Source organism: Nicotiana tomentosiformis, chromosome 7, assembly GCF_000390325.3.
Source record: "Nicotiana tomentosiformis chromosome 7, ASM39032v3, whole genome shotgun sequence".
NCBI classification, from domain to species: domain Eukaryota; kingdom Viridiplantae; phylum Streptophyta; class Magnoliopsida; order Solanales; family Solanaceae; genus Nicotiana; species Nicotiana tomentosiformis.
Window position 1 is genome coordinate 47,276,174 of NC_090818.1, and position 72,089 is coordinate 47,348,262.

General features: G+C 40.2%; 4 protein-coding genes and 2 long non-coding RNA genes across 7 annotated transcripts in view; 2 read left to right on the forward strand and 4 right to left on the reverse strand.

Annotated features, from left to right (window-relative positions):
* Window positions 1-3,417: 3,417 nt before the first annotated feature.
* Window positions 3,418-4,242, forward strand: LOC138895565 (uncharacterized). Its single transcript, XM_070180268.1, has one exon. The coding sequence runs from the start codon at window positions 3,418-3,420 to the stop codon at window positions 4,240-4,242; it is 825 nt and encodes a 274-aa protein (XP_070036369.1).
* An 8,284-nt stretch (window positions 4,243-12,526) lies between these two features.
* Window positions 12,527-13,790, reverse strand: LOC104093856 (2S seed storage albumin protein-like). Its single transcript, XM_009599689.4, has 2 exons — window positions 13,561-13,790; window positions 12,527-13,131 (listed from the first exon to the last, which is right to left on the reverse strand). The coding sequence occupies exons 1-2, from the start codon at window positions 13,722-13,724 to the stop codon at window positions 12,867-12,869; spliced, it is 429 nt and encodes a 142-aa protein (XP_009597984.1). The 5' UTR covers window positions 13,725-13,790; the 3' UTR covers window positions 12,527-12,866.
* Window positions 13,791-14,996: 1,206 nt separating this feature from the next.
* LOC138896481 (uncharacterized) lies at window positions 14,997-36,958 on the forward strand. The gene is made up of 3 exons (XR_011409663.1): window positions 14,997-15,114; window positions 17,072-17,140; window positions 36,784-36,958. It is a non-coding gene; the product is annotated as an uncharacterized lncRNA (long non-coding RNA).
* An 87-nt stretch (window positions 36,959-37,045) lies between these two features.
* On the reverse strand, window positions 37,046-38,739 carry LOC117276192 (uncharacterized). Its single transcript, XR_004506433.2, has 3 exons — window positions 38,048-38,739; window positions 37,859-37,970; window positions 37,046-37,446 (listed from the first exon to the last, which is right to left on the reverse strand). It is a non-coding gene; the product is annotated as an uncharacterized lncRNA (long non-coding RNA).
* Window positions 38,740-56,231: 17,492 nt separating this feature from the next.
* Window positions 56,232-56,699, reverse strand: LOC138895566 (uncharacterized). The gene has a single exon (XM_070180269.1). It carries the CDS (start codon window positions 56,697-56,699, stop codon window positions 56,232-56,234), a length of 468 nt encoding a protein of 155 aa, XP_070036370.1.
* An 11,734-nt stretch (window positions 56,700-68,433) lies between these two features.
* Window positions 68,434-72,089, reverse strand: part of LOC104093859 (COBRA-like protein 10) — a 3,924-nt gene continuing 268 nt past the window's right edge. The window contains exons 1-3 of one of the 2 annotated variants that reach the window (XM_009599691.4): window positions 71,568-72,089; window positions 69,245-70,690; window positions 68,434-68,810 (exon numbers count right to left, since the gene is read on the reverse strand). The exon at window positions 71,568-72,089 is cut by the window's right edge and continues 268 nt beyond it. In XM_009599691.4, coding sequence (XP_009597986.1) covers window positions 69,270-70,690; window positions 71,568-72,089 — 1,943 coding nt within the window. In that variant the 3' untranslated portion in view covers window positions 68,434-68,810; window positions 69,245-69,269. Of the gene's footprint in view, window positions 68,834-69,244; window positions 70,691-71,567 lie in introns of both variants that reach the window. The other variant, XM_009599690.4, reaches the window with a different exon arrangement.

Genomic DNA, 72,089 nt, shown 5'->3' on the forward strand with positions numbered 1-72,089 from the left:
AACATGTCGCCTTTCACGTGAACGCGAAGAGGAATTGCCCAGTCCCATTTTCCTTCAACGCGAACGCGAGGGAACTCACGCGTTCGCGAAGAAGGAAACCAGAACTGGAATTTTCTGGTTTTTCCGACTTAGCTCCGGATGGTTTAAAACACACACGAGCCCCTCGAGACCCCGTCCAAAGGCACCAACAAGTCTGAAATCATAATACGGATCTACTCGAACTCTCGAAACACGTAAAACAACAACAAATCCAAGAATCACACCCCAAAACCAAATTGGATCAAACTATGAACTTCAAGTTTCTAACTTCCTCCGAACGCGCCGAATCATATTTATACTACTCGGAATCACACCAAATTTTGCGTTCAAGTCTTAAATGACATAACGGAACTATAAAAATTTTCGGAACTGGATTCCGACCCCGATATCAAAAAGTCAACTCTCCGGTCAAACTTCCAAACCAAAATTCTTGTTTTAGCCATTTCAAGCCTAATTTAACTACGGACTTCCAAATAAAATTTCGAACATGCTCCTAAGTCCAAAATTACCATACGGAGTTATTGGAACCATCAAATCCCGATTTCGGAGTCGTTTTCTAAAAATATTGACCAAAGTCAAATTTAACATTTTAAGGCCAACTTAAGGAACCAAGTGTTCTGATTTCAACCCGAACCAACCGTCCCCGCATGTCATAAATTAATAAAAGCACATACGGGGAGTTTTATTTTAGGGAACAGGATTCTAAAAGTAAAAATGACCGGTTGGGTCATTACAACAATGTAGGGTGACTTTTAATTTTTATTTTAAAAAGGATGACTTATTATTGCAAATAATTTTTACCCAACCTATAAAAACTCCTATACGCCGGTAGAGTTAACCTCCGATTTAATTTGAATGTAGTAAGACTAACACTCTGTTTGGATCATTATTACCTATTATTTTATAATGTATTGTATTGTATTGTATTGTATTGTATTGTATCGTTTTATGAATACAACATTTGGATAGATTGTATTGTTTGTTATTGTTAAATAATATTTTGTTGTTTAGTTTGACCGTATCGTATTGTACTGTAACTAATAAGTTTAATAAAATACCCTCAATTATTTAAATATTAAATTTATCAAGAATTATGCATAAAAATAATTTAAGAAAATCTCTTTCTACTAATTTATCACCAACTATGTCTTATAAATAGATTAAGCAATTAAATTCATGCAAATTCTAACAAAACTAGTGGAACAAGTTAATAATATTAAAAATAATAATAAGTGCACTCCATTCCTAACTAGATAATAATAATAATAATAATAATAATAATAATAATAATAATAATAATAATAACAAATAATAAATAAAATGTTAAAGAACTATGATAAAGAAAGGAACGAGAACTGTTAGAACAAAGATAAATTAGAATTGGAGATAAAATCAAATTAGGAGAAAACAAAAGAAGGCAAAACACCTTTGACGTTATAGTTGGAAACAGCAGAAGTTCTAGAAAAAAAGGGACGATGACAAAGTAGGTTATAGGTTGAAGATTTGGAGTTAAAATTTAAAAAAAAAAAAAGGTAAAGGGAAAAATAAAATTATGGAGTAATAAGTTAGGGCATAATTGGAAAAAAAATAAGAAACAATCCCAGCACACTGTATTGGTAAAAATAAATGTTACACGTGGAGTTAATTATGTGGTTCACATGGCAAGGCACGTGGATCACTAGAAAAGCGACAGCTGGAGAGGAGCACTAAAAGAGACACGAGTCGCAGTAGATACGAACAAATCACCCATGAGGTGAAAAGAAATAGTTGCTCAAGTCTCTTTAAGTTATATGAAGAGGCACCGGTGAAATGAACCAAGACAGTAAAAAGGACAGATTCATGGATCTTCAATTAATGAGCGTGGATGATTACAAACGTTACAGAATCTTCACGAACAGTTACGATTACCAATTATAACGTTTCATTAATGTCATTAATGCTCATAATGACTCGGTCTTAAAAGGGAAAAGACGTTGTACTTGAAGACCTCTATATAAGGGAAAGAAATGTCATTTGTACAGACACGTTCTGATGAATATTGGAATATAATTACTTTCTTGTGCTTTCTATTGATTACTTTGTCAATTCTGATTCTGATTTCCTTTCTTATTTTTGAGAGAATATTGAATTTCTTGATTATCAGTAACCCGAGTAATTCTAAAAATAGGCTTTGACTGAGAATCTAATTCTTTAGAGAAACAAATTGGTTCCGTTATCGGGAATCTAATAATCTTCTCTTACTTTCCAAATCATTCTCTCTCAACTGAATCATGTCGAATGTCAATGACAACAACCAGCAGGTGGAAGGAACTCCAGTTCCGTCACCTCAAGGAACCCCACGCAATTCAAGAGAAGCATCACCAGAAAGATCCACTACTCATAACAATGAACGACATAGAAATGAACAAACTGTCGAGTAGGATGCTATGAAGCAGTTAATTGCTGAGTACGTGAATGATGCTCTCCAGGCTTTCGTGAGGGGACTACCAGTTGTGCCACCCACACCTCCACCAAACAATACTACAACTGTGGAAATTCCATGATCAGGGTTGGCTAATTCTAGAAGCGGAGGAACTCCCAACGAGTCACGTGATGGGAGACCAGGTACGTATAATAATTCTGATTTACAAACTTTAATACTAACCTTGCAGAAACAGGTGAAAGAACAAAACGACCGTATTGAACAAATACTCGGCGTACCACCTGTGGTCAAAGGAGTTTATTTCGACAATTATTCACAACAACCATGGAAACCAAGCGCAGCTCCATTACCAATTCCCAAAAAGTTCAAATGCCTGACATCCCGAAATACGATGGAACGACCGATCCACGTTACTGATTCACCACGGGAGTAAATGGCAATGATTTGACCAAGCAGGAGATTGAATTTGTGCTGGTCAAAAAGTTTGGGGAAACACTTACTAAAGGAGTGTTAACATGGTACTCTCTTTTACCTGAAAATTCTATTGACTCTTTTGCTGAGCTTGCAGATCTATTTATAAAAGCACACTCGGGTGCACAAAAAGTTGAAAAGAGAATGGAGGATATATTTAAAGTAAAGCAAGGAGATACAGAATTGCTTCTAGAATTCTTAGACAGATTCCAACGTGAAAGAATGTTGCTACCAAGAGTACCTGACAATTGGGCAGCAATGGCATTTGCAAGCAATTTAAACAAGAAAAGCTCAGAAGCTATGAGGAGGCTTAAAAAGAGCCTACGAGAATTCCCTGTCACGACATGGAATGATGTCTATAACAGGTACAGTACCAAGTTACAGATCGAAGAAGATATCGTAGCTCAGTCAAGGGTTGAAGAAAAACAGGTTTGAGGCGGTCAGAATCTGAGAAGAGGTCCAGTAATAATAGGTACGAGCCTTATATGGGACCTTCGGGGCGAGAAGCTCGTTCCAAATTCGAAAACGTACGGGCTGATCACAGTTTCGGAAATAGAGATTCAGGTTCGTCATCGTCGAGATTCAGAAAAGATCGAGGTGAACGTAACAGAGATGCTAATACAAACGCAAGGATTGGGGACTACAATTTTAACGTGAATACCTCCGAGTTGGTTGCTATTTTAAGAAGCATGGGGGATAAGGTACGATGGCCTAAAGAGATGAGATCAAATCCAAATAGAAGAAACCCGGACTTTTGGTGCGAGTTCCATAATGATCAAAGCCATAGAACATCAGACTACAGATTATTACAAGGTGAGGTGGAACATTTATTGAAGCAGGGCTATCTGACGGAATTGTTCAGCAAGAAAGGCAAACAAGCTTACATGAAAAATAGGCAAGAGCCCCCAAAACCTCCGTCTCCAAAGAGAACAGTAAATGTGATAAACGGCGGAGAAGAAGTCAACGGCGTAACCTATACAGCCGCGAGAAAAACAACAAAATTCACAATAACTCATGGGAAACAAACTCGCCAAACTCTGGAAGACGACAACATAACCTTTGATGATGCAGATGCCGATGGATTAATGATTCCTCACAACGAGGCACTGGCAATATCTTTACTTATACATGATACTAATATAAAACGAGTTTTGATTGACCCAGGTAGCTCTGTGAATATCATTTTATTACGAGTGGTGAACGAAATGCTGATGGGCGATCGTGTAGTTCCAAAAGCACGTTTCTTATCTGGGTTTTATAACTCAACCGTTATTACAAAGGGCGAGATTGAACTAAGCACATACGCATAGGGGTTCATCAAAGAAACAAAATTTCAAGTGATAGACACGGATATGGCCTATAATATGATTCTTGGGAGGCTGTGGATTCATGATATGGATGTTGTGCCATCCACATTGCATCAGGTTATCAAATTCCCTTCATAATGGGGAATTCAACATATTCGAGGAGATCAACAAACTTCAAGGAGCATCAATTCGGTGATACAGTCAAGTCAAAAAGATATGAGCGCAAATCAAAAAGATGCGGGTGCAAGTGAGAAAGATACGGTAAATCAAATTTTAACAGAAATTGTATCAAAACAAACAGGCGTGGATTCCAGACCAGATGTAATTCAAGAGCCATAAGAGAACGAAAACATTAAAACAACGATTGAGGAGCTTGAAGCTGTTCCACTATTCGAACAATGGCCAGATCGAAGAATTCATATCGGAGCAAGGTTAAACCCAGATAAGAGAGGTAAGTTAATTGAATATTTAAAAGCTAACGTGGATTGTTTTGCATGGTCCCATTCAGATATGACTGGTATACCTCCGGAGGTGATGACTCATAAATTAAATAAAGATCCATCATTCATACCTGTCAAACAAAAGAAGAGGAAGCAAGGATCATTCAAAAATCAAGTGATCGATGAAGAGGTACAGAAACTCTTAAAGATCAATTCAATATGTGAGGTAAAATATCCTAATTGGCTAGCTAATACTGTGGTTATTTCGAAAAAGAACGGTAAATGGAGAGTTTGTGTGGATTACACCGACTTAAATAAAGCATACCTGAAGGATTCATTCCCTTTACCGCATATAGATCAATTGATTGATGCTACCGCAGGCCAGGAATTATTAAGCTTTCGAGATGCGTATTCTGGTTATAATCAAATAAAAATGGACCCCTTAGACGAAGAAAAAACTTCATTTATTACAAACAGGGGGACTTATTATTACAAAGTCATGCCTTTTGGCTTGAAAAATGTTGGAGCCACGTATCAGAGGTTGGTGACCAAGATGTTCCAAGAACACCTGGGGAAGACGATGGAAGTGTGCATTGATGATATGTTGGTCAAATCTACACAAGCGGAAGATCACTTTCAACATCTTTCAACTACCTTCAAGATCCTCCGCAGATATAATATGAAACTGAACCAGAAAAAGCGCTTTTGGCGTAGCTTCAGGTATGTTTCTAGGCTTTCTCGTATCTAATAGAGGAATTGAAGTAAATCCCCCACAGATTAAAGCTATTAAAGAAATACCTGATATACTCACAAGCAAAAAAGAAGTACAAAGATTGACAAGTAGGATTGCAGCTCTGGGAAGATTCATTTCAAGATCTTCAGAGAAAAGCTTTAAATTTTTTTCAGTTTTGAAGAAGCAAAATCGGTTTGAATGGACTGAGGAATGCCGACAAGCCCTCAAATATTTGAAGGCATACTTAACAAATCCTCCCCTACTCTCTAAACCAAGGGATGGAGAAAGACTATTTGTATATCTTGCAGTTGCAGAAGTAGCTGTAAGTGCAGTTTTAGTAAGGGAGGACAAAGGTAAACAATCTCCTATTTATTATGTTAGTAAATCTTTATTAGATGCTGAAACTAGATATCCTCATCTCGAGAAATTAGTTTTAGCATTAGTCATGGCAGCTAGGAAATTGAGACCATATTTTCAATGCCATCCTATCTCCGTAGTAACTGCATATTATTTTGCATAAACAAGAATTGTCAGGCAGACTAGCCAAATGAGCAATAGAACTGAGTGAATATGACATTATTTATCAACCTAGAACAGCAGTAAAATCTCAAGTTCTAGCAGATTTTGTCGCAGATTTTAATACAAAAATAATTCCTGAAGTAGAAAAGGAATTACAATTTTTTACTGGAGCTAATCCAGGTACGTGGACTTTATTTATCGATGGCTCTTAAAATGTCAAAGGAGTCGGTTTAGGTATTGTCTTAATCCCACCCTCAGGTGAAAGTATAAGGCAAGCAATTAAATTTACCCTATTACTAACAATGAAGCAAAGTATGAAGCTGTAATTGCAGGTTTGGAACTAGCACGAGAACTCTCCATAGAGCAAATCAAGATTAAAAGTGACTCTCAACTGGTAGTCAATCAGATGCAAGGGACTTACACTGCTAGAGAGCCACGAATGCAACAATACTTGGAAAAGGCACGAGAACTGGTCAGGCAATTCCAATCATGGAAGATCGTGCAAATACCCAGGGAAAAAACACAGAAGCAGACGCGTTGGCTAACCTTGCTTCAGTTGCAGAAGTAACGAGTGAGGAAAATGCCATTGTAATCCATTTATTTCATTCAGCACTTGACCAGGATAAACATGAGTTAAGCTTTAATAATTTAACCTGGGATTGGAGAAACGAGATTGTTAATTTTTTGCAGTATGGGATCGTACCTGAAGGCAAGAAAGAATCTCAAGTTCTTCGACGAAAAGCTGCTCGTTACTGCCAAATTCGAGATAATTTATATCAAAAAATATTTGGCGGTCCATTAGTAAGGTGCCTTGGACCCAATCAAACGGAGTACGTGATGATAGAAGTACATGAAGGGCAATGCGGAAATCACGCAGGTGGAAGATCTTTAGTTAAAACACTAATCAGGGCAGGATATTACTGGCCTAAAATGGAAGAAGATGCGGAAACTTTTGTAGCCAAATGTGATAGTGTCAATGATATGCCAACAATATGCATCAACCTGCAGAGTTATTACATACAGTTATTTCCCCATGGCCATTTATTAAATAAGGAATGGATATAGTAGGGCCTTTACCACAAGCTAAAGGAAAGATATAGTACTTATTAGTGTTAACAGATTACTTTTCAAAATGGGTAAAGGCAGGAGCTTTCAAATAGGTACGAGAGAAGGAGGTGAAAGACTTTATTTGGCAAAATATTATATGCCGGTTTGGAGTCCCAAAAGAAATCGTATGTGATAATGGCCCACAATTCATAGGCTCGAAAATCACGGAGTTCTTTTAAAGATGGCAAATTAAACAAATAACCTCTTCACCTTACCATCATGTGGCAAATGGACAAGCTGAGTCGACGAATAAGATTATCATCAATAATTTGAAGAAGAGACTAGAAAAATTGAAAGGGAATTGGCCTGAAGAATTACTAGGAGTGTTATGGGCTTATAGAACCACAACAAAAACAGCCACGGGAGAAACTCCATTTTCTCTTGTGTATGGTTCAGAAGTTTTAATCCCGGTTGAAATAGGAGAACCAAGAACGGGATTCGTATTGGCAATGGAAGAGTCGAACGATGAGGAATTAAGAACAAACTTGGACTTACTCGAACAAAGAAGAGAAGCAGCTTTAATATGGATGGCAGCACAAACGCAAATCATAGAACGATATTATAACAGAAAGGCTCACCTCAGGTATTTCAAAATTGGGGATTTCGTTCTTAAAAAGGTTTTTCAATTAACGAAAACAACCGGAGCAGGAAAGTTAAATCCAAATTGGGAAGGACCCTATAAATTTCGAGGTATCGCTGGAAAAGGTGCCTACGAGTTAGAAACCATGGATGGCAAGGTTTTACCCTCGAGTTGGAATGTTGTTCATTTAAAAAAATACTATTTCTGAGCAAAAGAAATACCCACAGTCAGGTATCGTTCAATTACTATTTTTATTTTGTACAGTTAAAATTATACTAATAATTTTAGATGATAGGCAAAAAGCTAGCCCACACCAAATGATGATATTAGACCTGAAGGACACGCGAAAGCAACATTATTCCTGGTCTAGGGTTGTAACCTTGCTGATAGAAATATAAAGGGTTAAGCAGTCATCATCTAAATTATATATACCTCCGAGTCCCGTATGTTTTTCCTTTTTAGGAAATGGACCACATGGAAGGAATAATCAAGTGCTCGAGATTTCATACTTCAAAGCTCAAACACTTGGGGGACTATATATATATAAGGAAGGCAAAGAAGACTGAAAAAGTCAGAATTCAAGTCAAACCTATGGTCTACCTAACAAATCGAAAGTTAAGAGAAAAGTCAAGAGCCAAAAATGCAAGCGTGATTCAAATCTGTCGGTTGTAAATTTAGAAATCTTACGAGTGTTTAGGTTAAAGGCAATATTTAGCCATGGGTGGCAAGATATACCCTTGAATTTGTAAAATCTGTTGTAAAGAAAACAGTTACGAAAGAGTTAGAGATGATAATTGACTACATGTAAAGTATTATACAATTTGAAAGTTCGAATGATACAAAATTTCCTCAAAGTTATTCAAAGAAACGTGTGTGTTCCTATTTCTTCTTTCGTATGTTTACACCATTATAAAATTGAGACGTCTTCTTCATTAAGTGTCGTTTATAAAAGGGTCCTCTTTTATAAATCGTGCTTATTTCAAAAAGTCACGAAGTACTGAAGCATTTTTAATGCATAACAAAAGAGTAGTACAAAAACTCGGAATAAAATATCATAGAAGTTGAACAAAAACTTAGAAGATGATATTATAATAACTTGGTTAAAACTAAGTATGAATTTAGTTCCAACCTAATTGTCTTATACAAAAAACCCCAAAACGGACTAGGGGTAAGATTTTCCAAAACATTACCCCCAAATGGGACCAGGGGTAAATCTCCAAATGTTCCACCAATAAAAAAAACAAAGAAACATTTCAAACTTTTTAACTTTCACTGTGGGGTAGAATCTGAACTGGTAGGATGAAGAGTGGCATCATCACCAGAAGGAAGAGCAACTTGAGCAGGAAAAGATTGAACAACGGCCTCACCAGGAGCGATTTCATCACCCTCGGGAATGCCAACCTCAGGTGAAGAAAAGCTTTGACTCTGCTGGGTCTTTTCAATCGTTTCTCTAGTCTTTGCAATCTCAACATCTAAGTCAAAGCCTTCCAGGCTTACTTCCATTAACGTTTCGAGGCGAGTGTTCAAAAAAGCCAAACTAACATCAACAACGACTTTATCTTCAAGGGCCTCATAATCTTTTTTCCACTGCTCAACCTCAACTCTTAATTCATCCTTCTCATTCAAGGCAGCATCGTAAGAAGCCTGTAGGGGGCAAGAGATCTTTCTAAAAACTGAACCTTATTTGAGGATACACGAAGATCTTCTTGAGTTTGCGTGAGCATTTGAACAAGCTCCCCAGAGTAAGCTTCTTTTTGGTTTAGAAAATCCTTAAACTCCTAATTTCTTCAGAAGCCTTGAAAAGCTGCTCAGCAAATGAAGACTCGAGAAGATTCTTGTCTTTGCCCGCCTGATTGGATGAGGCTTTCTCAACCGCTAGTTCCGCTATCATTGCCTTTACTTGCAGCTCTAAGGTGCACTTTTCTTCCTCTAAAACCTCCATATCAAGTTGAAGCCCCTCGAACTGTTCTTTCCAGTTGTCCGCCTCAGTATGATAATCATTCATCAACTGCTCTGTGTGGACGATCCTTTTCATCATCTCCGTTCCGATGAGATTGATCTACGCAATAAAAAGAGGAATGTGATACCAGTAAAAGAGAAATCACGTAAAATAAAAAGACAAGGTGTATACCTTTAAAGACGAATGCACAATATCATTCATCCACGTTAGAAAGTTGTGACTTTTCAGTTTTGACTTCTCAACTGGACCAATCAGTGGTTTCAGCCATATATCAGCTTGGCCAGATTTCTTCAAAAGATTACCATCTTCAGGAATCTCGATGGTAACTTGTTTCATTGCCCTACTGTTACTGGAGGAACCAACTTCAATATGGGAAGTTGTAACAGAAGGGGCAGTCGAGGAAGTCAAAATAGCCACAGGCGGAACAGTGGCAGCAACAGCAAGAACGGGTAACTGAAGTTCAATCGGAGTAGAGGCATGAAAGTGGCAAGAGGCATTTCCTTAGATATAAAGCCAAAGCTTTCTTCATCAAACCCACGAGAAAAGAGGTTTTCAGTAGAGTCATGGGGTGCAGTAGGCGTCTCTTAATCAGAACTCACTAAGGTAACATTTTCAGGCTCGGACATGAGAACAGAACTAGGAGGGGGAGTAGCTTCGTCATCTAAAATGACCCGTCTCCTAGCCCGTGGCTTACGAACCAACGAGCCTTCGTCCTATTCTTCATCATCCTCAGAGTTCTGTGGTCTATCATCTTTTCTTTTTGACGAAGAACTCAAGATTATCTCTTAAGCCTTTGATAGAGAGAGCCTTAAAGCAGTGATTGAAGCAGCACTTACAACTCGAATGGGAACCCTAACAATGAAAGGGGTTAATAAGTTCCAAAATAAATATGGAAGTAAGGAAGAAAGTGAAAGAGAAAGTTACCGTGAATCTGTTTGAAAGGTATTTCCAGGACCTTTCTTCCATAGGAGCAACGGTTAACAATTTCTCTACCCACCCACGGAGATCAGGAATCTCCTCAACAGTTCCCATGGTTGCTAAAAAAGAAAAGTAAAACAGTTACGAGATTACAAGTTCTTCACAAAAAAAAAGAAGAGAAATAAAAGATTGAAACAAAGACTTATGTGCAAAGTTCCACTTCTCAGGGAAGGGAATGTTCTCTTCACCTACTAACCCACTTGTAGGAGCAGCAACAAATTGGACATACCAGCCAAGATCTTTGTCATCTTCAGGGCTAACCAAAACCCTGTTACTCCTCGCCACGAGAGTAAAAATCCCATGACGAAATAATTTGGAGAGTAAAGATGAATCAGATGGTAAAAGGTGAAGGGTAAAGAAACCAAAATTGACAAGTATCTAAGGCATGGCACAGCCCTCCATACAATATGACCAATCTTTCCTAAATACACATCGAAGAAACGACAAAACTCAATGATAACTGGATCAATATGTGGCCTAAAACCTAATGTGAAGGGATACATATACACAAAAGAAAAACCAGCTTTAAAGGAAGTGATCCTTTGATTTTCATGGGGGACCAGAATCGGGAAGTCAAATTTTCAATAGCAATCTCTCCACACAATAGAAACTAAACCCTCAGTAATCTGGGAAGGGTAAACATCAGCACGATCGTGAGAAGTCATGGAAGTGACCTAATTTTTAATTAATTCTCTATTAGTGAAAAAGGAAAGTTCAGCGGGAATAATCTCGTCGACAGTAATTTCACGAAGCGGTTCACTAGAATCCCTACTTCTAGCGGAAGATCTATGTGAAGAAGAAGCTCTAGTTCTAGAAGATGATGGAGGAGTAGTACTGGGTTGAGAAGGAGAGCCACGTACAGACACTGACCGTAAACTACGTAACCTACCACCTCTCCTACTCCTGATAGGAGCGGAAGAAGAGGGAAGTTCATCTACTATGACGACTCTTCGAGGATCAGGATATGAAGAAGACATAGTTGTATGGGGAAGTAGTACGTAATGAAGAACAAGAGTAAAGTTATGAATAAAAAACACTGAAGAAAGTTTTTTGTAAAAGCAAAGGTAAATGATGTATTTATATGCAGAAGCAATTGTCATTTAAAGAGGGTAATGATGGAAACATCATTATGAAAATAGTCACTTCTTGACTGATGCAGCCACAAAAAGCCCTAAAACTCGCTAAAGAGTTGCAGAACCAATCGATGACTGCCACGTGTCATATGCATTAAATAGAAGTGACATACGACGCATTGGTTCAGAGGAAGATGCAATGGTACGTGAGAAATAACGGCAAACAATTCCTGCCATAAATGTGATCCACTTCCCAAATATTCAATTGCTGAATAATTGGTAAGTGGGGGGACTATCTGTATTGATAAAAATAAATGTTCACGTGGAGTTAATTATATGGTTGACATGGCAAGGCACGTGGATCACTAGAAAAGTGACAGCTGGAGAGGAGCACTAAAAGAGACATGAGTCGCAGCAGATACGAACAAATCACCCACGAGGTAAAAAAAAATGGTTGCTCGAGTCTCTTTAAGTTATATGAAGAGGCACCGGTGAAATGAACCAAGACAGTAAAAAGGACAGATTCATGGATCTTCAATTAATGAGCGTGGATGATTACAAACGTTACAGAATCTTCACGAACAGTTACGATTACCAATTATAACGTTTCATTAATGTCATTAATGCTCATAATGACTCGGTCTTAAAAGGGAAATGACGTTGTACTTGAAGACCTCTATATAATGGAAAGAAATGTCATTTGTACAGACACGTTCTGATGAACATTGGAATATAATTACTTTCTTGTGCTTTCTATTGATTACTTTGTCATTTCTGATTCTTATTTCCTTTCTTATTTTTGAGAGAATATTGAATTTCTTGATTATCAGTAACCCAAATACTTCTAAAAATAGGCTTTGACTGAGAATCTAATTCTTTAGAGAAACACACACCAAATTGATTGTTTCAAAAAATGAGACTTTTCATTATTCCGGAACAATAGATTTAACAATACAATACAACCAATTTTAATGAAACAATCAAAACAAACATTGTTATGGGATAACAATACAATACGATACGGTGACTAACAACCATCCAAACAAGCTGTAAGGTGGAAACAAAGACATTTATTCATATTAAAACGAGATAGTCTCCTACATTCATGGGCGCCTTATACACCATAAGATTCGATCAAAACATAAAACACTAGCTAGACAAAGAGCAGTCTCTAACTAAGCTAGCTCACACACGATGGTGTGTTTTTATTAACAAAAACCATTTTGATATGTTCAGCTTAGAAGCGGCACTGGGTAGGCTGGATATTGCACATACGGGGGAGATAACGAGCTCTCTCTGACATGCGCTCTGCCTCTTGGCCGCGGCCACCACGCTGCTGTGTCACCATTCTCCTAAGTGCCTCGCAGCGGCATAGAGTGTCCATGTTCCTCAATTCCTGGCAACATTGTTGGAGATGCTGCTGTCCTTGGTTGCTCTCCTCATCATCTGTCACCATGCTCAGCTCGTCGCCATAATATTGGCGGCTTCTTGAAAGGTACATCCTGCAATCATATTCGAGATTTAAACTTAGTAAAAATTTAACCCTCATGAGTACGAGTTCGAAATTCTAGCCCATTTGATTTACTTGATTTGAAATCTATTATTTGTACTAATTTAATAATCTTTAAAACATATACCAAGGCTGGCTATATTATGTTCGGATGAACCGATTTGTACATTACATGTGCCCCTGCCTATAACTAATTAATGATGTAGGCATAATCTTATGCATGTGGCATTATTGTTACAGTTCTGATTGTAAGTACTTAATTTGAGTCTAAAACTATGTTGATTTTAAGACTCTACTTCTGTCTTCAATTTAGAGTTACTCCTGGTATTATCTTCTATTTAAAGAGTGTCTAAATTGATCTATTGTACCTCTAAATATAATTTCTTAAAATAATACATTTACACACAAAAAATTATTTTACCTGCAGTGGTTGAGCCTCTGTCTCTGGATCTGCTCTTGGCACCTCTGTGACCCTTGATTGTCGATATCGTCCTCCGTCACGGTGGTGGTGACGGTGAAGGTGTTGGCACTTGCAACGGCTAACAAGCACAAGAGAAGAGCAGCAGCAACTGAAATCTTCGCCATAGCAAGAGTGAGATTTGTGTGTTTTTAGTGATAGAAGAGGTGAATTGCTAGCTAGTGCTTTGTGATGGTGAACTACTCCATTTTGAGGGTATTTATAGCAGATTTGATGATTTGCATGACAAGTACGTGTAGAGTGAAAGCTAAAAAGGCAAACGGAAACATTTGCATGAGGGGAAAACGTGGGCTGCACCAAAGAAACTCTTCGCCACGTCTATGAATACATGCAAATATGTGCTGCCGGAAAAGAGCACTTTAATTTGTTTGGACGCAAAACGCAAATTTTCATTTCGATTCTTTTGCAGAAGCATTCTGCAGCGAGTAGTACTGGCAGCATAGCCATCTTAATTGGCTTCTTTTGAGAGCAAGAGTGACTACTCAATGACTTGATAATTAATTATATCATCCATTAAATACTAATTGTCACATATAGGATAATGCATAATTAACTATACATACTAGTTACAGGGGCTACTTACTATTCTATTTCAAATGGCCAAATTAGGATTGGTACTTGCAAGCTGAGCACGAACAATGCATATTTACTCTGTTAGTAATAAAAACATTACTAAATTGTCATTTTGATATACACGAGAAGAATTTAGTAGCTTTTTTAAAGATTTAATACTATCTAAATTTCATCTTATGAAAAATTAATTTAATCTATGAATTCAATTGAACTTCATATAACTCTCCATAAGCAATGAAACTAACGAAATCTTAACATATTCTTCAATCACAAGTTCAAAATCAAATGAAAAATTAAGGGTCTATTAGGTCTTAATACTTGAACGTACTTATTGTTTTAGCCCAATTTTTTAATTTAAAAGCATACACCCTCTTAAAACCCTCGTCATATTTTGGAACGCCTCTTAACGTCAGATATTATTTGCAATTGTATATCAACGCCAGAAATAGGCTCGAGTACCACTACAAGAAATTGGATTATTAGTGGCGACATATTGCACCGATCCTATAGGTTGCTACAACAGCTATATTATTAGCAACGACTTTATAAGTCGCTACATATGGTTAATGTTTAGTAGCGACTTTTTTTAGGTCGCCTCTGATGTGATGTGGTTGGAATTTTCAATCCCGCTAAAAATAAAATTTTGACTCCATATTTTTAGTGGCGACTTTTGGAAAGTCGATGGTAATTTGCAATTGCAGCGACTGGGTCGCTCCAATACCACATATTTTTACTTTTAAAATAATTAAAAAAATAAAATACCTAATTAATTAAAACTTATTGCCTGCTCTTGGTATGAACGAACAGAAGCCCTAAAACTTTTAAAAAAATTCAGCCAAATTCTCTCTAGAATCCAATCAAAAGCCCTACTTTCCTCAGCGAAAATTTCAGCCAAATCATAATCCCTCGAATCAAAATGTGAAGGTATGTTCAAATCCCTAATCTTTTTCGTTTTTTTGGGGAAAGAAGTTGCTCTTCTTTAATCGATAATTTCATGGATGAAGAATCAAAGAAACGATTTCTGTTCTTAATCGATTTCGTGCATCCTTTCCTTCTTATTTGTTACTATCTCATATCTAACTAAAACCCTATAAAGATTTATGTAAGATATATTTATATTTGGGTATTTTTTTATAATGATTCTCTAAGAAAAAAATTTCTAACATGCAGTTAGGGATAATGTTCAAATCCCTAATCTTTTTGTTTAAGCTCAAATCCCTAATATTTTTCAATTTTTTTGGGAAAGATTTCATCTTGAATTTATGTTCCTAATCTTTTTGTTTATGCTCAAATCCCTAATACAGTTAGGGATAATTATTTTTTCAGCAATTTCACATTTGTATTCTCAGATTTTATCTCGAATTTGTCTGAGCCATTTGATAATCTACAGGAATCCAACAAAAAAAATCACACAAAAAGAATCATTTGAAGCGTATTTGGTGTTGTTATTGTCGATTTTCGGTCTTGACAGAATCTCTATAATGATCTAACTGGTCATTTTAATTTTTAAAACCCCGTTCCTTAAAATAAAATTTTTCGTATGTGCTTTTAATGATTTACGACTTGCGGGGATGGTTGGTTCGGGATTTGAAAGTGTTTGGGTTGAAATCCGAACACTTGGTTCCTTAAGTTGGCTTTAAAAGGTCAAGTTTGACTTCGGTCAACATTTTGAGAAAACGACCCCTGAATAGAATTTTGACGATTCCAACAGCTCTGTATGGTAATTTTGGACTTAGGAGCGTGTTCGAAATTTTATTTGGAAGTCCGTAGTTAAATTAAGCTTGAAATGACTTAAATAGGAATTTAAAGTTTGACCGGAGAGTTGATTTTTTGATATCGGGGTTGGAATCCAGTTTTGAAATTTTTTGAGCTCCGTTATGGCATTTACAACTTGTGTGCAAAATTTGAAATCAATTGGACTGATAAGTTTCGACATCGAATGTAGAAGTTGGAAATTCTAAGTTTCATTAAGCTTGAATTGAAGCATAATTCGTGATTTTAGCGTCGTTTTATGTGATTTGAGATTTTAAATAAGTTCGTATGATGTTTTAGGACTTTTTGGTATATTTGGTTGAGGTCCCGAGGGCCTCGGGTGAGTTTCGGATGGTTAACGGATCAAAAGTTGGACTTAAAAAGCTGCTGCAATATTTCCTCTTCTGTTGGATATTCTGGGCTGTAATCGAGTCCAGGTATCGAGCCCAGGGTTGATGAGGCTCAGGCTCGAGCTTGTGTATCGAAGCCACGATCGAAGGTCTAGCTCTAGGGCCATGATCGAAGGTCTAGCTCGAGGGCCATGATCAAAGGCAAGGCTCGAGGGCCAGGATCAAGACCCAAGATCGAGGGTCACGATCGAAGACACAGGCTCGAGGCCATGACCGAGTCCCAGGCTCGAGGGCTATGATCGAAGCCACGATCGAGGCCCAATTCAGAAGGCTTCCTAGGCAGTTTATAAAAGAAGACATTCGTCCTATTTGCCATTTTTGACGAACTTGAGCTTGAGCAGAGGTGACTTTTGACAGATTTTCAAGGAAAAAATATTGGTGTACGTGATTCAAACTCGGATTTGGTATATATACAAATATATCATTGCTTTCACCATAAATTAGTGTTTTGAGATTGAAAGTTGGGAAAATTTTAGAAATCTCATAGAAACGGATTTTTGAGATTTCGGTATCGATTCAGAGTCGCATTTGAGTGGAACTGGTATGGTTGGACTCGTAATTGAATGGGTTGTCGGATTTCTTAACTTTTGCCGGATTATGAGATGTGGGCCCCATGGACGAATTTTTAATTAATTTCGAAATTTTGTTGAAATATAATATTTTCTTATAAAATTGATTCCTATAAATTTTAGTGATTGTATCGAATTATTTTTGGTTAGATTCGAGCCAATCGAAGTTGGATAATCGAGGAAAAGGCCTACTAGTGGATTAAATTGGAGCAAGACGAGGTAAGTCTCTTGTCTAATCTTGTGAGGGGAAAATTACCCCATAGGTGATTAAATTAAATAATTATTGCTAATTATGGGGGCTACGTATGCACGAGGTGACGAGAGTCCGTGCGTAGCTACTATTAATGCTAAAGTCCGGGTAGTTTAGGACTCAAAAGCATGAATTACTTGTGTAAATGGTAGTCTTTACTTAATTAAATTATTTGATATATTTATATATATATTGTGTATTGTTAGATAAAGTATTAAAGGATGAAAATCTTATATGTTTGAATTTCTGTTTAAATTAATTAATTGTTTAGAGAAATTGTTCTTCCTCCCGAAATTATCTTGCAATGAATATACTCTCTTTCCGGAGATACATAAGAAAATGTTCTCCTTTCTTGTGGAGCGGGCCGAACGCCTCTGCAGGATAGATGAATCTATGGATCGTGCCACACGTCCCTCGGCAGTGTACACGAAACTATGGATCGAGTCGTACGACCTCGGCAGAAATTGCATCTTATAAAGCTATTTGATAAATTGAAAGTTTTATTGAAATGAAGGATTTAATTAATAGATGAAAAATTATTGCATTTGAAGGATTTTTATTATTTATACTAATTGAATAAATTATTGTTAACTCTGTGAATCATGCTGATTTGAATAATTATAATTTATTCCATTTATTATTGATGACCCTTAGTGAGTGTCAAAGTCAGCCATCTCGTCTCTACCACTTCGAAATTAGGCTTGATACTTACTGAGTACACGTTGTTTATGTACTCATGCTACACTTGCTGCACTTTTTGTATAGGACCTGAGGCAAGTAATAGTGGGGAACCTATCGTCTTGCACCCACGTTATTCAGGAGCATAGTGGTGAGCTGTCTTTCTGCGCCATTTTGCAGCTACCAGTGTCTCTCCTTATTTTTTTTAATTCTGTCTATTTTTATTTCAGACAGTATTTGGGGTTTTATATAATCTACTAGATGCTCATACACTTGTGACACCAGGTCTTGGCACACACATTGGTAGAATTTGGTGTCTTATTATTTTTCTTGAATTTAAATTTTATCGATATATGTTTAATTTATTAGTTGGCTTGCCTAGCTATAGTGTTTGGCGCCATCACGACCTATAGGTGAAATTGGGTCGTGACAACATGGTATCAGAGCAATAGGTTCACGTAGGACTCACAAGTTATGAGCAGACCTAATAGAGTCCTACGGATCGGTACGGAGACGTCTGTACTTATCTTCGAGAGGCTATAAGGTGTTAGGAAACTACCTTTCTTCATATTCCATCATGCAATTAATGTAGTACTAAATATCCTTCTTTTATTCTCTCACAGATGGTGAGAACGGGCTCTAATGAGGTTCCATACCAGGGAAGAGCTACTCCCCAGTTGCTAGAGGCCGAGGCAGAGGCCGAGGGAGGGCTCCAGCCCGTGGTAGAGGGCGAGAATATCCCAGGACTGTTCCAGTTATGCCGCCAGTAGGTCCAGCAGAGAACCCCCATTATTGAGGAACAGGATGAGGTGCCTGTGGCAAAGCCAGCTCCCGTGGATTTCACATCTGTACCGGGATTTCAGGATGTCATGGGTCGTCAACTGTTGTATATCAAACCCAGGGTGCACTACCCGTGGGTGGAGCCCAGCCAGTAGCAGCAGCTACACCTGAGCCCAGGCCAGCTGTAGCCGCTGATCGTAGAAACTATTAGATAGATGGACTAGACTACATCCTCCTATTTTTTAGGGTGAGCGACATGAGGATCCCTAAGATTTCATTGATCGGTGCAAGGATAAACTGTACAACATGAGGATATTGGAGTCTCATGTGGTAGACTTTGCTATTTTTCATCTAGAAGGCAGAGCCCGTAGATGGTGGCACACATATGTTCTTGGGAGACCAGTAGATTCTCCTCCCATAACTTGGGACAAGTTCACCCGTATCTTCCTGGACATGGATATTCCACCCTCCTAGAGGGAAGAGTTGAGGTTTTAGTTTGAGCAGCTCCAGCAGGGTCAGATGTCAGTGATCGATTATGAGGTGACGTTTTCTTAGTTATCTCGCCATGCACTTATGATACTCCCTACTGAGGCGGAGAGAGTGCGAAGGTTTGTTGTGGGTTTACATACTGGCATTCAGGCCACTATGGCTCGAGAGGTTGAGATGGGTACTTCTTATGAGCTAGTCGTGGAGATAGACCGCATGATTGAGGGTGTACGTCAGCGGAATCGAGAGCAGGTTACGAGAGATAAGCGGTTTAGGTATTCTGGAGAGTTCAGAGGTGCTCCGTCTGGGGGCAGAGGTCAGTTCGTGAGAGGGCAGTCCAACAGGCCCCTACATCCAGCACCACCGCCTCCTCGGGGTGCTCCAGTACGACCTTATTTCAGTGCTATACCAGGGAGTTTTTATTGCCCACCAGCTATTCAGGGTTTTTCTAGTGGGTATTCAGGTCACCAGGGCCAGACTTCTAGTCAGCAGCTTATCGCACCGAAAAGTTATTACCAGTGCGGGGACCCCAGTCACATGCGGAGATTCTACCCTAGACTGCGGGGTAGACCAGTGCAGCAGGGTCAGCAGCCTATGATTACCGCACAAGTTTCTCCACCAGTAGTCCGACTACCAAGAGGTGGCATGTGGGTAGGGGCAGTCCTAGAGGTGGAGGTCAGCCAGACGAAGGCCAGCTAGTTGGCACTCCGGATCGGTTCTATGCTTTTCTGGCCAGACCAAATGCAGAGGCCCCTGATGCCGTGATTACATGTATTATTTCTGTTTGCGGCAAAGGTGCCTCAGTATTATTTGATCCAGGATCTACGTATTCATATGTGTCATCTCTATTTGCTCTATTCCTGGGTGTTTCTCGTGAGTCCTTGAGTACTCATATTTTTGTGTCCACTCCTGTGGGTGATTCTGTTATTGTGAACCGAATCTACTGATCTTGTATTATTACATTCTGTGGTTATGAAACTAGAGCATATCTCCTATTGCTTGAGATGACCGATTTTGAAATTATTCTGGGCATGGACTGTTATCTTCATATCATGCTATTCTGGATTGTCATGCCAAGACTGTTACCTTGGCTATTCCAGCATTGCTTAAGCTAGAGTAGAAGGGTTCGTCTGTTAGTTCATTTAATCAAGTTATTTCTTTTATAAAGGCTCAACACATGGTTGAGAAGGGTTGTTTGGCTTATCTAGCCTATGTTCGGGATACTACTGCAGAGACTCCGGCTATTGATTTAGTGCCTGTAGTTCGGGAGTTCTCCGATGTATTTCCTTAAGATCTTCTAGGTATGCCACCTGATCGTGATATTGATTTCTGTATTGACTTGGCTCCAGATACCCAACCTATATCTATCCCACCGTACCACATGGCTCCGGCAGAATTGAAAAAATAACTTGAGGAGTTACTAGCCAAAGGGTTCGTCAGACCGAGTGTATTGCCTTGGGGTTCACCTGTATTATTTGTGAAGAAGAAAGATGGAACAATATGGATGTGTATTGATTATCGTCAACTGAACAAAGTCACTATTAAGAACAAGTACTCGTTGATGCATATTGATGATCTATTTGACCAGTTGTAGGGTGCTAGGGTGTTCTCTAAGATCAAATTGAGGTTAGGGTACCATCAGCTGAAGATTCGGGATTCGGATGTTCCAAAAACTGCTTTTCGGACTAGATATGGTCATTATGAGTTTCTGGTGATGTCATTCGGTTTAACTAACACACCGACAGCGTTTATGGATTTGATGAACAGGGTATTCGGGCCATATATTGATTCGTTTGTCATTGTCTTCATTGATGACATTTTGATCTACTCGCGCAGTAAGGAGGAATATGAGCAGCATATGAGAGTAGTGCTTCAGACGTTTCGGGAACAAAAGTTATATGCTAAGTTCTATAAATGTGAGTTCTGGCTCGAGTCTGTAGCATTTTTGGGGCATATTGTATCGGGCGAGGGCATGAAAGTTGATCCCAAAATGATTGAGGCAGTTCAAAATTGGCATCATCCCACTTCGAAGACTGATATCAAGAGTTTTCTGGGTTTAACATGTTATTATCGTCGGTTCATGGAGGGTTTTTCATCTATTGCAGCACCTTTGACCAAATTAACCCAGAAGGGTGCTCCGTTTCGATGGTCCGATGATTGTGAAGTGAGCTTTCAGAAGCTCAAGACAACATTGACTACAACACCAGTGTTACTGTTGCCTTCCGGTTCGGGGATGTATACAGTATATTGCGACGCTTCACGCGTTGGCTTGGGTTGTGTATTGATAAAGGAAGGGCGAGTTATTGCATATGCTTCACGTCAACTGAAGCCCCACGAGAAGAATTATCTGGTACATGATTTTGAGTTAGCTGTGATTGTTCACGCTCTTAAGATTTGGAGGCATTATATTTATGGGGTGTCTTGTGAGGTTTACACTGACCATCACAGCTTACAGCATTTGTTCAAGCAGAGGGACCTAAATTTGAGACATCACAGATGGCTTGAGTTACTAAAAGACTATGATATTACTATCCTGTATCATCCGAGCAAAGCAAATGTGGTTGCAGATGCCTTGAGTAGAAAGGCGGAGAGTATGGGTAGTTTGGCTTTCATTTTAGCAGAGGAGAGGCCATTGGCTTCAAATATTCAGTCCTTGGCCAACAGACTTGTGTGACTGGATATTTCAGAGCCCAACCGAGTTCATGCATATGTTGTAGCTAAGTCTTCACTATTTGAACATATCAAGGCTCGCCAGTATGATGATCCACACTTAATGGTTCTTCAAGAAACGGTACTACGGGGTGGTGCCAAGGAAGTTACTATTGGCGCGGATGGTGTTCTGCGAATCGTCTATGTGTTCCTAATGTGGATGGACTGAGGAAAAAGATCCTAGAGGAAGCACACAGTTCCCGGTATTCTATTCATCTAGGAGCTACGAAGATGTATCATGATTTGAGGCAGCATTATTGGTGGAGACGAATGATAAAGGACGTAGTTGAGTATGTAGCTAGGTGTCTAAATTGTCAACAAGTTAAATATGAGCATCAGAGGCCAGGCGACTTACTTCAGCAGATGACCTTACCAGAATGGAAATGGGAACGCATCACTATGGGCTTTGTAGTTGGGTTGCCGCGGACCTTGCAGAAGTTTGATGCAGTTTGGGTCATTGTTGACAAGTTGACCAAGTCAGCACACTTTATTTATGTTGTGACTACGTTTACTTCAGAGAGGTTGGCCCAGATATATATTCAGGAGATAGTTCGGTTGTACGGCGTGCCAATTTCTATCATATCAAATAGAGGCCCTCAGTTTACTTCACATTTCTGGAGAGTAGTACAGAGTGAGTTGGGGACCCGTGTAGAGCTCAGCACAGCCTTTCATCCGCATACCAACAAGCAATCAGAGCGAACAATTCAGATTTTGGAGGATATACTCAGGGCATGTGTGATTGACTTTGGAGGTCAGTGGGATCATTTCTTGCCTTTGACCGAGTTTGCTTATAATAACAATTACCAATCCAGCATCGAGATTGTTCCATTTGAGGCTTTATATGGTCGGCGATGTCGTTCGCCCATCGGGTGGTTTAAGCCCGGTGAGGCTAAGTTATAGGATACTGATTTGGTGAAAGATGCCTTGGAAAAGGTAAAGTTGATTCAGGAGCAGACTTCATACAGCACAGTCCAGACAGAAGAGTTACGCAGATGAGAAAGTGCGAGATTTATCCTTTATGATGGGTGAAAAAGTTCTCTTGAAGGTTTCGCCGATGAAGGGAATCATGGGATTAGGGAAGAAGGGCAAGTTGAGCCCAAGGTTTATAGGCCCATTTGAGGTGTTAAGACGAGTTGGGAAGGTTTCTTATAAGCTTGCACTGCCTCCCAGCCTATCGGGAGTTCATCCGATTTTCCATGTAACTATGCTCCGGAAGTATCATGCTGACCTATCATATGTGTTAGCCTTCAACACATTTCAGCTAGATAATAGCTTGGGTTATGAAGAGGAGCCAGTTTCTATTGTTGATAAACAGATTTGCCAGTTGAGGTCCAAAAGAATTTCTATAGTAAAAGTCCAGTGGAGGGGCCAACCAGTCGAGGAAGCGACTTGGGAGACGGAGGAAAACATACGGAGAAGATATCCACACTTATTCGGCACTTCAGGTACAATTCTAAACCCGTTCGAGGACAAACGTTTGTTTAAGAGGTGGAGAATGTAGTGACCCAACCAGTCATTTTAACTTTTAGAACCCCATTCCTTAAAATAAAATTTTCTGTATGTGCTTTTAATGATTTACGACTTACGGGGATGGTTGGTTCGAGATTTGGAAGTGTTTGAGTTGAAATCGAAACACTTGGTTCCTTAAGTTGGCTTTAAAAGGCCAAGTTTGACTTCGGTCAACATTTTGAGAATACGACCCCGAAATAGAATTTTGACGATTCTAACAGCTCTGTATCGTGATTTTGGACTTATAAGAGTGTTCGGATTTTATTAGGAAGTCTGTAGTTAAATTAGGCTTGAAATGGCTTAAATAGGAATTTAAAGTTTGAAAGTTTGACCGGGGAGTTGACTTTTTGATATCAGGGTTAGAATCCAGTTCCGAAAATTTTTAGAGCTCCGTTATGGCATTTATGACTTGTGTGCAAAATTTGAAATCAATCGGACTTGATTTGATAGGTTTCGACATCGAATGTAGAAGTTGGAAATTCTAAGTTTCATTAAGCTTGAATTGGAGCATGATTCATGATTTTAGCATCGTTTTATGTGATTTGAGATGTCAAATAAGTTCGTATGATATTTTAGGACTTGGTATATTTGGTTGAGGTCCCGAGGGCCTCGGGTGAGTTTCGGATGGTTAATGAATCAAAAGTTGGACTTAAAAAGCTGCTGCAATATTTCCTCTTCTGTTGGACGTTCTGGGTTGTGATTGAGCCCAGGGTTGACGAGGCTCAGGCTCGAGCTTGTGTATTGAAGCCACGATCGAAGGTCCAGCTCGAGGGCCATGATCGAAGGGAAGGCTCAAGGGCCAGGATCAAGACCCAAGATCGAGGTCACGATCGAAGGCACAGGCTCGAGGCCATGACCGAGTCCTAGGCTCGAGGGCTACGATCAAAGCCAGGATCGAGGCCCAATTCTGAAGGCTACCTCGACAGTTTATAAAAGAAGACATTCGTCCTATTTGCCATTTTTGACAAACTTGAGCTTGAGCAGAGGCGACTTTTGACAGATTTTCAAGGAAAAAATATTGGGATAAGTGATTCTAACTCGGATTTGGTCTATATATACAAATATATCATTGCTTTCACCATACATTAGTGTTTTGAGATTGAAAGTTGGAAAATTTTTAGAAATCTCATAGAAACGGAATTTTGAGGTTTCGGTATCGATTCGGAGTCGGATTTGAGTCAAACTGGTATGGTTGGACTCGTAATAGAATGGATTATCGGATTTCGTAACTTTCACTGGATTCCGAGATGTGGGCCCCACGGACGAATCTTTAATTAATTTCTAGATTTTATTGAAAATGTAGTATTTTCTTATAGAATATATTCCAATAAATTTTAGTGATTCTATCGAATTATTTTTGGTTAGATTCGAACCAATCGAAGTTAGATACTCAAGGAAAACGCCTACTAGTGGATTAAATTGGAGCAAGACTGTCACGACCCAGACTAACCCCTGTCGTGATGGCACCTATCGTGGAACTAGGCAAGCCGACTCATTTCCAAAACAAACCGATATTTTCATTTCAAAGATAATTTCAATGTTATTTAACATAAAAACATTCGTAAAAGAGTTCAAATCAAAATAAAAGTGCGGAAGGAAAAGCCCGACATCGGGGTGTCACTAGTCATGAGCATCTATCTACTACAATCTGTCTAACAATATCAAGTCTAACTCAGCCTGGAAAATAGCTAAATATAACTAGGGGAAGATAAGAGGGAGAAGAGCAGGGGATGCGATCGCCAAACAGCTACCTTGCTATCTCCAAGAAAGTCTGCAACCAGAACACTCAATATCTGCTACTGTGTCCAGCTACATCTGAATCTGCACACAAGGTGCAGGGAGTAACGTGAGTATGCCAACTCAGTAAGTAACAACAATAAATAAAGACTGAGTGGTAGTGACGAGCAATAAAGCATATAACATTCATATCATAAAATCTCAATAAAGTACAACATGCTTTAAAAATCAGTGTTTGGATCAAATCATCTCGTTTAAACCCGGTTCCAATAAAAATTATTTAAAGATATTTTTCCATGAGTTTTTTTCAAACAAAGGCTCAATGCAAAGGTGAGCAAAAATGATGAAATCATAAATAACCCCTCGGGCAAACCTCACAGTCACTCGTGCCACTCGGGCACACCTCACCATCACTCTTGCCACTCGGGCATACCTCACAATCACTCTTTCCACTCGGGCATACCTCACAATCACTCATGCCTCCTAGTCACTCAGCACTCACACTCAGTAGGTACCTGCGCTCACTGGGGGTGTGTACATACTCCGGAAGGGCTCCTTCAGCCCAAGTGCTATAATCTGCACGGACAACTCACGTGCTATAATAAGAAAGTATGTTGCATACGGGCCGCCCCGATCCACACTCATCCTCACAAATCAGGCCCTCGGCCTCACTCAGTCATAAACCTCTCAAGCCACTCGGGTATTTCAATAAAACAGGGCATTCGGCCCAAAATATTTATATGCATCGAAATAGAGTTATAAAACTAAGTTATGCGGTAAACAATTATAAACATGACTGAATATAGATTTTCAATCGAAAACAATGAGAGGATGGTAAGAAATAGCCCCTAAAGGTCCAAACAACATTGGCCCAAGGCCCAAATATGGCATTCAACCCAATTTACAGAAATTCTTTCTAAAACATATAACTATCATATGGTTTCAACAAAGTATGCAACCTTACAGTTGCTACGGGATGGACCAAGTCACAAATCTCCAACAGTGCACGCCCACACGCCCGTCACCTAGCATGTGCGTCACTAAAAAAATAGTAGAATGATACAAAATCCGGGGTTTCATACCCTCAGGACTAGATTTACAAATATTACTTACCTCAAACCGGTCAAATCTCTACCTCGCAATGCTCTTGCCTCTGGACTCGGCCTCCAAATGCTCCAAATCTATTCACAACCAGTACAATACCATCAATATACGCTAATGGAATGAATTCCACAAGAAAAACTGCAAAATTAGACCAAAACCCGAAATTGGCTCAAACTCGGCCCCCGGGCCCACGTCTCGAAACCCGACAAAAAATCACAAAATCAGAAAGCTCATTCACTCACGAGGCTAACCATACCAAATTCATCAAAATCCGACATCGTTTGGTCCTTCAATCCTTAAATTACTCTCCAAATATTCCAAGCCCTAACCCCTCATTTTCACTAATTACAATGATTAAACAACGAAAAAATCACCATATATACAAGTATTAGGCTCAAGCAACTTACCTCACTGATAGCCCTTGAATCACCCTTCAAAAATACCTCCAAAAGCTCCAAAAACTGACTTGAAAATGGTGGAAATGAACCAAATTCGCGAAGGGTTCTATTTATGGTTTCTTCCCAGGTTTTTCGCACCTGAGGCCCCTTTTCTAACACCCGCATGACCGCACCTGCGGTCCAAGGAGCCGCACCTGCGCAACTCACTTAGGCGCCCAAACTCCGCATCTGCGGCAAATCCGTCGCACCTGCGAAGGTTCACCTGCACGTTTTCCTCCGCTTCTGCGAAGCCTGCCCAACACTCCCCAGGTTTTGCACTTGCGGGCTCGCAGATGCGACCTCCAACTCGCACCTGCACAACCTTCCTAGCCTAGTGTTGTCCGCACCTTCGCATTCCCCACACGCACCAACGGCCTCGCACCTGCGACTCTTCCTTCCGCAAGTGCGGAAATAGCAGAAGCAGCAGCTCCAGTTGCAAATTCCTACTTCGACAAATCCGTTAACCGCACGGAATCACCCCGAGGCCCTCGGGACCTCAACCAAAAATACCAAGAAGTCATATATCAACATGCAAACTTAGTCGAACCTTCGAATCACTCAAAACAACATCCAAACACCAAATTACCCTCGGATTCAAGCCTAAGAACTTCTAAATTTTTAAATTCGGCAACCGATGCCGAAACTAACCAAACCACGTCCGAATGACCTCAAATTTTTCACACACATCAAAAATGACACTACGAACCTACTCCAACTTCCGGAATTCCATTCCGACCCCGATATCAAATTTTTCACTGCCGACCGAAATTGCCAAATTTCCAACTTCGCCAATTCAAGCTTAATTCTACCACGGACCTTCAAATCACATTCCGGACACACTCCTATGTCCAAAATCACCTAACGGAGCTAACGGAACCATCAGAATTCAAATCCGAGATCGTTTACACATAGATCAACATCCGGTTGACTTTTCCATCTTAAGTTTATACTTAAGAGACTGTGTCTCAATTCACTCTGAAACCACTCCGGTCCCTAACCAACTAACCCGATATAACATAATATAGTTGAATAACACAAAAAGAAGTAGAAATGGGGAAAACAGGGCTATAACTCCCGAAACGACCGGCCAGGTCATTACATCCTCCCCTTCTTAAATATCCGTTCGTCCTCGAACGGGTCTAGAAACATATCTAGAGTCTCGAATAGGCGTGGATATCTGCTCCGCATCTCCCGCTCGGTCTCCCAGGTGGCCTCCTCCACATGATGACCTCTCCATTGCACCTTCACTGAAGCTATATCCTTTGATCTCAACCTTCGAACTTGCCGATCCAAAATAGTCGCTGGCTCCATATCATAAGTCATATCACCCTCCAACTGAACTGTGCTGAAATCCAAAACATAGGACGGATCTCCAATATACTTCCGGATCATGGAAACATGAAATACTGGATGCACACTCGACAAGTTGGGTGGCAAGGCAAGCTTATAAGCCACCTCTCATATCCTCTGAAGCACCTCAAAAGGCCTGATGAACCGGGGGCTCAACTTGCCCCTCTTCCCAAACCTCATAACACCCTTCATGGGTGATACCTTCAGCAAAACCTTCTCCCCAACCATAAAAGACACATCACGGACCTTCCTATCCGCGTAGCTCTTCTGCCTAGACTGCGCCGTGCGAAGCCGCTCCTGAATCAATTTCACCTTATCTAATGCGTCCTGGACCAAGTCTGTACCTAAGAGCCTAGCTTCACCCTGCTCAAACCGTCCAACCGGAGATCTACACCTTCTCCCATACAAAGCCTCGTACGGAGCCATCTGAATACTCGACTGATAACTATTGTTATATGCAAACTCCGCGAGTAGCAGAAACTGGTCCCATAAACCCCCAAAGTCAATGACACAAGCACGCAACATGTCCTCCAATATCTTAATAGTGCGCTCGGACTGCCTGTCCGTCTGAGGGTGAAAAGTTGTGCTCAACACAACCTGAGTACCTAACTCTCGCTGCACGCCCCTCCAAAATTGCGAGGTGAACTGAGTACCCCTATCTGAAATGATGGAAACTGGGACACCATGCAGGTGAACGATCTCCCGGATGTAAATCTCAGCCAACCGCTCTGAAGAGTAAGTAGTACCAACTGGAATGAAGTGCGCGGACTTGGTCAGCCGATCCACAATAACCCAAAAAGTGTCGAACTTCCTCGAAGTCTGTGAGAGCCCAACTACAAAGTCCATAGTGATCTGCTCTCACTTCCACTCTGGGATCTCTAATCTCTGAAGCAAGCCACCCGATCTCTGATGCTCATACTTAACCTGCTGACAGTTTAGACACCGAGCCACAAACACAATTATATCCTTCTTCATCCGCCTCCACCAATAGTGCTGCCTCAAATCCAGGTACATCTTTGCGCCACCCGGATGGATGAAATACCGCGAGCTGTGGGCCTCCTCAAGAATCAATTCTCGAAGCCCATCTACGTTAGGCACACATATCCGGCCCTGCATTCTCAGTATGTCGTCATCACCAATAGTCACATCCCTAGCATCACCTCTCTAAACCCTGTCCTAAAGAACGAGCAAGTGGGGGTCATCATACTGACGCTCCCTGATACGGTCATAAAGAGAAGACCTGGAGACCACACAAGCCAATACCCGACTAGGCGCCGAAATATCCAATCTGATAAGTTGGCCCGCTAAGGCCTGAACATCTAATGCCAAAGGTCTCTATGCTGCTGGAAGATATGCTAAACTCCCCAAACTCTCTGCCCGGCGACTCAAAGCATCGGCCACCACATTGGCCTTCCCCGGATGGTATAAAATAGTGATATCATAGTCCTTAAGAAGCTCCAACCATCTACGATGATGCAAATTAAGATCCTTCTGCTTTAATAGATACTGCAGACTCCGGTGATCTGTATAGATCTCACAATGAACCCCATACAAATAATGACGCCAAATCTTCAAGGCGTGAACAATGGCTGCTAACTCAAGATCATGGACAGGATAGTTCTTCTCATGGGTCTTCAACGGGCGCGAGGCATAGGTAATCACCCTACCTTCCTGTATCAAAACACAACCAATGCATATCCTCGAGGTATCACAATACACGATGTAAGAACCGTAAGCTGATGGCAGAACTAACACTAGGGTTGTGGTCAATGCAGTCTTGAGCTTCTGAAAGCTCTCCTCACACTCATCCGACCACCTGAATGGATCACCCTTTTGGGTCAATTTGGTCAAGGGCGATGCGATAGATGAAAATCCCTCCACAAAGCGACGATAATAACCCGCCAAACCAAGAAAGCTCCTAATCTCCGTGATGAGGACGGTCTAGGCCAACTCTGCACCACCTCTATCTTCTTCGAATCCACCTGAATACCCTCACTAGACACCACGTGACCCAAGAATGCTGCTGAACTGAGCCAAAACTCACATTTGGAGAACTTTGCATAAAGCTTCTCCTCCCTTAATCTCTGTAATACAATCCTCAAATGCTGAGCGTGCTCCTCCTGGCTACGAGAGTACAAAAGGATGTCATCAATGAATACAACGATGAATGAGTCCTAATAGGGCTGGAATACACTGTTCATCAAATGCATGAATGTTGCTGGGGCATTGGTCAGTCCAAAAGACATTACCAAGAACTCATAATGGCCATATCGGGTCCTGAAAGCTGTCTTAAGAATATTTGAATCTCGAATCTTCAGTTGGTGATAACCGGACCTCAAATCAATCTTGGAGAACACCCTCGCTCCCTGAAGCTGGTCGAATAAATCATCAATACGAGGCAAATGATACTTGTTCTTGACTGTGACCTTGTTCAACTTCTTGTAATCAATACACATTCTCATGGAACAATCCTTCTTTTTCACAAATAGAACCTGTGCACCCCAAGGTGACATACTAGGCCGAATAAACCCCTTATCAAGGAGTTCCTGAAGTTGTTCTTTCAATTCCTTAAACTCCGACGGTGCCATACGATACAGTGGAATAGAAATGGGCTGAGTACCCGGCACCAAATCAATACCAAAGTCAATATCCTTGTCAGGCGGCATGCCCGGAAGGTCTGCAGGAAACATATCCGGAAAATCACGTACCACCGGAACAGAATCAATGACAGGAGTCTCTGCACTAACATCCCTCACAAAAGCCAAATAAGATAGGCAACCCTTCTCAACCATGCGTTGGGCCTTCAAATATGAAATCACCCTACTTGGTACATAATCTACAAAATCGCTCCACTCAACCCTCGGAATTCCCGGCATAGTCAATGTCACCGTCTTAGCGTAAAAATCTAGAACATCATGACATGGAGATAACCAATCCATACCCAATATCACATCAAAGTTGACCATACTAAGCAGCAAAAGGTCCACTCGGGTCTCCAGACCCCCAATAGTCACCACACATGACCGATATACGTAGTCCACAATAATAGTATCGTCCACAGGAGTAGATACATGAACAAAAGAAATTAGAGACTCACGGGGCATATCCAAAAAATGGACGAAATACGAGGAAACGTATGAATTCGTGGAACCAGGGTCAAATAATACTAAGGCATCTCGGTGACAAACTGAGACAATACTTGTAATCACAGCATCTGAAGCAATAGCGTCTGGTCTGGAAAGGAGAGCATATAAATGGTCCTGACCACCCCCTGATCTGCCTCCCCCTCTAGGGCGACCCCTAGCTGACTAACCTCCACCCCGAGCTGACTGGGCGGGTGGTGAGGTAACTGATTCTGTAGTTGGAGGCTGACTCCTCTGCTGAGGTAGACCTCCATGACGACGAGGACACTGCCTCCACATATGCCCAAGTTCCCCACACTCAAAACAACTCCTTGGTACTGGCGGTGGAAACTGAAGGGAAACCCTAACAATGGGATGACTGGTAGAAGAACCTGGCATGGAAGAGCCCTGAACAGGTAGAGCACGGGGAGAACTCTAAACTGGGAGGGCACTTAGTGATGAGTGGACCTGGTAAGAACTGTGAGAACCATGGCCATATGATGTACCCGATGAAATGGCCGAGCTGACTGAGCATGTCTGAAATGACGACCTCTACCGTGCTGGAACTGACCCCCAAAAGGAGCACCGATGAATCCACCCTGACCACGAGACCTCTTGGCCTCCCTCTCAACCCTTTCCTGACCGTGAACCATCTTAATTTGCCGAGCAATGTCGATAACCTCATCAAAAGTAGCACGAGAAACCCTTTCTCTAGTCATGAGCAACTGTAGCTGATAAGTGAGACCATCAATAAACCTCATGATCCTTTCCTTGTCCATGGGAACCAACCAGATCGCATGACGAGCCAACTCAGAGAACCGCATCTCATACTATGTCACAGACATATCACCCTAGCAAAGCCGCTCAAATTGTCTGCGCAGCTCCTCTCTGCGAGATCGAGGCACGAACTTCTCCAAAAAGACCACGGAGAACTGCTTCCAAAAGGGGTGCTGCGCCAACAGGCCTACGCCTCTCGTAAGTCTCCCACCATCTGAGTGCAGCCCCAAAAAACTGAAAGGTAGTGAATGAGACCCCACAAGTCTCCAAAATACCAGCAGTACGGAGTATCCTCTGACACCTGTCCAAAAAGTTCTAAGCATCCTCTCTCTGTGCCACTGAAAGGTGATGGCTGGAGTCTCCCAAACCTCTCCAACCTACGCTGATCATCCTCAGGCATAGCAGGAACCACATAATCCTGAGCAACAGCAACCGGTTGGGCTGGTGGTGCCTCTGGTGTCTAAAGTCCCTGAATAACCTGCTCAAGTGTGCGAGCGACGGGAGTCTGAGTGCCTTCCCTGGCCTGAGAAGTGGCTGCGGCCGTCGAAATAGAGACCGCCTGAGCAAGGCCAGTACACGCTATCAGGTTCTGAGCTAGGGCTTCCTGAAGGCCTGGAATCACAACAGGCACAGGTGGTGCCGGAGCTGGTGCATCAACAACTGGAACCTGATCTTGATCTGGGAGAACCGGTGGATCTGCAGGTACTGCCCCAACTGTTGTACGGGCTGCACCTCTGCCCCTACCACGGCCTCTACCCCGGCCTCGGTCGCTCGCGGCCCTGGCTGGTGGTACTGGTGGCTAGCCCTCCTGGCCGGTAGCACGAGTCCTCACCATCTGTGAGAGAATGAAACAATAGATGTTTAGTTACTAGAATCAACAGATTCGCACGACAAAAATTCAAGAATGTGGAGTTTCCTAAAGGTTCTGCAGCCTCTCGAAGATAAGTACAGACGTCTTCGTACTGATCGGCAGGACTGTACTAAACCCGCTTATGACTCATGAGACCTATGTAACTTAGGCTTTGCTACCAATCTGTCACGACCCGGACTAATCCCTGTCGTAATGGCGCCTATCGTGGAATTAGGCAAGCCGACTCATTTTCAAAACAAACCGATATTTTTATTTCAAAGATAATTTCAATGTTATTTAACATAAAAACCTTCGTAAAAGAGTTCAAATCAAAATAAAAGTGCGGAAGGAAAAGCCCGACATCGGGGTGTCACTAGTCATGAGCATCTACTACAATCTGTCTAACAATATCAAGGCTAACTCAGCCTGGAAAATAGCTAAATATAACTAGGGAAAGATAAGAGGGAGAAGAGCAAGGGTTCCGATCGCCAAACAGCTACCTTTCTATCTCCAAGAAAGTCTGCAACTCGAACACTCAATATCCGCTAGCGTGTCCAGCTACACCTGAATCTGCACATAAGGTGCAGGGAGTAATGTGAGTATGCCAACTTAGTAAGTAACAACAATAAATAAAGACTGAGTGGTAGTGACGAGCAATAAAGCATACAACATTCATATCATGAAATCTCAGTAAAGTACAACATGCTTTAAAAATTAGTGTTTGGATCAAATCATCTCGTTTAAACCCGATTCCAGTAAAAATCATTTAAAGATATTTTTCCAAGATTTTTTTTCAAACAAAGGCTCAATGCAAAGGTGAGCAAAAATGATGAAATCATAAAAAGCCCCTCGGGCAAACCTCACAGTCACTCGTGCCACTCGGGCACACCTCACCATCACTCTTGCCACTCGGGCATACCTCACAATCACTCTTGCCACTCGGGCATACCTCACAATCACTCTTGCCACTCGGGCATACCTCACAATCACTCATGCCTCCCAGTCACTCAGCACTCGGCACTCAGTAGGTACCTGCGTTCATTGGGGGTGTGTACAGACTCCGGAGGGGCTCCTTCAGCCCAAGCGCTATAATCTGCACGGACAACTCACGTGCTATAATAAGAAAGTATGTTGCAGGCGAGCCGCCCCGATCCACGCTCATCCTCACAAATCAGGCCCTCGGCCTCACTCAGTCATAAACCTCTCAAGCCACTCGGGTATTTCAGTAAAACAGGGCATTTGGCCCAAAACATTTTTATGCATCGAAATAGAGTCATAAAACTAAGTTATGCGGTAAACAATTATAAACATGACTGCATATAGATTTTCAATTGAAAACAATGAGAGGATGGTAAAAAATAGCCCCTAAGGGTCCAAACAACATTGGCCCAAGGCCCAAACATTGCATTCAGCCCAATTTACAGAAATTCTTTCTAAAACATATAAGTATCATATGGTTTCAACAAAGTATGCAACCTTACAGTTGCTACGGGATGGACCAAGTCACAAATATCCAACAGTGCACGCCCACACGCCCGTCACCTAGCATGTGCGTCACTAAAAAATAGTAGAATGATACAAAATTCGGGGTTCCATACCCTCAGGACTAGATTTACAATCGTTACTTACCTCAAACAGGTCAAATCTCTACCAAGCAATGCTCTTGCCTCTGGACTCGGCCTCCAAATGCTCCAAATCTATTCACAATCAGTACAATACCATCAATATATGCTAATGGAATGAATTCCACAAGAAAAGCTACAAAATTAGACCAAAACCCGAAATTGGCTCAAACCCGGGCCCCGGGCCCACATCTCGAGATCCGACAAAAATTTACAAAATCAGAAAGCTCATTCACTCACGAGTCTAATCATACCAAATTCATCAAAATCCGACATCGTTTGCTCCTTCAAATCCTTAAATTACTCTCCAAATATTCCAAGCCCTAACCCCTCATTTTCACTAATTACAATGATTAAACAACGAAAAAAATAACCATATATACGAGTATTAGGCTCAAGCAACTTACCTCACTGATAGCCCTTGAATCACCCTTCAAAAATACCTCCAAAAGCTCCAAAAACCGACTTGAAAATGGTGGAAATGAACCTAATTCGCGAAGGGTTCTATTTATGGTTTATGCCCAGGTTTTTCGCACCTGCGGCCCCTTTTCTCGCACCCGCGCGACCGCACCTGCGGTCCAAGGAGCCGCACCTGCGCAACTCACTTAGGCGCCCAAACTCCGCATATGCGGCAAATCCGTCGCACCTGCGAAGGCGCACCTGCACGTTTTCCTTCGCTTCTGCGAAGCCTGACCAACACTCCCTTTTCCGCATATGCGCCCCAGGTTTCGCACCTGCGGGCTCGCAGATGCGACCTACAACTCGCACCTGCGCAACCTGCTTAGCCTAGCATTGTCCTCACCTGCGCACTCCCCACGCGTACCAGCGGCCTCGCACCTGTGACTTTTCCTTCCGCAGGGGCGGAAATAGCAGACGCAGCATCTCCAGCTGCAAATTCCTACTTCGACAAATCCGTTAACCGCACGGAATCACCCCGAGGCCCTAGGGACCTCAACCAAAAATACCAACAAGTCATATATCAACATACAAACTTAGTCGAACCTTCGAATCACTCAAAACAACATCCAAATACCAAATTACCCTCGGATTCAAGCCTAAGAACTTCTAAATTTTCAAATTCGGCAACAGATGCCGAAACCAACCAAATCACGTCTGAATGACCTCAAATTTTGCACACATCACAAATGAAACTACGAACCTACTCCAACTTCCGCAATTCCATTCCGACCCCGATATCAAATTTTTCACTGCAGACCGATATCGCCAAATTTCCAATTTCGCCAATTCAAGCCTAATTCTACCACGAACCTCCAAATCACATTCTGGACGCACTCCTAAATCCAAAATTACCTAACAGAGCTAACGGAACCATCAAAATTCAAATTTGAGATCGTTTACACATAGATCAACATCCGATTGACTTTTCTAACTTAAGTTTCTACTTAAGAGACTAAGTGTCTCAATTCACTCTGAAACCACTCCGGTCCCGAACCAACTAACCCGATATAACATAATATAGCCGAATAACACAGAAAGAAGTAGAAATGGAGAAAATGGGGCTATAACTCCTGAAACGACTGGTCGGGTCGTTACAATGATGAGGTAAGTCTTTTGTCTAATCTTGTGAGGGGGAAATTACCCCATAGGTGATATAATTAAATAATTGTTGCTAATTGTGGGGGCTATGTATGCACGAGGTAACGAGAGTCCGTGCGTAGCTACTATTAATGCTAAAGTCCGGGTAGTTTAGGACTCAAAAGCATGAATTACTTGTGTAAATGGTAGTCTTTACTTAATTAAATTATTTGATATATTTATATATATGTTGTGAATTGTTAGATAAAGTATTAAAGGATGGAAATATCATATGTTTGAATTTTTGTTTAAATTAATTAATTGTTAAGAGAAATTGTTCTTCCTCCCGAATTTATCTTGCAATGAATATACTCTCTTTCTGGGGGTACATAAGAAAATGTCCCCCTTTTCTTGTGGGGCGGGTCGAACGCCTCGGCAGGAAAGATGCATCTATGGATCGTGTCGCATGTCCCTCGACAGTGTACACTAAACTATGGATCGAGTCGTACGACCTCAGCATAAATCGTGCTTAATAATAATAATTACACGATACTTGGACAGTTTATTGCAGCTTGTAAGCTATTTGATAAATTGAAAATTTATTGAAATTGAATTGCAGCTTGTAAAGCTATTTGATAAATTGGACTTTTTATTGAAATTGAAGGATTTAATTAATAGATTAAAAATTATTGCATTTGAAGGATTTTTATTATTTATGCTAATTGAATAAATTATTGTTAACTCTGTGAATCATGTTGATTTGAATAATTATAATTTATTTCATTTATTATTGATGACCCTTAGTGAGTGTTAAAGTCGGTCATTTCGTCTCTACCATTTCGAGATTAGGCTTCATACTTACTGGGTACATGTTGTTTACGTACTCATGCTACACTTGCTACACTTTTTGTGCAGGACATGAGGCAAGTACTAGTAGGGAACCTATCTTCTTACACCCACGCTATCCAGGGGCATAGTGGTGAGCTGTCTTTCTGAGCCGTTCTGCAGCTACCAGTGTCTCTCCTTGTATTTTTAATTCTGTTTATTTTTATTATTTCAGACAGTATTTGGAGTGTTGTATAATCTATTAGATACTCATACACTTGTGACACCAGGTCTTGGCATACACATTGTGCATCCGCCCATTTGATATTTCCCTTGAATTGAGACAAGAAGGTTGTCTGAGGTTTCAATCTATATTTTTATAAAATGTGTTATAAATTTGCAAGTAGTTGAAAGTTACAAGAAGATATCATAATCTACATGCAAGAATAATTTAAAAATATTAAGTTATATAGTGAAACTTCTTTACCACTAGCATCATCTTTATGCAGTAGAGCAACCAACTGAACTATTCCACGAGTATCTTCTATCAACGAACGAGAAATCCTTATGAGTAGAAAACACAACTTTAAGAAAGAATGAAGTTGTTGGCCGTCAAATCTATAGGACCTTACCATAAGATGCCACACTAGACTTTCTCATTGCCACTCCATATCCAACAAACTCAGGCCAATCACATGTGTGCAACCTTATGTTTTAGCTAATCAACCAGCATAGCCATCAGTACATTTTAACCTGTTAAATTGCATACATGTTCAGTTGATTGCATAGTTACCATAAGGAGAAAAATAATTATCAAAGTAATAAAACCCTATAATTAGACAATTTGGAGAATGACTTATTAAAAAGAAAGATGGAAATCTAATAAGTTAACTTAATGTTTTATCAAACACAAAATAAAAAATTTACTTAAAACAAAAATATTGTTTAGCAGTGAATATCTTTAGTCAAAAAAATAATACTGAAAGAGAAAAAGGAAAAAGAAAAAGAGATACAAACTCAAACAGACACCCACATATACAGGACACAAAGAACAAAGAAACACTATGACTTCTTGATTCCCAATATATTGAAGGAAACATATTCTTCTCAATGAACAAGTTACTAAGCTTAAAATTTCTCAAAGATAAAGCGCAGTGATACTCACAATAGAGGTGTGGAAGGAAACAATAGACAATAAGCATTGTTAGCTATCTTTCTGAATAGAGAGGCATATGAGTTGTGCAACCTTGAGATTAGAATAAACCTTTGTTGGTGACCTGCACATCATTGAATCAAATAAGAATTCAGGAAGCCTCATCAAATTAGTTCATATTCGAAAATGATTAAACTTTACCAAAGGTCAAAGTATTTAAAATGCTCTTTGCGGTATTTTGTCAAACACTCGTAGGGCATAATCTGTGAATGTGATAATCCACATTAGTATATTGTACAATAACACCCCACATATTCTATTTTACACTCACACAATAAAATCACAACATAGATTACGCTTCGAAATTCTGAACTTAGAATACTTCTAAACATGATTCAATTCCTCCATGAAATCAAAACACACTCCAGAAAGAAGGAGCAATTCGAATCAAATCAAGAAAGAAAGATAAATGGTGATTTTCAATGTGTCAATGTCAGTACACAAAGAGATGGAAAGAGAGAATTAAGCAACAACACAGTACACGAATACTTTCATACTGCTATTCCTGAAGGTGTTTGAGGTTCACGTTTGGGGTGGAGGGATTTGGAGGGGATAGAGAAATTGGGAAGGGGGATATGAACTTGAATGTTATGACTTTTGAGAGAGGGATATTGCAGGGAGTAGGGTTTTTTTGGGAGATTTTAGGGAAATTTTGGGGGAAGTTTTGCAAAATATATACCATCTCTTTTTGAAATTTGTAAGTAGTAATTTTATTTTTACCAAGAAAAACAAGTAGTAACTTGTTTACATTTATCATAAATGTCACTAACTAAATGTCATTTTATTACTAATAGATAGTTACAAATACTACTGTTGCAATTTCAATCCTAAATATATGAGCTGTGTACAATGATCTTCTTATTTATCCTTCAAACGTCCTATCTTATTTAGGCAATGCATATGTTAATAAGATTAGAACCTGAGAATTCTGTCTTTGAATTGGCTGTGGAACCAAAGGTGTTGATGGTTGTGATTGGCTCGAAGAATGTTTTTCCTCGTTTCAGTGAATGTTTGAATAATATTGGAATTGTTAAGCTGCTTTTTAGTACACAAAGTCACAAGCAATTTCTGGCTTTCCTTTGACATAGATTGAAAATTCTTAGAATTTTGATAGTAGTTGGATAGAACAAATCTCATCATGTTCCTCGTATATATTACTTTTGTCTAGCAGGGACAAGGCACTTAAACAGTGGTATCGTTCAAGGATGGTGTCGAGCAAGGAGCAGTTACAAAGTACTTAATATTTTATTTTTTTTGGGATATGTATATGCATACAATTACAATGCATAATGAAGTGTCGGGTAGTATATATGTAATTGACTTTTCAGTAATGATAATATTTATAAGATTCGGCTTGAGAAATTCTTTTGATGTTTGTCAAACATTATTGGTTGCTTTAATATTGATAGTCAATTGATATGAATATCTCTATATGAAATTTTAGAGAATTAGTTTCCTACTGGCATGGAAATGTATATAATTTTGGTTGTTATAATTGTTGAGAAAATAAGTTTTAGTGGCGACATAGTTTTGTCAAAAAATTAGTAATTGTTGCGATATAAAAGTTGCCACTGTAGGTTTATTTCTTTTGCAGCAACTTTAATCGCTACAGAAAATATTGTGTCTTTCATGGTTAAATATTTTGCGGCCACGCCTGTCGCTACTAAAAGACATATAGTGGCGACATAATGTTGCCACTGAACATAAATATTATTGTGGCGATGCTAGTCGCTGCTAAAGGTGAATATACAGTGGCGACCCATCTAATATTTGTTCTTATAAAATAATTTTTGGTAGCGTTTTTCCAACCTTTTGTGGCAACTTCAAATGTCGCCACAACTAACCTTCAGTTACGGTTGTGCTTGTGGCAATACAAAAGTCGCCACTAATACCTTTTAGCAGCGACTATTAGGGATTTTGTAGCGACTTTGATCGCCCCACTAAGGTTGATTTCATGTAGTGTATCACCATAAAAGGAGTGTTAATTCATGTCTTACATTGGTTGATAAAATAGGTTGTTATCTTCTTAGATAATTTTGTGCATGTCTCACTTTATGAGTTAGTCTTTTAAGTTGAATCACATTCAAAATCTATTTTTATATTATGGTATCAAAGGCAAACCTGTTACAATACTTGGTTTACCAATGTTAGGCCACCACAATATGTTATATACACTCCAATTCTACATATCTTGACTGCCGAGATGTAATATCTCATATTGATTGAGAAAATAAATTATTGTCTAATTATATAATCTTTAAGTAATTCTCACCTGTGAACTAACTTTCGAGAAATCCAATATTATCCATTTTCTAATGAGATGTGTTGTTTGATTATTTTACAAAGATGTGCATGCTGATGCAGGTAATCTCGTGGCTAATTAATTTTCACTATTAGAAAACTGTAAAAAATCGTCCCGAAATGCCGATCGAAATCAGTCAGAAAATTAGAAAAATCGATTGATTTTCGATCGACTTTAATCTGTCAAAATAAGGCTGGTGTGTAATAAACTGCGACCGAAGTCGGTCGCCATTTCTGACCGATTTCGGTCGATCAATTTAATTTCACAAACGACCAACAAAGAAAAATTCTGCCGAAAAAATCGACCGAAGTCGGTTGGTATTTTTCGACCGAAGTTAGTCGGTATTTTTTATTATGTAATTAGAAAATGCATCGCCTGAGAATCGAATCGGGGTCTGTACTATGACAGAATACTATTCTACCACTAGACCATTGGTACATTTTAGTTTAAGACTTTGTTTTATTTTATTTGTACTCTTTAATTGCATTTTTACTTGAAAATAACCAACCGATTTCGGTATGTTGTATTAACAATATAAAATTACCAACCGAAATAACCAACCGATTTCGATCGACTTTTTGAATATGAATTTTAATTTATTTTACATGAAAATCGACCAAAGTTGGTCGATTTCTTATAAAATAAATTTCGCGAGACGCCAAAATAGTTTCTCCCATTTTTGCGCCAACAATAACCCCGACCAAAGTTGAAGATTCGTATTAAATCACCACTATTATCCTTAGCCCAACGGTAGGCGTCAAACTGTTTACCCTTAAAATAAATAATAATTAAATTTATACGCGGTTTAAAAGATACGTGATTTAATTCAATACGAATGGTCTAAGAACAACAAATAATTGAATTATAGGAAAATAAAATGATCAAACCAAACCTGATGGATGATTAAGCCTGGATTTATGATGAACACTGAAAGTTGGTTCCGATCAAGCCCTCGAGACGGGGTCGGTTGCAACTAAATAAATAAGCAGCTAAAGAACACTTTGAACAATAATTAAAAAACAAAAATTAACTTTATTTTTTTGATATACATGCCAATTGTGGTTAAAAAATAAAAAGGTTCTCCCCTTTATATAGTAGGGGAGTTTCAATCCCTGTATAAGTCTAAATAAGGTAAAACTCTTTCTCCTCTAGTAATGTGATACGCAATTGATATCGGGCGAAATTCGTACCGTAATATCCGGTTAAGGCGGATATTCCGACCCCTTGTTTGTCATGTCTAACCGTCTTTCCCTTAGCCTCGGTTCCTTACTTTGATCGAACTCGATTCTTCTCATGCTCGGACGAGTCCGATTCTTGGCGCGCCATTCGTCCTCCCCGGGCTCAGATCTGTGGGAGCCCTCAGCTTTGCCTGAGGCCATGTCGGAATGTGCTTTCCTCTCGTTTCTTTGCCGAAACATCGAAGGTAAATTTATCCCTAATTTTACCCGTACACATATAGTCTCCTCACTTTTGGGAGAGTAGATTTATAAAAATGATGAGAAGTAATTAACTGACCCTGGCTCCTTCCTCCGTACGCCACAAGCGGGCTGTCAAGTCAGCAAAACGTTCCATCAGTCACGTCGTTCTGACTTCGGACACGTGTCAGCCGCTCGTTGACCATCTTCGGTGGCCATCGAATGCGAAACGTCACGCATTCATTATTTTCCTCCTATAAAAGCTCTGATTTCCTATTTTTTACTTTTTACTTTTCGATTTCAAATCTTCTTGAGTTATCCTCGAATTTTTTACTTGTTTATCATTCCCTCTAATCCTCACAAATTGTTCTTCACATCTTCATTTCTTCATCTTTAATCTTCAAACCTTCATATTTTATCTTCAAATCTTCATCCCAGATCTTCAAATCTTCATATAAACCTTCAAAACCTCATACCAACCTTCAAACCTTCATATTCTTAGGTCGAGATTGCAAAAACTTCAAAATCGGTGCCTCAAAACACTGCTCCTTTAACATCTTCCCCGACCGAAGATACTGAGGCAACCCTTTCGGTAGCAACCCCGTAATATCTTCTTAAAGAGTTAATCCTTGGAGGTTGCTCCATAGATAAAGACTTTAAGGTCAAAAAAGCCTCTAAACAAGGAGATCGAGGTGAGGAGGAGTGGAGGTATATTTGCTCCATCACCGAGGAAACGCTCCAAGCGGTCCGGGAGGACTGCAAATGGGTAGGCAAAGGCGTAGTCATTCCCGGACCTGATGAGGAAATCACGACGCACGTGGAGGGATACTTAAATGTTTATACATATCCCTTCATGCTTGGTCCAATGGATACGGTGGTCTTCGACTTTTGTAAGAGGTACGAGGTCTGCCTTGGGCAAATCCATCCGTACTTTTAGAGGAACGTTACCCTCCTCCATCACTTTGCCAACAACACGGAGGAGCCTCGATTCACGATCGACCATCTGCTCTGTGTCTACATCCCCCGAATCTTCCAAGGGGGCTTGATCAAGCTTGCCCGACATCCAAAGAAGGCTCCCTTATCGAGCATTGATGAGGACATGGATCATGGTTGGCAGGGGAGGTTCGTTCGGTAAAGACCGAAGATCTCATTCCCTCTGAGTTCCTACCTTTCCTCGATAAGTGGAACTCAAAACATAAGGCCATTTCCTTTTAGTTTTCTACTCCTTTGACTATATCCCTCTTTTCTCAATACTCACTTTTGTTTACCTCCAGCTGTAGCCCGAGTCCCCAATGTAGGCCCTCGCTTCAGAGAGTGGGTCGAGGGAATCTGAAAACAATTGACATATTTCGAGCGCGAGGGGCGCAAACGTTTTAAAGGAAAATGGGAGGCTCGTTCACATGGTGGGTGTCCTTCTTCTCCTGATTGAATTTCCCTCTAAGTCCTTTTAATTTTATTGTCATTTAGGCTAAGTCCTTCCTTTTTACAGGTTTGCCCAAGACCACCGAGCTTCGAGCAATTACGGAGGTCGTGGCCTCGTCCCTATCTAAAAGACCCTCTGCTTCGGTACAACCTATTGCCGAGGCTGCTGCAAAGAATGAGGAGAAAACAAGAAAGAAGAAAAGGTCCCCTGACCCCTCGGACGCTCCTGTTGAGGCCAAGAAGAAGATCGTGGTAAGGGGTCAGAAAGAGTACCAAGAAAAGTATTTGTACCGGGGTCCCGGATCTCGATTCTCTTTAACGGCTTAGGGACTACCCCGAGGATGATTACATGGAGTTTGTCATCCACAAGTCGACCAACGCTGCATAAGAGCTGGCAGCACCGGAGGGGGTGACCGTAAGGAAGAACCCTCTTCAGCTCGGGAGCCTGAGGAAGAACTTTTGGCCACTGCCCTTCAAGAAGCTACTCCGATTCTGAGAGAGACTACTGATGTCATTAACGTCTCAGAGTCACCGTCTCACACGAAGCCTCTTTTCGATGAGGCTCGGGCCGTTACAAAAAAGCCGATTGAGGCATCACGGGCCGCGGATGAAGACCTCAACTTGTTTTTGTGAAGGCGTAGACGTCGGCATTCTAGAAGACTACTCCGGGTTTGGCCACCTAGAGATGCCGAAAATGGATGTGCCGTCAGGTTCAAGCGGGCCGAGTTTGAGCCCAAATCTTATGAAGCAATTCCCCGCCCTGAGTGTGGATCCTGACCGCAAAAAGACGATCATGTTTACAGTACCGATGAATACCAGGATGCTATCCGGACCGGTCAGCATGGCCAACTACCTTCTTTCCTTGGTAACCAAAGAGCACCAAGTAAAGATGAATGAGATGGACGCGCCAAGCCTCTTCAACGAGATACACTAGGCGCTGAACATGATATGCTTTATTCCACTCATATCTTCAAAGAGTTCATTTTGCCTTAGCGAATTTTAACGATTTTGCCTTTTTTATGCTTCAGGCTTCGGTGCTTTATCATGAGAGCTTCTACCGGTCTCGAATGGATGTGAGTCACCTAGATTTTGAGCTCAAGGAGTTGGTTCCGCAAAAGGACATGTACAAAGCTCTTTGTGAGTAAAAAGATGAAGTCCTCAGGGACCACTCCGTCATCCAAGCCGAGCTGGAAAAAGCTCAAAAGGAGTCCTCGAAGGTTAAATGGGAAAACGTCTTTCTGGTTGAAAAGGTAAGAGTGTTTGAGATTAATAACAAAAGGTTAAGCGCAAATGCTAACGCCGCAACCTCGCAGGTCCAAGAGAATATAGACACGATCGACCAGCTTAGGGCCGAGATGGACGCGGTCAAAGCCTCAGCCGAGGAGTTGAGGAGAAAAATAGATCTCCAAGCCACAGAGCGGGATTCAATCATAGAGTATTTGGCATCAACCAAAGTACAACTCTGGGTGATGAGGGAAAAAGCCAACAAATGGTCTCAGCTAAATGAGGAGTTCCGGGCACAACTCGACTCGACCGTTACAGAACAGGATGCTTTCGGCCAAAAATGCACGCGCTGAAGTCCAAATTAGAGGCGGCATCATCCTACGAAGCTCAGGACATTTTGGCCCAGTACAAGAATGATGTAGAGGTAGACGAGGCTTGTGTAATAATGAAGGCCGAGTATGTGAAGTGGTTGTCTTGGAGAGAGACCCTTAAGGAGATCCTTGCTCGGGGAATTGACCTAGCGACTGAGATTGTAGAGGCGAAAAGGCTTGAAACCGAGACCAGAGTGAGGTACCAGCCCGATGGTTCGGGCAACAAGTCAGGCTTCAATGAAGACTAGGTAGGAATTGCCTTAGTTTATTTCATGTTTTTTCTTGTAACTATTTTGTATTTTGGGGCCGTTTCACAGTGCTTCTGTAAATACCTTTTGGTACATATGTATATAAAAAATATTGTTCGGCTATGCATTGTGTCCTTTACTTTTTAGTATTTGCTTATGTCTAAGACTTATAATATGTCGTCGATGCCTTAGCGTAGAATTTGACATCACTTAAATTGTTCTTTCCCTCAAAGCCCGGATGAGGCCTTGATTAAGTAATAACTTTGAATTACTTTGACTTTGGAGGACCCGATAAAAAATGAAGTCTTTGTTAAAAAAAGAAATTTTTTTCGTTTTAACCGGACACAACTATTCTTTGCCGAAAATGGCTCTTTTCATGGGCGTAATTCAAGATCGAGTAACTTGACTTGGTCTGAAGTAGTCTTAAAAGTATGTAAGGACCTTACTATTTAAGTACGTACTCAGACTCTAAGAGCCATTTAAGTTGACCGTAGCCTTTCGTGTTTGGGACTTACCGAGTAGGCTCGGTGCCTCTAGGATTTAGTAGCCCGAGTTTCCCGATCTTATCGTCGGGTAACAGTCCCCGGTTCGGGGAGGCCCGTAGGCTTAAGGGTTACGAACCCAACATTTATTCTAAGTAACTTTAACGAAAATATTGCTCGTTCAAATGTGAACCGATGAAACATAGAAGGCAAATTTCTTTTATTACTTTGAATGTCGTGTAAACAATCGATGGTACAAAAGCTATCTGCCATGGCGAGATGAGCTATGTGAGCACTGTTCGTTTGACCGTTTGACTCTTATAATTAATCCTAATATTCAAGCCTTGGCTTTAAATATTGATTAGACTGCCTTCTAAATTTCTGAACATAGGACTTTGGTTCTCGACTTAGGGTATGATGGCCCCCTAGTATTCGAAACTGAATTTTGAGGGCTCGAATACTATTGATCTGATACGGATGATCTGTAGTCCCACGGTCTTAGACCAGTCTTCAAAACTAGGGTAGCACATTTATTGTTGCCTCGTTAAAAACCTTGCCGTAGAACCCACTACAGATAAAACCGGTCCAAGGAAAAAAGAGTGCAACATAGTTTTATTTTCGTTTCGTCGGTCAATCTCTTCTATAGGTTATGCAGTATAGTTTTATTTGTTGACTCCGCTTGACCATTCCCACTTGGGTGGTAAGGTGTTGATAAAATCTTCTTGATTTTGTGATCTTCAAAAACTTTTTAATCTTTTCGTCGATGAGCTGTCTCCCGTTGTCATATGTGATCTCGACCGGTACCCTGAACCGGCATATTATATGATCTCAGATAAAGTCGATGACCTCTTTTTCCCTAACTTTATCGAACGCCTGTTTTTCGACCCACTTGGAGAACTACTCGGTCATGAGTAAGATGTACTGAGCTTTGTCGGATGCCCACAGCAAGGGACCGACGATGTCCATTCCCCATTTTATGAACAACCTAGAGCAAAGGACCGCATGAAGCATCTCCCCCAGTTGGTAGATAATCAGGGCGTGCCTCTGACATTTGTTACACTTTTGAACAAAGCCTTTCACATCCTTTTCCATCGCGTTTCAGTAATAACCAGCTCTGATCAATTTTCAAACCAAGGATTTTGCTCTCGAATAGTTTCCACAAGCACCCTCGTGGCTTCCCTCATCATGTACTCGGTCTCCCCGAGACACAAGAACCTTTCTAACAGTCCTAAAAATGATTTTCGGTATAGTTTTCCTCCAACCAAGCTAAATCTGGCAGCCTTAGTTGGTAGGGCCCTCGATTCTTTTGGATCTGGCAGCAATTTCCCTTTCTGAAGGTAGTCTATGTATTTGTTTCTCTAATCCCAAGTCAAGCTTGTTGAGTTTACCTCAAAGTGACCTTCCTGTATCATCGAGTTCATTAATTGCACCATCGCTCCAGAATTGAATTCATCATAGTCTACCGACGACCCTAGATCAGCCACATATCGGCCTCGTTATTTTGATCTTGGGGTACATGTTGTAGTGTCCATTCCTTGAACTAATGTAATGTCACTTGCAACTAATCCAAGTACCTTTGCATACGGTCCTCTTTTACTTTAAATGTCCCGTTAACTTGGTTAACAACAAGGAGGGAGTCGCACTTAGCTTCGATCACCTCAGCCCCCAGGCTCTTAGCCAGTTCTAGACCTGCAATCAAAGCCTCATATTTGGCTTCGTTATTAGTCAATTTCACAATTCTAATGGATTGCCTTATTACATTACCCGTAGGTGGTTTTAATACAATTCCCGCCCCGGACCCTTTCGCGTTAGAAGCACCGTCTGTGAATAGGGTCCAAACCCCCGAGCTATTCCCCGCGGCGAGAAGTAATTATTTCTTGACCTCGAGGATCAGACCGGTATAAAGTCAGCCACGAAGTCTGCCAAAATCTTAGACTTTATAACAATTCAGGGTTTGTACTCAATATCGTACCCACTAACCTCAACGGCCCATTTGCTTAGTCGACCCGAGAGCTCGGGTTTATGCATAACATTCCTTTGCGGATACGAGGTCACAACACATATGGGGTGACATTGAAAGTACAATTTTAGTTTCCTAGATGCGCTTCATAAGGCAAGTGCTAATTTCTGTAAGTACGGATACCTTGTTTCGATATCGCCTAGGGTTCTACTAACATAATAGATAGGAAACAACATACATTCTTCTTCCCGGACCAAGGCACCACTTACCGCTACCTCGGAGACCACCAAGTAGAGGTATAAATGCTTGTTCGCCTTCGGGGTGTGCAGTAAATGAGGTCCTGATAGGTATCGTTTGAGTTATTCTAAGGCCTGTTAACATTCCAAAGTCTAATAGAAGTCGTTCTTCTATATTAGTAATGAGAAAAATCGGTGGCTTTTGTCTGATAACCTCGAAATAAACCGGCCCAATGCGGCTATCTGCCCGATCAGTCTTTGTACCGCCTTGATGTTGTAAACTACGGTGATATCTTCTATGGCTTTTATCTTATCCGGATTGATCTCTATTCCCCGGTTAGACACCATGAAACCGAGAAACTTGCCCGAGCTGACTCTAAAAGCCACTTCTCCGGGTTCAGCCTCATGTTGTATTTCCTCATTATGTCGAAGGTTTTCTGCAAATGCTTCAAATGGTCCTCTGCTCGCAGGGACTTAACTAACATATCGTCAATATAAACCTCAATTGATTTTTCTATTTGTTCCTCGAACATTCGATTAACTAGGCATTGATACGTGGCACCGTTATTTTTCAATCCAAATGGATTTACGTTATAACCATAGGTGCCAAATTTAGTTATAAACTAAGTCTTCTCTTGGTCACCCGGGTCCATCCGTATTTGGTTGTACCCGAACTAGGCATCGAAAAAACTCAGTGTCTCATACCCGACTGTTGGATCGATCATTCAGTCAATGCTAAGCAAGGGAAACGAATCCTTCGAGCATGCCTTATTCAAGTCCTTATAATCTACACACATTCTACATTTATTTCCTTTTATAAGTGCTACCACTATATTAGCTAGCCAATCTGGGTATTTAACTTCCCGAATGGAACCTATTTTTAGAAGTTTAGATACCTCGTCTTTGATGAATGCGTGTTTGATTTCGGACTGCGGCCTACTCTTCTATTTGACCTGGTGAAATTTTGGATCCAAGCTTAATTTGTGAGTTGTCACCTCCAGTGGGATCCCTGTCATATCTAAGTGGGACCAGGGAAAACAATCAGAATTGGCTTTAAATGAAATCACTAAGTTTTTTCCTAAGCTCGGGGGTTAACCCCATGCCCAAGTATACCTTTTTGTCCGGCAGATACTCGATCAGTATGACCTGTTCCAATTCCTCTATCGTTGACTTGGTGGCATCGGTATCATCGAGTGCTATAAAGGATCTCGGGACCCCGAAATCATCTTCCTTATTCGTTGAGTGTTCCCCCTGTTTCTCCAGCCGAGTTAGGTTCGGAGCCGGTGATTGTTATTTGGTTCCTTTCTCTTCGATAGTCCCTCACCTTTTGATGTTGTGATTGCGGGCACCAGGATCACCTCCTCGATAGAGAATATCTCTTTTACGGTCGGTTGTTCCCCGTATGTTGTTTTGATTCCGCTTGGGGTGGGAAACTTTAATGCCTGATGCAAGGTCGAAGGCACCGCTCTCATGCTGTGGACCCATGGCCTCCTGAACAAGGCATTGTATCTCATGTCCCCCTTAATTACATAAAGTTTTATTTCCTGGATGGTCCTGGCAGTGTTTGCCAATAGGGTTATTTCACTCTTCGTTGTCTCGCATGCCATGTTGAATTCGTTCAAAACTCGTATTGTCAATACGATTTGGTCCAATAACCTCAGTTGTTCCATGACTCTCTATCGGATGATGTTGGCCGAGCTACCTGAATCAATTAACACATGCTTAACTCGTGATTTATTAATAAGTAGGTATATTACTGATCTCGTCCAATTTTACTCCTCACTTTGAGGTTATGAAAACGGTCAATGCAATAGTAATACCCAACAAGAGTCGGGGTCGAATTTCGCAGGGAGCTATATGAATGGGTGTTAGTAGTATATATCTTAGCGCGTGAGTTTGTATATCTAAATTTTCACTTCCGTAATATTTTGTTTTGTTTAAAAATCTAAACTAAACTATGATTGCGATTCAAAGAATGAAACTAGGAAATTATTTTTGTTGTTTTCCAAATTATATAAAAGGCCTATGGCTATGACCTTCACGTAGGTGTTTGCTTAATGGGTTGTAAACTTCAAAGCTTATTTTATTGGTCGGGATGTATTATAGCTATCAACACTCAAGTACCCACTCAATACCTCTCGGTCAGAGAGTGATTTTGCCCAATTTAGCTTTCTCAAGTCCAAATGGGTATTGAACAAAATAGTTGATAAGAAGCTCAAGTTGGGTTTTACTATCTCTAGGTTCAACCCTTTAATTGGGATTATCAATCTCTCGATTGAAACAATTTCTTGCTAGCCAAGTTTTCCTAAACTATGTCTCTCTTTCTCAAGTAGAGACAAAGTCAAATAGGCATGAATAAATATTTGCAACCATTAATTATTCAAATAAAAATAAGAACAAGGCTAAATAATAAACACCCAACCATAAACAAGTAATAAATCAAACATCCATTAAGTTTACACACTAGGGTTGAGTCACAACCCTAGTAAAAATTTAGCTACTTATGCTAAAACAAGAAGAAACAGGAGAAGAAATGATAATTAAACCCATATTGATAAGTAAAATGATGAAATCAATATTCAAAAAGCTTAAAATAGCAAAACTACTTTAAAGAGTAAAAGAAACGGTCTACTGAAACAGCTGATGTCAAAAGTTGACCTAAAAAAGAGAAACTCTTCTATTTATACAAAGCTGGAATTTTTAGACAAAAATGCCCTTTCGGAGATTTTGCGGCCGCACAATTCCATGTTCGGTCCGCACTTTGCTTCAGCTTGAAAAGGTCAGAAATTTGCGGCCGCATAATAATGAAGTGTGACCGCACTGCCTTCTTTCTATGGTCCGCACAATAATGTCTGCGGCCGCACTTTGTTCTTCTGCAGTCCGCACATGGAATTGTGCGGCCGCGTAGCTCTTCTTCTACGGTCACACAATAATTATGTGGTCCGCACTTGTGTTTGACTTGAGGTGCAGGTTCTCTGTACTTTTGCTCTGACCCAACTTCTGCAACCGTACAATTCGTGTGCGGTCCGCATCTTGCAACATTCTCTGATGGAATTGCTTCATGACTTGCGGCCGCAGATGATATTCTGCGGTCCGCACTTTGAGCTTTTGTGTCTGTTTTTGTCCTTGAGTTCAGATTACTCCTTATTGAGTTGGATTTCATCTCAGGAGCTCGTCTTCCAATATTCCTGCAATAAAGTACATTTCATCAGTTTTCGGAACACTATTAAGCACTTTTAGAGTAAAACGAAAGCTAAAAAGTGCTAATAAGTAGTCAAAATCCCCACTTATGAACTCCCTCAAACTTAATCTTTTGCTTATCCTCAAGCAAATAAAGTAGTTCCCTCCCCCTCAAGTTAAGAACCATTCCAGCTAATCAAAGGTGAATCAATTACACATCAATTGGGACCAACAATTACCTACGACACTTATGAATTATCAACAAGGTAACAAGTTAAACTTTTAAGTACGAATGGTTCTAATGTGACACTTGAGCATCAATAGTTGACTTTATTCATCAAGGAAGCTCGCTATTTCATGTAGGACATTTTGGATCCCAAATTCCTCCTCCTCTACTCTCTATTTGTCTATCTCACTTAAGAATATAGCGCTCAATTCAAAGATTTGTGAAAGGTTCATTCATCTCTCTCAAAAGAATGTCGCAAGTACGTCTTTAACTACCATAGGCTTGCCCCTCATGTAAATTACAACTAATGTAAGCTTACTCGACTTGAAATTACGTAGGGCTTTTTCGGGATGCAATGAAGGCTTTTGGACTAAGGTTGGATAAGCTATGATAGAACGGGTTCACCTTTCCTTAAGCACTCCATTTTCTTTTATCAGCTCGTACTTTTTCCAACTCTTTGAGGCATTTTCTTTTCCTTAGGGGAACTAGAGAGACTTAACATCACTCTTTCTTGGACATGATATTCATTTTCTCCTTCTTTTCTTTTTCCATGCTTCGCATCATTACTTTTCTTTGAATCCCTTTAACTTATTCACTTTCTTTTTGCATTTTTCTTGCCTTTCTTTTTCCTCATTTATTTTCTCTTTTGTCTTGATAACTTTTTCAAACTCCTCGTCTCTCTCCCATACTTACGTTTTTAGCCAATTGTTTCACAAGTGTGTGAAGGAAAGCTCGGGTTCCAAGAGAGGGTCACGATAAAATAGGTAAAGGCTTGTAACATAGTTGTCAAGTGAGAAAGGTTTTAGGCTCAAATGGGTTGACTAGGAATCTAACAACAATAACATCTCACCTCTCATGCAGCTGGATTGTTAAAGAGGATAGAGTCGAGGGCCCACAACGACCATATTCAATATTGAGAATCACTATGGTTCGACTAAACCACTTGATGATTGCATAAGTCAACACAAGAGTCAAAAGGTCACTAACTAGAGCTATTTCTTTCCAAAAACCTTGTTTTTAACCATAAGTATGTAGTTAAGTGTGTTGGTACCAAGTGAAGCATGTTTGACTCTTCGAGCATGACTCAATTAGGTCTTTTTATTCATTATTACTACTATTCTTACCCAAACACAAAAAACGGACTCAATCCCTTAAGAAGGTTGTCACGCCATCCATCGTTAGGAAGGGTCACCCGGTTCACACAAAACACCTTTTGGAAAGAACCATAGCATTCAGAAGACCAAAGGCTTATTATCCACTTAATCATTAAAAAACTATTAAAGCAAAAAGAAGCTACTAATTCAAAAAGCAAATCCAAAAGAAGCTACTAAGTCAAAAGGAAGACAAATAAAAAGATAAATAAGCTATAAAACAAAAACTATTGAAAGCTAAACGAATATACATAATAAGGGAATAGAGAGAATATATACATAATGATAAAGAAGAAGAAAATATTACTAAGTTAATTACAAGTCAAATGTGTCATAGTTATCAAAATACGTAATCAAAATCATCAAAATGTCAAAGAAACTCCACCCCCTGAATAAAAATAAGCATTGTCCCCAATGCTTAACAAAATAAGAGTATAAGAAGGGTGAGAATGAAGAAAACTCCCTATGGCTCTGTGGCCATCTCTGTGTCCCCATCAGTGGCACCGACCTCATCCTCCAATTGGATCTCATCATCCTCAAGTTCGGGAGTAGCTGGGTTGGTAAACATCTGACCGACTGCCTCAGCATCGTCAGCAGCAAGGTCTGGCTCCTCAGACTGGCCAGCTGGTGTGGTGGGCTCTGTGGGAACTGGTCCTGGGTGGTGCGGGTCTATCAACATGTTGAATGGAATGTCTTCGGCTGCTGCAAGCTTGGTGACTTGTCGCCGGAGCTTATCCACCGATTTCTTCGAATCCTATGACTTTCGCATCTTCTTTACTTCTTTGCCCAATTCTTCAATCACGGACCCATGTTGTACCAGAGTAGCCATGATAGTGTTCTGGTTGTCCAGGATCTTCTTCAATGTTTCTTCGAATGTGGGAGGAATATGGGGTGCCGGGGAGGATGAATGTGTTGTAACCTAACTGGATATGTCAGTCAGCTTTGCAGTAGATGTCTGCAGCCAGTTATTGAGGCTCACCATTATATGGGAGACTTGCAGCACAGAGAGTGGAGAAGATGGCATCTGTATCGGCTTCAAAGCTGAGGAGGGAGGTACTGAGGCTGAAGATGGAGGAATGGCAGTTGTACTGGAAGATGGCACTGCTGATGTGGAAGGCACATTTGTAGACTCTACAGCTACCACCGAAGGTTCATCAGACTGGCTTACGGTAGTAGTCGGCTCACCTTTTCTCTTAGGGTTGTGTGCATCCATCAAAGAATACAAAGAGAAGGGATTCTTTGCCTGAACCTTCGTGTCATAGTTTCTGGGCTCTACCTATGCATCCGTAAGGTACTTAGTGATGGTGTTAGGATACGGGTAGGAAGTATCAGCATGCCTAACAACCATTGACATGTTGGCCGACATCATGGAACCCATATTGATCGGGTACCCGGCCATAATAGAGGCGACTAGAACTGCCCGTGGAATAGGTAAGTTTGTCTCGTTCTGGAATGGGTATAGTCTGCTGCATACAAAGGTCTGTCATCCCTTCGCCTCGAAATTTAGGGTGTTCCGCTAAATAGGAACCCCTGCAGTGATCCATGGTGGTGGTGGCCCCCGGGGCTGCAAGAAGCTCAACTAGCCAAGGGCGAGCTGCATCACCCATCGCTAGCTTCTCCAAGTACTGCACTGGCTCCACATCCTCAAACCCCAAGTAGGAGTTCAGTGTGATTTGGTCGAACCACACCTTCAGATTTCTCACTTTTGTAACTTTGGTCCCTTTCTGATATGTGCCACATTGGCATAGAACTCCCGGACCAAGTATTAATTTGCATCCACAACTGACTGGGTGAACCACATCCACCCCTTTCTCTCTCGGAACAGCCTCAACACTTCTCTATTGTACTTGTCAAGATCACTGGGTTGGAAATGTTTCTTAAGAGTGAGCGATCTCACCGGCCACCACTCACGGAAACTAGTAAAGGCAGCCAGACTCACAAACCGGTTCTCCCAGACCTCTTTCTTCTTCGACCTCTCAAGGACGGCAACTGTGGTATCACCTCCTCTACCATCGTCCGGAATATCATCCATATCAGCTGCTGGTGCTTCAGGGACAGGTGTAGAAGAGGGCTCTAAAGCCTGACTTGCACTCTCCGAACCCTCGGAAGTGCTACGCGGGGAGGAAGGTTTGTCTCTAAGTTGGTACATTCCCTGCAGCTGTTATGGGTGTGATTGAACCACATGCTGCTCTTGCATTGAGTCGCCCTTTGATGCTTCCCGAGATGGGGCATATGAACTAGATTTGGAGGGCTCGGGCTGTCTTCCTCGGCCAAATGTGGCTTTCTTGTTGATTACCCTTTAGAGGGCGAGGGGTAAATTGCTTTTGCCTCTGCCTCTGGATGGCTCACCCCTCCCCTTTGACATGTCACCACGACCTCGAGATCTGACCATTTTCTATAACGAGCAATAGCAGAAGTCAGGTGTAATTCAATTGAACACAGACAATGATCACAGTGTAAAACTAGAGTGTAGGGTGGGGAAATGCGGTCCGCACAATTGCAAGTGCGGTCGCAGACTGGGTTGTGCAGACTGCACAATTTGGAAGTGCGGCCACAGTGATGAAATTGTGGTCCGCACAATTTTTATTGCGGCCGCACATTGGATATCTCAAAATAACAACTCTCTAAAGACAGAGATTGGTCTGATCTGCGGCCACGGTGGAATTTCTGCGGTCCGCAAAATCATGCTTCACCAACAGCCCTAATCTCCACTTCTGTGAACCATACAATTTCTTGTTCGGCCGCAGATTTTAAAATTAAATCGGGCAGACTTTGTAAGGTTTTCAATTTTTGCACAAATTCAACATGGTAATAGCAATAAAACATGATAATCAAGATACCCATTCCCTAAATATCAATTAGGAGTTGATCCAAAACAATTTAAGCCCCCACATAGACATAAAATTGACCTCTAGTGACAAATGACCTAAAATAACTAACAAATTGTAAATTAAACTAACAAAATTGAAGAATCCTAGAAGTGATTTGAGCATACCAGATTTGAAGTAATGCAGATGAGTGATCACACATGTTAGGCTTGAGAACAACTGCTTTAGCAAGAAATATCAATTTTTACATATTTGAGCTCAAGGAGGGGAAAAGTTGAACAGTAGCCCCACAAGTACTATTTACATTGAAGGGCCAAACTTCAGGGACAAGAGATCGAGTGCGGCCGCAGAATTACTTATGCGGTCCGCACTCTGCTACCTAGTAGTTCAATTGTCTTTGATCTGCGGACCGCAGATTTTGTTATGCGGCCGCACTTTGTTTGTTTATCTGACAAACAAACTTCGGAGAGTTTGCATTTTTCATCTCAATTTGTACAGTCCGCACAAGATTTGTGACTGGAACCCATCTAATTCATTCAATTGTGAAACTCGCAAGTTAGCGGTTGCATCCCAAACAAGATTTAACTTCTTTAAAGCCCACATGTCTTTGTGCTCGAGTTCCACCGGAAGATGACAAGCTTTGCCAAACACCAACCGGTATGGATACATCCCGATAGGAGTTTTGAAAGCAGTCCGATAAGCCTATAGTGCATCATCAAGCTTCTTTGACCAATCTGTTCGGTTAGCATTCACTGTTTTGGACAAGATACTCTTTATCTCCCGATTGGAGACTTCCACTTGACCGCTAGCTTGAGGATGATAGGGAGTCGTAACTTTATGAGTGACACCATACTTGCTAAGCAAGGTGTCAAAAGCCTTGTTGCAAAAATACGACCCCCCATCGCTTATGATAGCTCGCGGAGTACCAAATCTTGTGAAAATATTATTATTCAAAAATGCCACCACACTTCTCGCTTCATTGTTGGGTAGAGCAACAGTCTCAACCCATTTGGACACATTATCAACTGCGACCAAGATGTAGATATTTCCATAATAACTCACAAAGGGACCCATGAAGTCAATATCCCATACATCAAAGATATCAATATCTAAAATAGTAGTGAGAGGCATTTCATTCTTCTTCGAGATTCCACCGGCCCGTTGGAATTCATCACATCTTTTCACCATATCACTTGCATCTTTGTAGAGAGTGGTCCAATAAAAACCCCAATTAGCACTTTAGCCGCCGTTCTTTCTCTGCTATGGTGACCACCATAAGGCTAAGAGTGACAAGCTTCAAGAATAACATTTTTCTCTTCATCCGGTACACATCGTCTAACTACCCCATCCGTGAAAATCCGGAAGAGGTAAGGCTTGTCCCAATAATAATCTTGACAATCCCGTTTGAGCCTCTTCCTTTGATTTGAAGAGAACTCATCCGGGATGATTCCACACACAAGGAAGTCTGCTAGATCGGCAAACCATGGCACCTCCTTCATTGAAATAGCCAAGAGTTGGTCTTCGGGGAAGGAGTCATTGATTTCAAGGCCATCATGCGGCCTCCCCTCCTCCTCCAAAGGAGACAAGTGATCCGCCACTTGATTTTCACTCTCTTTTCGATCTTGGATATTAATATCAAGCTCTTGAAACAATAGCACCCATATCATCAACCGAACTTTTGAATCTTTCTTGCTCATAAGATAGTGAAGTGCCATATGATCTATATGAACAATAACCTTTGCACCCATCAAGTATGGACGGAACTTCTCAATAGCAAACACAATGGCAAGGAGCTCTTTTTCGGTAAAGGTGTAATTGACTTGGGCATCATTCATGGTCTTACTAGCATAGTAGACCGGATGAAAAATATTTTTGATACGTTGCCCCAAAACTGCTCCAACCGCTCCATCACTAGCATCGCACATGAGATTAAAAGGAATACTCCAATTAGGAACGGTGATGATAGGAGTTGTTGTCAACTTGAACTTGAGCAATCCAAAGGTTCGCATGCAATCATCATTGAAGTGAAATTTAGCATCTTTCTCCAAAAGCTTGCACAAGGAGTTCATTACTTTGGAAAAATCTTTTATGAAGCGCCGGTAGAACCCCGCGTGACCCAAGAAATTTCTCACTCCTTTCACGGATGTTGGAGGTGAAAGTTTAGAAATCACCTTTATTTTTGTCTTGTCGACCTCAATGCCCTTCTTTGAAATTTTGTGGTCAAGGACAATGCCCTCCTCGACCATGAAATGACATTTCTCCCAATTCAACACCAAGTTCGTTTCTTCACACCTTGCCAATACTTTATCCAAATTTGCCAAGCAATCATTAAAGGAATCCCCGACTACCGAAAAGTCATCCATGAAGACTTCAAGGTAGTCCTCTACCATATCCGTAAAGATCGCCATCATACACCGTTGAAAAGTGGTCGGTGCATTGCACAAGCCAAATGGCATCCACTTGAAAGCGAAAGTGCCATAGGGACAAGTGAAAGTTATTTTCTCTTGATCTTCCGGGGCAATAAGGATTTGATTGTAGCCCGAATATCCATCTAGAAAGAAATAGAACGCCCGACCAGTCAACCTATCAAGCATTTGGTCAAGAAAGGGTAGTGAGAAATGGTCTTTCCTTGTGACTTTGTTTAGCTTCCGATAGTCCATACACACTCTCCACCCAGTCACCGTTCTTGTTAGAATCAACTCATTCTTATCATTGGTGACTAAAATTATGCCCCATTTCTTCGGAACACATTGTACCGGAGAAGTCCACGAACGGTCATAAATGGGGTAGATAACCCCGATATCTAACCACTTTATGATATCCTTTTTTACCACGTCTTACATGGCTTTATTGAGTCTCTTTTGATGTTCAATAGAGGGTTTGGCATCTTCCTCCAAGTTAATCTTGTGCATGCAACATATTGGGCTTATTCCCCGAATATCCACCAAAGTCCACGCAATAGCTTTCTTCCTCTTGTGGAGCACCGTCAATGTGTATTCAACTTGCACGTTAGACAAACAAGAGGAAAGAATAAATGGTAAAGTAGAACAAGGGCCAAGGAATTCATACCTGAAATGTGGAGGCAATAGCTTCAACTCCAAGATAGGAGGCTCTTCAATTGAAGGCTTTGTAGGAGTAGTTTTCCTATTCTCAAGATCCAAGGAAAGCTTCTGGGGAGCGTAGTTGTACGACCCTATTCCTTGCAAAGAATTAACGCATTCCATAAAGCCATCCATCTCGTTATCATCAAAATTTAGCAAGACGGCCTCAACCATGTCACCCACATTAATCGTGGCACTTGTATCATCAATAATCACATCTGTTACCAAGTCCACAAACGAACACACTTCATTGCTATTCGGTTGCCTCATAGATTTGCACACGTGGAACACTACCTTTTCATCACCCACCCAGAAAGTGAGGTCACCGAATTCCACATCAACAAGAGCCTTCCCCGTGGCAAGGAAAGGTCTACCAAGAACAATCGAGACCTCATAGTCCACTTCACAATCAAGAATAACAAAATTCGTCGGTAGAATAAACTTGTCAACTCGAACCAATACATCCTCAATCACCCCCAACGGTCTCTTCATTATACGATCGGCCATTTGTAATATCATAGATGTGGGTCTTGGTTGCCCAATTTCCAATGTCTTGAAAATCGAATAGGGCATCAAATTGATATTCGCCCCAAGATCACAAAGAGCTTTTGCAAACTCGGCACTTCCAATGGTACAAGGGATTGTGAAAGCACCGGGATCTTCCAACTTAGGAGCCATCGAAAGCATACTTGAACTCACTTGGTGAGTGACTTTGAGAGTTTCAAAATTCATCGACCTTGATCAAATCCACTATCATCTTGCACAAGATTGTCCACTCTTTGTTGCACTTGTGGACTTCTTGTTCTTCTCTTGTTTACCATCATATTGACTCTATCCATAGCATTGACTTCCCTCAGGGGTTTTGTACTTTTTGAAATTGAGCCTTTGCAAATTGGTTCATGGTGGTTGTCAACTCGGCTATGGCTTGCCCATGGTCATGTAACTCTTTATGAAGAAGAATCACATTTGGATCATCTTGTGGAACATTGGCTCTAGATTGCCACGCCGATGACGTATCCGCCATCTCATCTAAAATATAACACACCTCCGTATAGGGCGTAGTCATGAAGTTCCCACCGGCAAGTTGGTTCACTACACATTGGTTAATGGTATTGATCCCCCGATAGAAAATTTGTTGAATCATGTTCTCCATCATATAATTGTTGGGGAACTCTTTCTCCATTGTTCTATACCTTTCCCATATCTCGTGCAGTGGTTCATTGGGCTCTTGCTTGAATGCTAGAATTTCATCCTGAAGAATAGCCATGTGCCCAGGAGAGAAGTACTTTGAAATAATTTTCTCCGCTAATTCATCCCAATTATGAATGGAATGATTTGGAAAACGTTCCAACCAATCTAAAGTTTTTCCCTGTAGAGAGAAGGGAAAAAGCCTTAGCCTCAAAACATCCTCAGAGACATTTGTTTGTTTGCTCCCCCAACGCGTATCTACGAACCCCTTCAAATGTTTATATGCATTTTGACCTGGTGCACTGGTGAAGAACCCTCGTTGCTCGAGCAAAGTGAGCATCATGTTGGTTATTTGAAAGTTGCCCACCCTAATACAGGGAGGGACTATAGCACTTGCATACCCTTCATTCGGCAACACCCGGTGTGGAGCCGCTCGTGGCGGAGGTGGGGGTGGAGTGGGTACATTGTCTTGAGGCAGTCGGCCTCGTCTATTGGCCTGAAATTCAAGAGGGACCTCATCCATTTGATCATTCTCAACATCCACATCCCCCACGGCTATGTTTTTGAGATCGTTGTTTGCCATGATTGCACTTATAACACTCACACGTTAGTAACAAGGAAGGAAAAGAAGATATCCTAAACACACACCTAACTATATAGCTAACACCATTTTTTAGCTCCCCGACAACGGCGCCAAAAATTGATCTCATCCAATTTCACTCTTCACTTTAAGGTTATGAAAATGGTCGATGCAATAGTAATACCCAACAAGAGTCGGGGTCGAATTCCGCAAGGAGCTATATGAATAGGTATTAGTAGTATATATCTTAGCGCGTGAGTTTGTATATCTAAATTTGTACTTCTGCAATATTTGGTTTTGTTTAAAAATCTAAACTAAACTACGATTGCGATTCAAAGAATGAAACTAGGAAATTATTTTTGGTGTTTTCCAAATGATATAAAAGGCCTAGGGCTATTACCTTCACCTAGGTGTTTGCCTAATGGGTTGTAAATTTTAAAGTTTGTTTTATTGGTTGGGGTGTATTATAGCTATAAACACTCAAGTACCCATGCAATACCTCTCGGTCAGAGAGTGATTTTGCCCATTTTGGCTTTCTCAAGTCCAAATAGATATTGAACAAAATAGTTGATAAGAAGCTCAAGTCAGGTTTTACTATCTCTAGGTTCAACCCTTTAATTGGGCTTATCAATCTCTCGATTGAAATAATTTCTTGCTAGCCAAATTTTTCTAGACTATGTCTCTCTTTCTCAAGTAGAGACTAAGTCAAATAGGCATGAATTAATGTTTGCTACCATTAATTCTTCAAATAAAAACAAGAACAAGGCTAGATAATAAATATCTAACCATAAACAAGCAATAAATCAAACACCCATTAAGTTTACATACTAGGGTTGAGTCACAACCTTAGTGAAAATTTAGCTACTCATGTTTAAACTAGAAGAAACATGAGAAGAAATGATAATTAAACCCATATTGATAATTAAAATGATGAAATCAATATTCAAAAATCTCAAAATAGCAAAAACTACTTTAAAGAGTAAAAGAAACGGTCTACTGTAGCAGATGATGTCAAAAGTTGACCTAAAAAGGTGAAACTCTTCTATTTATACAAAGCTGGAATTTTCGGACAAAAATTCCCTTTCGGAGGTTTTGCGGTCGCACAATTCCATGTGCGGTCCGCACTTTGCTTCAGCTTGAAAAGGTCAGAAATCTGTGGCCGCATAATAACGAAGTGCGGCCGCACTGCCCTCTTTCTGTGGTCCGCACAATAATGTTTGCGGCCGCACTTTGTTCTTCTGCGGTCCCCACATGGAATTGTACGGCCGCGTAGCTCTTCTTCTGCGGCCACACAATAATTGTGCGGTCCGCACTTGTGTTGGACTGGAGGTGCAGGTTCTCTGAACTTTTGCTATGACCCAGCTTCTACGGCCGCACAATTCGTGTGCGGTCCGCATCTTGCAACATTCTCTGATGGAATTGCTTCACGACCTGCAGCCGCAGATGATATTCTACAGTCCACACTTTGAGCTTCTGTGCCTGTTTTTGTCCTTGAGTTCAGATTACTCCTTTTTGAGTTGGATTTCATCTCAGGAGCTCATCTTCCAATATTCTTGCAATTAAGTACATTTCATTAATTTTCGGGAACACAATTAAGCGCTTTTGAACTAAAATAAAAGCTAAAAGGCGCTAATAAGTAGTCAAAATCCTCACTTATAAATTATCAATGCATCATTGTGAGGTTGAATGATGCCCTCGGCGTCTTGGCAGCTGAACGGGATGGACTCCTCCGGAATATAGTCCCGAGTGCGTTTTTCCCTTGTGATAGAAACTTTGGTGCGCTTTATCATCGGCCCATGTGGGACGTCTACTCCCCCAATGATCATGTTTATCACGTGTTGAGGCTCTTCCTAGTCATATTGTTTGTTGGCGTACCTATTTTTGAAATAATTTTTGCTCGCTCACTTAGGAATTCCCGAAGATGCCCATTGTTGAATAGATGAGCCACTTCTTCCCTTAGTTGTCGACAATCTTCGGTCCTGTGACCTTGAGTACCATGGTATTTACATATCAAGATGGGATCCCTCTGTGCAGGATCTAACTGGAGTGGCCTTGGCCATTTGGTCTCCTTGATGCGATCAATGGCCGACATTATACGCGTTGCATCCATGTTGAACTTATATTCCGATAGTCTCAGGGCTTCTCTTCCCCCAAGTGATATGTCGAAACCGTTCTTACTCATCAAACCTCGGTTGCTAGGACCTTGGTCGCTTCTCGTGTCGTTCCTGGTTGGGTGACGACAAGGTCCATAGCCCCTTCTATCCAAGTTGTATGACTGATACAGATCTAGGATCGGCCTTGGCTCATGATCCATAATTCATTTAGACATGTCGTTCACTCTATTAGGGTAAGCAGACCCCAAGGGGGCCCCAGCTCGCCGTCCTCGACTCTGATCTTTGACTGGTACCTATTATGAATATCGGCCCAAGTAACTGTTGGGTACTCTACCAAGTTTTATTTTAATTATTGAGAAGCAACGAAACTTCGGGGGTTGAGCCCTTGAGTAAACGCCTGAACGGCCCAATCATCTGAAATCGGGGGCAGGTCAATCCGTTCCATCTTGTACCTCGATATGAACTCCCTAAGCATCTCGTTGTCCCTTTGCTTGACTTTAAAGAGGTCCGATTTTCTCGTCTTAGCCTTTATAGAGCCAGCATGGGCTTTAACGAAGGCATCTGCAAGAATATCAAATGAATCAATAGAATTTGGAGCTAAGTTATGGTACCATATTATTGCCCCTTTACATAAGGTTTTCCCAAATTTATTCAACAACGTAGACTCGATCAAGTTGTCTTCTAGGTCATTGCCTTTTATTGCACACGTGTAGGAGGTTACATGCTCGTTTGAGTTTGTGGTTCCGTTATATTTGGGAATATCGGGCATTCGGAACCTCTTCGGAATTGGCTTTGGTGCCGCATTTGGGGAAAAAGATTTCTGAATAAACTTTTTGGAATCATGTCCTTTCAATATTGGAGGTGCTCCCGGGATCTGATCGGCCCTTGAATTGTAAGTTTTCACCTTCTTGGCATTTGCCTCTATCTTCTTTTTACCAGACTCCATTCGTTTTGTTAGTGCTTCGAGCATTTTCATCACTTCAGAAGTCTCTCCGGGTCTGACGTCATCTGTTCTGCGATAATCTGAGCGTCTCTCCGAGCATCTTCTCTAACCCGTTTGGGTTCGGCCATGTTTTGTGCATGATCTCTGCATTTGTGCTATTGCCTCTTGCTGAGCTTGTAGAATTTCAAAAATCAATCGTAAGCTAACTCCATCACCTTCCCTTTCGTCGCTTCTCGAGCTGAGGGTCGGGGTGCCTCGCAAATGCTATTATCGGGTTCAGTTGGCAGGTTGATATTGATGGCAACTTGTGAGTTGGTATCGACTGGGTCAGCGATTGGGACACCATTAGGATCAACAGGGGGTACGTCATTGCTTGGTACTACGTTATTGTTTTCACTGTGGTGGCCTAACTTGGCGTCAACGTTCAAGTGAGTAGACTGAGAACTTGACATTTTAAATAGACCTGAAATCAGACTTCAAAGAGCAAGTGTAAAATAAGGTATGTTATGGAGATTCGTATTAAATCATCACTACTATCCTTAGTCCCACGGTGGGCGCCAAATTATTTTACCCTTAAAATGAGTAACAATTGAATTTATACGCGGTTTAAAGGATACGTGATTTAATTCAATACGAATGGTCTAAGAACAACAAATAATTGAATTAAAGGAAAACAAAACGATCAAACCAAACGCGATGGATGATTAAGCCTGGCTTTTTGATAAATATTGAAAGTTGGTTCCGATCAAGCCCTCGAGACGGGCTCGGTTTCAACTAAATAAATAAGGAGCTGAAGAACATTTTAGACAGTAATTAGAGAACAAAAATTAATTTTATTGCTTTGATATGCGTACCAACAGTGTTTGATAAATAGAAAGGTTCTCCCATTTATATATTAGGGGAGTTTCAATCCTAGTACAAGTCTAAATAAGGTGAAAATCTTTCTCTTCTAGTAAACTGTGATATGTAGTTAATATCGGGTGAGATTTACGTTGTAATATCCGGTTAAGGGCGGATATTTCGTACCCTCATTTGTCATGTCTAATCGTCTTTCCCTTAGCCTCGGTTCTTTACTTTGCTCGAACTCAATTTTTCTCATGCTTGACTGTGTCCGATTCTTGGCGCACCATTTGTCCTCCCTGAGCTCTGATATGTGGAAGCCCTCGGCTTTGCCCGAGGCCATGTCGGACCATGTTGTCCCTCGTTTCTTTACCGGAAAATCAGGGATAACTTTATCCCCTATTTTACCCGTACACAATTAGATGGAAGAAGATTGTTTAAGAAATTAAATTCATTTCCTTACGGTACTCACCATGATTGAACTCTTCCAATTGAGGGAAACCCTTCGGAGCATTAAATGATCTTATTGCAATTTAGGCTAACTCTCTTCTCGGAAGAATACATATCATTTCCATATCCTACTCTTCTCCATATTTGCTTGGATTAGACATTAGATAGCGTTAAAATAATAAATCATCTAATATATTTTTAACGCTTATGTAAAATGAATATATTAAGTGTAACTCTTAGCAGTAATGTACTAGGTATCACTAAAGGTGAAATTTCATTTTCTTAACTAAAAATTTCGGGTTTAATTTAAAAATAAAAAAACTTCAAATAATTAGAGAGTACTTTCTCAACGATTTTGAATTAATCGGCTATAAATTTCGATTATTAGATTATTATAAGAACAAAAAAGTAGTACGTCAAGGGCCGGCAATTACACCAAAATGGTCTAACATTTCATTAAATCTTATCATTGAGTAGTGTGTTTCTCCGTTTTAAAATTTGATATCTTTCGCTACTCCTAAATAAATTAACTATAACTAATATTTTTAATGAGCTCGACTTCCCAGTAAATTAAAATGTATGCCGCCGTTAGTTTGATTGAAACCTCTGCTAAATCTAGATCTATAATTAGCTTACTCTAAAAGATCAAGGTGGATCAAGAGATTTATTTATTAATACAAAACAAGTAAATTTGAGTGTATGTTGATTTTAAATGTAGGTCCTGCAATTAGTGATGTACAAGGGCAGAGCTAAATCATTAACTATGGATCGGACGAACCTAGAACCTTTTTATCTAATCCTTGCTCCTGGTGACGTATGCAACATCTTAACCTATAGGATAATTTTCTGCCGGTTTAAGGCTCTCCTTTTATGTCTCAAATTTATATTTCCTTTATAATATTATGTTCAAACAATATTAGTCCATTTTGAATAGTCCAAAAAATTACTGCAATTTTCTCAAATTATTTTTGAAATTTTGAACCACAATTAATTATGCCGAAGGTAGTACTTTTTATCGTAATTTTCTAATATAAAATTTTTTCTTCAAAAATTGTAAAGAATTTATTCGAAATTCACAACCGGACATTACAGCAAACCCTAAAATGGGATAAAACAGAATTATTTTCAAATAAACAATTTACACACATAAAAAAATTCGTGAAGCTATATATTGAATGGCATCCCCTTAATTTATCCAAAGCCTGTCTCTCATTGCTTGCAGTTAGGGGTGTACAAACAAAACCGATAAACCGTACCAAACCGATAATCCGAGTTAAACCGAAAAAAAAACCCGATTGTGGCTTGGTATTGAAAAAACAAACCCGACCATAATTGGTTTGGTTTGATTTTAACTAAAAAAAAGTCAAATCGAAACCAAACCAACCCGATAGTGTATTTATATAATTTTTAAAATATTTTATACATATAAATATTTATTATAATATAATTAATTTATAAATATTTCTTAAACTTTTCCACAGTTTTATCTTTTAACGTATTATTTTAAGTTTGGACTTAACGTTCTTGAATGGTAAATAAATTTTATAGCCCATAAATGTAGTAACTCAAACAAAGTTCAAATCAACACTAATGCTAACAAAAGAAATTCAATTCAACGCTAGGAATGATGATAGTGTTGGATATCTATTTTTTAGTTTTTTAATTAATAGTACTTATTAGCTATACTTATTTTAGCATGACCTATATATAGTATTTTTAGATTATGTTAATTTTTATTATGGCTTATTAATTAGCAATATTTGATTTATGCAATTTTATTATCTTTGTTATTGAATATTTTAGTATAATGTTATGACTTATCTAATGTTATTGTGTTATTTTCTTAGAAAATACATTATATAATTGTATTTTACTAGGACTAAAGAAATATTTAGAGCACAAGTTGCATATTTTGTGCTATGCAGACTTTACCGGAAAAACAAACCCGAAAACCCCCCAAAAAAATCGAGAAAAATCGAGATTGAAAAACCCGAATTTATTGATTTGATTTGGTTTATAAATTTAAAAACCCGACACCATTGGTTTGGTTTGATAATTGAAAACCCGAATTAACCCGACCTATGTACACCCTTACCTGCAGTGGTTCAGCCTCTGCCTCTGAATCTGCTCTTGGCACCTTTGTGACCCTTGATTGTCGATATCGTCTTCCGTCACAGTGGTACTGACGGTGAAAGTGTTGGCACTTGCAACGGCTAACAAACACAAGAGGAGCTGCAGCAAGAAAAAGCTTTGTCATGGTGATCAAGCTAAGTGTGTTTATTATGAATAGTAGCTAGGGAGAGGTGAATTGTTGTGATTGTGATTGTGAATTCAATTTTAAGGGTAAATTTATAGCGGATTCGATGCTTAGCATGGAAAGTACTGTTGGGATTTTAAGCTTGTGTAGCTTAAAAAAAGTAAATGAGAAATGGAGGGAAAATAAAATATTTCAGTTTCCCTTGGAAAAGGGACATTATCCCATATCGGAGAAAGAAAAGGCTTTTGATGGATATATATATAATTGCTCTTCTTCTAGCTCTTAAAGAGTTAAGAAAAAGGCAAGCCTCGCGCCGTCGTCGTCGCTCGGCTTCGGATTTGGTCAAAGATTGATTGATTAATCTTTTTGAACAAAATTCCTTTCAATTATTTGATTAATTAATTAAATAATTAACGAAAAATTCAATCCAGAATAACCCATGACCCGCGATCCGGATCGGTCAGGTCCGTTTTCTTTCCCGAATTATTTTAAATATATTTTTCCCGCAATATTTCAAACACCCCTTTTCCAACAGCCATGGCTGTTTCTGAAAGGTTGCAAACCTTTTCAAAAACAATGCCAGCAACTCTATAAATAGAGTTTGAATCCCAGAATCTTTCCTTACGAAATTTTCTGAGCTTCTTCTTCTTCTTCTTCTTCTTCTTCTTCTTCTTCTGCACAATATTTTCCAGTGTGTTTTACGACCATTGAGTGGTTCGCAGTTCATCAGAGTTTTGGTACCAATACACTGGTGAGTTAAATCATTCTATCCTGGGAGGATATATTCCAGCACCTCGGGTACTTGAGGGGAATAATTTCCTTAAGGACACACTATGTATTTAGTGGGCTCGATTTATTCCTATACTGTTTTTTGTTTATCAGAATCTATTTCATTAAACAAGTATTACTAACTTTCTGTTTTATTTTTTCAGAAAGTTTAATTGTTTATTGCATCAATACAGAATAATAACAAATACGTGTTGTATCAGTGCTAAGGTAGATGAAGAAAGCTCTTTACATGGCTGGCTTTAACCTCCCACGTCAATTTACATGCAAGTGCTGCCAGAAAGCTCTTTAATTTGTTCGGATTCAAAATGCAGCTATCTTTTGATTATTTTATGAGGTTCCGTCCATATATGATCACATCTAGCAGTGCTTTTGCAGATTTGTCCATCTTGTCGAAGTTTTTGTAAATTAATGTTCCAAAATATATAATTGAGACTCAGCATCGAAACGGGAGATTTGATTTTGTAGTCTATTACAAATACCATTCTAATTACTCCGTATATGACTCATTTATTTCACATATCAGTAAAAAAAAATACAAACGTCTTCGTAGAATTATTTTAAGTTGACATAAGAGATCATGATTTGTTCCCTAGACGTTCTGAGCTGAGCATGGAGGGCTAAAATCTCTCTCATTGGACTAACGCACCTTTGGCAAGGACTATTAGCACTAGCATTTTTTTCCATACGTCCTAAGAAAGTAAGAATGCCTTGTACACACTTCACATATTTGATAGTCCGCTATCTATGTCTTAGAATTTTAATTGCTTTCTGTTTCACCTTAAAACAAATATTTGACTTGAACTTATATAAATCGATTGGTATAGTATAATTTTATAATATGAATTTTGTTAACTTAAATATTGATACAATTTGATTAACGCCGTCAAACTTAAACAGAGAAGAAGCATAAAGAACTTTAATGAATTGTTGATCCACAAAATGCATGGGGACTGCACATTATTTGAACCAAGTCGAGTAAAATATATGGCAGCTCTTCCTCTCTCAAAATATTCCTTTGCAGTTAGGAGCGGACGTAGAACCAACCACGGGTCGGCCGAATATAATAATTTTTTATTATATTATGTATTTGTATTAAGAAATTTTATTAATTATGTACACATTAAATTTAGAAACTAATTATTAGTACTTGAAATATTCGTTCTAAATTCTTGAATCTATAAAGTTGAAATTCTGACTTCATCATTATTAGCGGTTCGAAATGAATAATCAGACAAAGGTCTTATATATATTGTTTATAAATACCGCAGAAGAACTATAAATATAGTCAGCATCAAAATCTAAAGCCTATTATCCATGCCACACTTGTAAACTTCTTTTGAAGTACATCAAAATGAATCAACAATATCCAATTCTCATCCAAAGCTCACTAAACAAGAAAAGCAATGGACTATCATTTGAATATAAATTTAAAGAGATATAAACGAGCAAATTCATCTATCATACAACATCTTTTTCTTTTTCTTTTCTTCTTTTGATGTGTCAACTTGATTACAGTCTTCAACTTCAGAATCATCCAATGCATGGTCGCTTTTCCTGTTCTCTTCATTACACTCCCAACTCTTCATGGCCATTGCCTCTAGAAAAGTGCAAGACACAAACCTTGTAGTAATATATAGATGATAAAGCATCAGTGGACAATAATTCTACTGATGAAAAAAAAAAAAAGGCAAAGATTGAATAATAGACTCCCCCATTTGATGTGGTAGTGTTTGACTAGACACCAAGTTTGAAAACAAATTAATGAATGGTAAGAGTCTACAAGTCCTCTCATACTTCTTTCTTATCAAAAATATAAACTTTTATGAAAATGATTCCCAACAAATCATATCATTAAGATTGTAAAGTGAGAATGATAGATTAAACAACTTGAGCATATAAAATTGTGACAATCTTTTTTAGACGAATTAAAAGAAAAGTATGTCACACAAAATGGGACAGAGGGAGCGATAAAAATTTACCAAAAAAGTACATTAAAAAACAAGTGAGTGGTTTCTTGAATTGGGATCATACCAGCTCGTAAGGTGGAAGATGATGATCAGTGTAACCAATCCGTCAAAAGAAGAAAAGTGAAGAGAGCAAGCAAAACTGCAGGCAACAGACCAACTTTGGATTTAAATGATGCAGTGCTGGGCAAGTCTGGTGGAAGAGCACATTCTTCCCCATTGAAAAACACCTTAGCAGGGAATCCATCACCAGCTGCAACATTAATATGTGGTGTGTACTTCTTTAAGAAAGAAATAACAGATTGCTGTTTTCCGGGCACTCTTGGATCCTTATTAGGATTACTCCCATTAACTTCTCCAACCAAGAAATTCAAACCAGGCAACCCTTGCATAAATATAGTGTTGTTCCTATTAGGCAGCTTTGTCCCATTGAAAGAATAAACATTTTCATAGCCACTAGCTATATCTTTTTTCATTTGAATTGCTGTAAACCAATCTTCAAAAGAATCATCTCCCCAATTGAATAGAGTTATTCTAGCAGTCCATCCACTCTTGTAATCACTATCCACATGCCAATTAATGCTCACCCCACAATTATCAGGACAAGGTAATTTTTTGGGCAGAGGACCAAAATGTTTGATATCGTTCCAAGCTTTAGCCTTTTCCTCTCTATTTTCAAAAGGGACAAGAAGTGCTTCAGGAGGAAGAAGCAGCGGCTTTCTATTCGCGTCACATTTAGACGTCTGTTCACAGCCGCAGGCGCAAGTGCTGCATGGGATAACAGAATCTGCATAATAAGCAGAGAAAGAAACACAGCATTTGGCTCCTTTGGGCTTCGGACGAGTAATGTTACAAGTAATTTGCCAGCTAGCTACTGCTGTAGTAATAATTCCAATTCCATTAGGATCTGGAAATTCAGATGGATCTACTCTGACTGGAGGTCCACATTGGTAAGACGGATTAATTGTACCCTCAATTTTCCAGTTCTGAGGGGGATTTAAGGCGGTTCTGTTTAAATCAGGAGGGAGTTTGAAAACTTCCATCTGGAAAATGGATCTTGCTTGGGTCTCATTCATGATAGGCGACAAAAGAGTCCCGTTTCTGCAACAATAAGGTAATTTCCCAACTTTATCATCGTCGGCTTTCTCTTTAGGCAAATCAGAAATGAGTGGTTTCTTTTGGCAATTGATTACAGTAGTGAAATCGAAATCCTTGTAATATTGTCCTTGAGGTCCGTAAATGCATTCAGAAGGGTCTTTCTTGTGAGTATAGGCACCTTTAATGCTGTAAATGAACTCATTTCTCATCCACTCCCACGTTAAGTTCCAATGATCAAGACGACCCAAAGGATTGAGATTATCAATAGTGACCTGGGCTTGGTACTTGTTCGTGTACGCTGATAGAACATCGTAAATTATGGAGAGGTCTCCATAACGGCGGGGCATGAACTTGGTGGTCACATTCTTGGCCTTGAATTTAGGATCCCTCGTGCAGCAAACATGCATATAACTTGCTGCAAAAAGAGTTAACAGGTCAACCTTCTAGCAGGAAGTAATACATTAAAAGCAAATTTTACCCAAAAATTCATTCCACAATTACATTGAATGAAAACACATGTTTCTTTGGAAGAGGGAGATGGGGAAAGGCGTTACATGTTAAAAGAGGAAACAGAAGTTCAGAAAAGAAAGAAACACAGCCTTTAATTTGCACGAGAAAGGGAGAGACAGAATTATCTGATGATCAGATAACCATGGGAATATTTAATTTTTTTATTTTACAAAAGTTTCAACGCCTGTGTTACTTATAAGGTAGATAATAAACGCTGCAATGTAAATGCATGCATTGTTACAAGAATAAGTGTATTCCTACGCTACATATGGTGGAATAATTGGAATCCCTTCATTCTTGACAAGAGTTATCGGGTCCGAGCAGGGGTAGAGCTAGGTGGGCGAAAAAAGGTTTAGCCAAACCTCCTTCGCCGAAAATTACCTTGTATATATAAGGTTAATTTTTTCATATATATATATATATATATATATATATATATATATATATTAGATATTGAATCCTCTTAGGTTCTTCACATGCTTATTTTTTTATTTGTTGAATCCCCTTGGCGAAAATCATGCTTCCATCACTGGGTCCGAGTTTGGAGAATGGAGAATTTCTCTGTATTACGCGTATTACTCCCTTGCTGGGCTTACTCAGAGGTATTCAGAGTAATTGCACTATTGGGTTTCGAATACCCATTGCTTAAATTGGAAACAACATTTTTATTCCTATCATTTAAAGTGCAGTGCAAAGGATCTATATGCTGGTAAAAAGAAATGAACTTTTCAGACCAAAAGCATGAAAAATACCCCCAAAAAGAAAGAAAAAGACATACGTACTATAGCGCTTAGGAGCAGGGCATTTGTATCCCTCATTGACGAGCTTGATTGTTTTAGGCATAGGAGTTGCTTTATCTTTGAGACCAAATTGCGTCCCCTTAATACTGATTTGAGCAGACATTTGAGTAAAATCTCCTGCGGTGTCTATAGCTGTTTTCAAATCAGACTGTGGATACCCTGCCAATGTTGTACCATTTTTACCTACTTTTACAGGAAATCCATCACCGTCAATTGCAACCGCTCCATCTGCGGATACCAACAACTCATTATGCTGAAATCCCACAAAAACTTTCCAGGATTTCAGCTCATAAATCCCTGTATTCAACACCGTTAACATGGACTTAAATGACCATGCTTGTGCTGATATGTTCTTCACCAATGGATATACTTTGTCTCGTCCCTCGAAACTATACGTGACAAAGATTCCATCACAATGCTCTTGCTCCGGTGGCGGTGCCGCCGGTTTTTCCTCTCCGCCATAATCTTGCCCGTTACATGTTTGAAAAAACAACACTAGTGCGA

Bases quoted from the DNA above. Each gene is read 5' to 3' on its own strand.
- LOC138895565 (XM_070180268.1), top strand. From the start codon at position 3,418: ATGGGACCTTCGGGGCGAGAAGCTCGTTCCAAATTCGAAAACGTACGG.
- LOC104093856 (XM_009599689.4), bottom strand. From the start codon at position 13,724: ATGGCGAAGATTTCAGTTGCTGCTGCTCTTCTCTTGTGCTTGTTAGCC. The intron at 13,132-13,560 runs GTAAAATAATTT...ATATGATTGCAG, and splicing joins CAGAGGCTCAACCACTGCAG to GATGTACCTTTCAAGAAGCC.
- LOC138895566 (XM_070180269.1), bottom strand. From the start codon at position 56,699: ATGGGTGCAAAGGTTATTGTTCATATAGATCATATGGCACTTCACTAT.